At 38.4% G+C, this 63,873-nt stretch overlaps 2 protein-coding genes and 1 pseudogene across 2 annotated transcripts; 2 read left to right on the top strand and 1 right to left on the bottom strand.

Moving 5' to 3' along the window:
* Window positions 1–3,920: 3,920 nt before the first annotated feature.
* On the top strand, window positions 3,921–21,717 carry LOC120108256 (annotated as a pseudogene).
* Window positions 21,718–24,287: 2,570 nt separating this feature from the next.
* LOC120108253 (armadillo repeat-containing protein 6-like) lies at window positions 24,288–34,393 on the bottom strand. Its single transcript, XM_039121837.1, has 8 exons — window positions 34,167–34,393; window positions 32,752–33,084; window positions 31,492–31,772; window positions 27,984–28,112; window positions 26,004–26,126; window positions 25,795–25,902; window positions 25,497–25,675; window positions 24,288–24,686 (listed from the first exon to the last, which is right to left on the bottom strand). The coding sequence occupies exons 1-8, from the start codon at window positions 34,300–34,302 to the stop codon at window positions 24,563–24,565; spliced, it is 1,413 nt and encodes a 470-aa protein (XP_038977765.1). The 5' UTR covers window positions 34,303–34,393; the 3' UTR covers window positions 24,288–24,562.
* A 7,265-nt stretch (window positions 34,394–41,658) lies between these two features.
* Window positions 41,659–42,992, top strand: LOC103695646 (blue copper protein-like). The gene is made up of 2 exons (XM_008777020.4): window positions 41,659–41,897; window positions 42,514–42,992. Exons 1-2 carry the CDS (start codon window positions 41,717–41,719, stop codon window positions 42,771–42,773), a joined length of 441 nt encoding a protein of 146 aa, XP_008775242.1. The 5' UTR covers window positions 41,659–41,716; the 3' UTR covers window positions 42,774–42,992.
* Window positions 42,993–63,873: the final 20,881 nt, after the last annotated feature.

Raw genomic sequence — 63,873 nt, 5'->3', positions numbered from 1 at the left:
AGATTCACTCTCTACTCTGAAGCCTTGCAATATAGCCGCCAAAACCCCTTGAGGGCCCGCGCATCCCTCACTCTCGCCCTGGCCAATTGGAGGCAATCATCTGCAAACAGAGGTGAGAGATTGGTCGGGCATCGGGGGCTAGAACATAGGCTTCCAGCTCCCGATTCTGACAAACTGCCCGCAAGGCACGAGAAAGTGCATCAGAGTAAATAATAAATAAGTACGGGGATAAGGGACAACTCTGTTGAAGCCACATGGTGGACCGGAAGAAAGGTGACGGCGAACCGTTGATCAGGATAAAAAAGCTCGACCCCATACACAGCCTAAAACCGAGTCTATCTAGATCTCATGGAAGCCAAAGCTCTCCATTGCTTGCCTGAGGAAGCTCTACCGGATCCTATCATAAGCCCTTTTCATGTCCAGCTTGACTGCCATCAGACTCCGCCTCTTTGGGGCCTATCATAAGTCCCATATCTCCTCTTGAGCTAGCATGACATTATCAGAAATATACCTGCCCCCACAAATGCCTCCTGCTCCTGGAAGCTAATATCTGGCAACAACGACTTCATCCTGCCTACCATGATCTTTGCCATAATCTTGTACAGAGTGGTACACAGGCTGATAGGCCTAAAGTGGCTAGGCTCTACTGCATCCTGACGCTTTGATATTCAGATAATGTAGGTGGCCTTCTTATAGATAATTTATTGGATATGTAACGCTACTTTTTGCTGTGGGATGGAGGGGCAAACTCAAGTCAAGTAGACAAAATATGAAATGTAAGTTCTATTATTCCCAACAGGTAGGAAAAATAAAATTCCTGCAAGTTTTTGGTATTCTAGCATCCTATATAGGCTACAAATGGGTCGGGTTGGGTCGGGTCCCGAGAGTGACCCCGATCCGACTCGATGTTTTGTTCGGATCCTAATTTTGAACCCAAACCCAACCCGATTAAAAATCGGGTTGGGTCCATGCCTACAAATTTTGACCCGATGGTTCATTCGGGTCGAGTCGGGTCCGAGACCGGGTCTATGTATTTTTATATTCAAAGTTCCACTATATAATAGTAAATAACATCAAGCAATTATTGTCCTAATTCTTTTTGAAAAAAGAAATAGACATTTTACTAGATAAGCTATATTCAAATGTTCAAATTCAATATTTTCTAAATTCAACAAGTCGGTCCTAAGAACATCTAAAAAAAAATCCGACCTCAAAAAAAATAGGTTGGGTCAGGTTCGGGTCCAAGTCGAGATTGGGTGGATCCGACCCGATCCGAAAAATAGAACGGGTTCAAATTTAGGACCCGACCTGGCCCCACGGGTCCTAAATTCGGGTCGGATCGGATCTTACGTGGGTCGGGTCGGGTCGGGTCACAGGTCGACCCGACGCATTTGCAGCCCTAATCCTATATTTTATTTTATTTCTTTTTTTTTTTGGTGAAAAGGTGGGGAGGGGTTTGGTTGTTACACTAAAGAAACTTGGAAGGGGGCTTGGACTCCACCTGAGTTGTTCGGGTTCGAAACGCGTGGGCGTCGATTAAATCAGAGGACCGCATGTCTCACGCTCGGATGGTTCTGTATGGATATGCTTTTCTTCCATCAGTATTGAGGTGGCGCTGGGGTGACGTACTCATACGTAGATGGCCTAGTAGGGTTTTCCACGGGTTGGGGAGGGCACGCGGAAACTTGCGATCTGCATCGAACATTTCTTGGTGGAAGGAAGGCCCAGTGGGAGCTGCTACGCGGGTGGGTTCTGCCCCTCTCCCTCCCCCTCCCCCTCCCCCTCCCCCTCCCCCTTCTCTCCTATTTTTTTCACCAAAAACAAAAAAAAAATAAACCTGGAAGATTCTAGCATGAGCCTCCTAACTTTTGGGTCCGACCTCTCTGATCACTAGTGGCATTGTTTTATCCTTGAAAGGTGACCTGACCAGGCATTTTATTTGGAGGTGTGGCTTCTGTGGAGGGGTGATTTCAACAGTTCCTTTCTGAATAGGTCCTCTTCATACCCAGAAAGACGATCAATACCTTGATTGGCAGCATAAATTTTTAAAAAACTTATAGTTACATTCTCTTTTTCTAAACTATAATATAAAAATGGCGTTTTCATAAATTTGACTGTTTAGTAGATAACTTAAAAGCACAAAAGTAAATATTATTTGAATTGGTTTTTAGTGCTTGACGTTCTCTATGACTCTATCATAATACATCTATCATTTTCTTTTTTGTCGACATGCTAAGAATTTTTTGTCGTCGAAACTCTAACAAGTTAACAGACAATATTGCATATACTCCATCTATCCATCATGTATACTGAGGCTTGGTTACTCGCCATGGCCTCAAGAAAGGCAGCATAGTTTTGCTTGAATGGTATACCAAGACGTGAGTGGCAAACAGCTGGAGCCCAAGATGTGAGGCTGAGGGGTGGTGTGCCGTCTCATCCAAAGAAGATTATGCCGGTTACCCAATGACCCCACGGTTGAAATTTTTGATTGAAATGTTGGTTTTGCGATTAAAGCTATCCACTATGTCCAAGGTTGGTGGTGGTGCGTGGTTTCTTGCATGTCACCTCCAAGAGGCAATATAGTTCTTTATCCTATTTTCTTAAGACGTCTTCTTTTGTTTTGTTTTGTTTTTTTTCCCCCCAATTTGAGAGTAATGGTGGAAGTATCACTAATCATTTAAAACAATTGGTTAGAATGATCCAACAAATTCCTCTCAAGTTTTAAACATGAAACCTCTTCCAAATAGGATGGATTCAAACCATTGGGCTGGAAACCCAATTTGTGGATTCTTTAACCTTAGGTTCAACAATGTAAGGGTAGATGAATCCCCTTTTATCCAAATTCTGAGCATTTAACTTATAAACTACCATCATTAGCCCTACCTAAGTTGCCTTAGGTGCTGCCATTGGCACAAATGAAGTATGAATAATTCGAGAAGCGGCACAAAGAGTTTGACCCCATGTAGTCTCCCATAATAAATTCGGCACCTATTTTATTGCCATGAATGGATCCATCAAATTAACCTTAACAATATTGTAAGGAGGGGACGCCACCATTGAAACAGGATAAACCCAGTGGAAAGCCTGTTAAAGAGAAGTTTTAAAGGATGAATCGTTCAAGCACTTAAAACCGTACTTTCTTATTTCAGCTTAAAACATCATTCGACAAACCTAATCAAAAATTGATATTGCCATTATCATCTTTAACCTAGCAATCATTCCTCTCCTCCAGCTAAACAATGTACAGAGTTAGAAAATTAGACCTTGGTAATTCCATTTAGCATTTAGTAGGTCTTCCCTCCATCTCTTACCATGTAGCATAGAAGAATGACATCTTATGCCATGGTGAAATATTTCTTGTCAAACCAATCCAATTAAATTCCAGCAATAACACCAGTCAAATGTCACATTTTCTCTGCATGCCAACTTCCAAACAAAATGCAACCTACGCAACTTTAGGCATCAAAATGCCCCCACCCCCCCTCTCTCTCTCTCTCCCCACACACACACACACACACACACACACACACATTCTCTCTCTCACATCCAAAAAGAAGCCCAGACACCCGTTCACCGACATTGCACCCAATTAACAACCTCACAACACGGAGAACAGACGACAATAAATTTGTCACAACATCTAGCCAGAAAAAAAATTATCGGACCCATCTCAGAGAGGAGCAACCCGGCAAATAATTAATGTAATAAGTGCAAGGATGGTTCCAGAACCCAGAGAGTTGCACCAGGTTTCATGCACCCCATTTATAAGCCCCGAAGCCAGGCAAAAAAGTCCACAAGCTACCCCTGCTCTTGGGTGTAGTGTACCCATCCAAGGGACCCCCATCCATCCCCACTCAATCAAGCATTAAATAAAAGAAAAAAATAAAAGCTAATTTTTATTAATGTTAATATATTATTAGCCCACCCTGGGCATTAAAGAGGGGGCAGTTTTTGATTTGAATATAAAGCGCTCTCCGGAGGAGGCCGCCAGAGGGAGCTCCGAGACGAGGAATAGAAGGATTAGGGTTTCTGAGCAAGAGAAACAAAAGGGTTTTGAGTGCGCTCTTCCCTCAGAGAGAGAGATAGAGAGAGATGGAGGAGGGGAGGCGAAGAAAACGGCGAATCCGCGGTGCTACATGGATGTCAGCATTCGGAGGGGAGATGGAAGGGAGGATCGTGGTGGAGCTCTACGCCGGAGTGGCGCCGCGGACGGCGGAGAACTTCAGGGCGCTGTGCACCGGGGAGAAGGGCATTGGGCCCAACACCGGCGTGCCGCTCCACTACAAGGTACTTCCTTTCGCTGTCTTTCTGGCTGATTCTATTGGTTTTCTTTGTTTTGCCCTTGGAGTTGGAGAAATATCGGGGGGAAGGTGGCGTCTTGTTGTGGTTTTGGGGGTATGGGGGTCTTTTTGGTTTTTGGTCTTGTGTTCTTGTCCGCATCGTCTTGGTGGTGTTCCTTCCTGTGGTTGTCTGGGGAGGAGTGGAGGTATATTCAATGGTTATGAGTATTTTGTTGTTGTTGCTTGTTTTTTTTGGGTTCAATTATTGGAAAGCGAGTCAAGTGAGTTGACTCAGAATAGGAATCTTTAGATGCCTCGTGCTATATAGATTATAGATACTGGAACAGTCAATTTCCTACTGATCTGACTTGCATCTTGAGTCGGCCCGAGTTAGAAGTTTGATGGTTTGGATGCGGGAAGAAAGAAAAAAAAAAGACTTTCTTTTAAGATACGCTGGCTATCTTTGTTCTTTCGAAGTCAACATCCCAAACAAGCAGAATCGTAATTTGATGGTAAAGCAATTAAAAAGGCAATTTCTTCTTTAATTTTAAATGGAGACATTCTTGTTAGCATCTTACTGTTTTCTTCCTACTCCGTATGTTCTTGAGGAGGTTTAAATTAAAAAAAATGAGTCATTATTAAAGGCACTGGGCTTCTTTTTTAAGTAGCAGTATAGTTTTGCTTTCAAGAGGTATTCAACTACTGTGTGTTTTATACATATGTAACTTCTGATGTGGTTGTATCAAGAGGAATGCAGCTGTTCCTGACGATAGTTTTTGAAAGTAAACTAGTTTTGCACATATGGAACTTGTCTTTAGTAGTGATGTTATTTTGCTGGTAATAGTTATTTGATTAATAATAACTATTTGTTCTCACCATTTCAAAGCCTCGATGAAATGATGGTGAACATCACCCCTGTTTTACTTAATAATAATAATTATTTTGTTCTCAAGTGTATGGCTTTTGTGATAGTCAAGATGAATGCTGCTATTTATTTGAATACAATAGAAAAAGTTATGTTTGTGAAATTAAGGTTTGATTTCCAGTTAAGTAAATGAAGATAATATTTTGAGAAACTTTAGGTTTACCCTTCTTCTTATATTTTTTTAATTTCTAATGGTCTAAAAAGGAAAACATGAAGGACGTCATTTATATGGACAATGCAAGTTTGGATAATTGGTGTCTCATGTGGATAACAGGATCAATACTAAATGTTGATTTATAAGCATGCTTTTTCTATAATAAGAAAAGTGGAAATATGGAAAAGTGTTAATGCAAGTAACTTGGATTATTTTTGTGTATGCACCATGCTTCATATGAATTCCAATCTTTAAAGAATATCCAAAGTGATGACCATTCTATTTTCTCTTGTTCGACATTTTGTAATAACAACTTGAGTGTTTGACTTTATAGAGTGGGCTCGGCACTGAAGTTTACATTAAGCTTATGCTACATTCCCTTGATATTGACGTTTAAAAGGGAAGATTCTTTAAGATAGAACATGGCAAATGAACCACATGAATAATTAGAATATCAAAGCTATTCCCTCATTCATATTCAAGATGAGTTCTGATGTTGGGGAGCACATTGAGTCGGTGGCTATGATTTAGAAAGCTGTTTACTTGACTTGGCAAATGAATTTGATAAACTATAAAACTCTTTTTTGTTCCTAATGGTCCCACATTGGGCTCACTTTGTCTTTTAAAACATCGACCTTTTCCCTTGAAATTTAACCAAGACAATCAAGGAGGTAGGCATTTTAAAAGAAGATCATTTTTTTATATAATAAGCAACTTGTGTCGATTTATTTGAATTATTGAATGCCTTATACCATGAAAATCCACCTTAAGCGATTTAAATTTTTTTTTAACTTGTAATGAAATTTTATTGCATATAGCAGTTGTTTTTTTGGGTAAATGAGAGAGGTTAAGCCATGTAGAAACACAACTTAATCAACTTAAAATAGATGAACTTGGATATGTAGTTGATCCAGCAAACATGAAGTTGGTGATATCCCATATTGGTTAATAATAGCTTGCTCATGCAATTTCAATATTTCTTTTTACTGTAACAACACATTAGCTAACAACTTATAAGTTAATTTTGCTAGCATCATCTTGACAGTGAATGATGCCATGCTAAGTAGTGACAATTTCTTTTCAAACTAATCCATAATACATGACCAGATAATTTTTTGATGAAGAATGATGCTACATGGCCAAAGCACTCCCTTCATCGACTCATCACACCATTAAAGTATTAAAGAAACTTAGCAAGAAGGGCATCTAACATTAGTTCATCACATCTTATATATAGACACAAAATCATGTCAATAGACTAAAATAAAGTTCCAGAGAATTGCAATAGCTCCATGCAATAGCCTTAACTCAATAGCTTACTTTGTCATCAAAGAGGGGTGCTTTGGATCATATTCATTGGGAAATGAGTTTCCCACTTCCCTTGGAGTTTCCTGGGAAATCAAATCCACAAATAAATCTTATTTTGTAGGGAAATGTGCTCTAAAGCACATAGCAAGTGTCTAGAAAACTTTGTGAGAATAAATAAGGGAAAGAAAAATAGAACTAGCATTTTGAGTGGATAAGGAATTTAAATAATCTCTTTGATAGATTTGATAAAATCAATCTTATCATGGTATGTCATAAGGGGGAGAGATTTCTATATATCTAATTTATGATTGCTAGTAAATCAACCCGTATTTATAAAAACTAATGAGAATCCAATAAAAACTAGTTCTTTTTGTTGTTTTTATTAGATTTTTCGTATTTTGCATATATATACATATATATATTATCTTTAAATATTCTTGTTTAAGATCACGTTTCTTGTTTATTGAGTTAGGAATTTTTCTTAACCATTGTTTCCTGTTACGTGCTCATAACATTTCCCAAATCAGTCTCCCCTCATGGCATAATACTTTGGTTTGAGTAAAAAGCAGTACTGTTAAGGGGGTTCCTAGAGAGCTTGAAAAGAGGTAATATGATTCCTTAGGTTCTTTAATTTCTTTCTTTTAGTTTGTCTTCTTGTTGGGGAGAGGGGAATTGGATGGACCTAATGGGAAGTGTGTGGCAAGCCTTGGGTGCTATGTAGACATTAGCATGAAGGGGAGATGGAGAGGATTGTAGGAGATCTCTTCACTGGGGTGGTTCCCAAGAACTAAGAGAACTTTAGAGCATTATGCACTTGAGAGAAAGGCATGGGTCCCAATATTGGGATCCCAATTCACTATGGGGTACTTCCATAATTCTCTCACTCTTTCTTGCCATCGGATTTCAAAGAACTTGGGATTGAGGCTATTCTTGATCTTGTGATTTTTGTGTTGAGGTCATGGCATGTTGTCTTTCGCTATTAATTTTTTTAATCACATGGGCTTGGATTTTCTTCTATCCTAATAGGGTTGATGGGGGAACAGAGAAATCTAGAGCTCACGGATATTTTCTCTTTTCTTTTTTTTTAAATTATTAAAAGGCGACTAAGGTGGGTCAATTTGATATAGGAATGTTTGGCCATATCATGCTAGATTTAATTAGTTGTGCCGAGTTTGAAATTGGGTGGATTAAGAAAGAACATTTCCTTCAAGATAGATGGGTGCCATTTTATTTCAAAAGCAACATTCTAAAAGTAGCAAATTGTAATTTTATATAAATGAGTTAAGGAATATTTATTTTTAAATTAAGCATTGTATAATTTGTTGATGTATATGTTCAATGTACCAATTTTCTTCCCTTTTTAGATGGTCTTCACAAGTTCATGTTCAATAAATATATATCATTAATGCATTGGTCTTCTTAATCATATAGTCTTGCATGTTTCTCTTACAATAGTATGCAATTAATATGATTTATAAATGCATATGTAAATGGTTCGTTAGTGTATACTAAAGGAACTCATTTCTTCCTCTTAATTTTTTTATAATTTTAGTTGGGAACTAGAATATTGGAACCTTGGCTGAAAATCAGCATCGAGGGCAGGATTGAACCCAGGTCTCTTAGGTCAAGAGATCCACCATTAGAGACATCACCAAGTCAACAAGCTGGCTCCCTTGGAATGTTGCTGTTCTTAACAATGTTTTGTTCAAGAATGTATTTCCCCATAATGAGTTTATCTATAGTAGCAATGTTATTTGCGTCAATTACTGTTATTTGTTTGACATATATTCCTTTTTTACTTCCATTTTTAATGGATTAGCGTTTAAATGACAACTCATTGATTTGGAGTGAGGAAGTTGGGATAATAGTATGTGTCATGTCAATTAAAAGAGCTTTACTAAGTATACGCAGATATTGAAATTTCACTACAATAATATAATTTAACAAGGAAAAAGTTAAACACCTTAGATTTTGCTGTAAATAAAAGTGTGTATACCCATGGATATATGTATGCAGACATGCGTCTATATGTATCTATCAGTTATATCTATATGTTATATGTACATCATGCTTCATGATGCAATTTATGTTGCCATCTAAGAGTAGGTCTATGTATGTACTTACACCATTGAGCTTGAGCTTGTTATTGAAGCCATTAAGGAATATTTAAAATGATTGTACTCCTATGACATCTGTTGCAATTTATTACCAACCTAATTGTTTGACTTCTATCATGGACACAATTAAAGTTTTCACCAACATCTTCTTAGCTTTCACCGGTGTCATCTTATCTTTGACCACCAACATCTTAGCATTCCCTTGACATTGACATTTAAAAGGGCAGGAACTTAGTGATAGCATATCAAAGGAAATGGATTGCATGCCAAATAAATGATAAAATGATCCAATAATTGGACTGGGGAATATTGAATCATTTCTGACATGGAAGCTATTAAATTGACTTGCAAGATGAGTTTGATAGTTTAAGGCCCACTAAATCTTAGTAGTAGGAATCTTTTGCTTAGGGTGCCACACCTGCTTCAGGATCTCCTTGGAAACTTGTCCTCAAGCCCACTTTGTTATTAGAAAATGTTTTAAGAGACCCACTTCCCCGCACACACACATCTGAATCTGCTCTTGCACTCACACCTGGTGCGGACACCAATGCCAGATCACCCGTCACTCGGATCTACAATCGCCGCAGGAGGATGGTCCAGCCAGTTTGATTTTATTTTAGAGTGATTTTATGTTATTTGGGCTTATTAGGGTATTTTGTTATTTAACAGCCTTTAGGGCTTATTTTGGTATTTCATTATTTGACAGTCTTTAGGGCTTATTTTTGGTATTTCGTTATTTTGAGGGTCTTTTGTGAGACTAGTTTCTTTTAGGAATTTTTTGCATTTTCTGGGTCTTACAAATATGTTTGGACCATACATTGTTTAAGGTATGCTATGAATAAAAAAAATTGATTCTCTTTCTTTTAGCCTTGGTGTGAAGCCAAGAACAAAAGATATGTATGAAGCCCAGTTCCCTTCCTCTCCTTCCTCTCTTTTCCCTCTTCCCTTCCACTTATTTTTCTTCCTTCCCCTACTGTCCGGCATCAGCATTGGTATCAGAGCCCAGCAAACAAAACAAAAATGTTTCTGTCGTGGGTGATCTGCTTCACGTGAGAGTGGATTAGGCGTCTTCTCCCCAGCTGCAAAAATGCCAAGTTTGCTTCCTTCCCCAAGTCAAAACTCATCTCTCCGTGAGTTCTTTCTTGAAGGTCGCGAAGAAACCAAAAAAAAAGAAATAGAATGAGGAAGCCTGGGACGGCTGGTGAAGAACCGCGCCCGTGTGCTTTGCCACTGCCGTCGCGCGCCGCTCCCGAGCGCCCGTCACCGCTTTCTCCTTCAGCAAGCGTCGCCGCGCCTCACCACCGTAGCCACAGAAGTAGGAAACCACCTGCAATTCCTTCCCCTCAAAGCCTCCATGAAGGAGCTGGAATAGGAATGGGTTACCGGAGCGGTCGTGCCCGTTAACCCGAGTCTATTCCGTCGGAAAAAAAAAGGAAAAAAAGAAAAGAAAAAAAAAGAGGGCACGTGACCCTTAAGTTATGCATGTGGACCCGTGTGGGTTATTGGAGTGGGTCGCGTCCGGTAACTTGAATCCTATCGGATCCCTCCAAAAAAAATACCTGTTCATCGTCGCACACAGCGCCGCCCTGCCCTCGCTGCCACCGCCCTTGCTGTCCCGCAACCGTCTTCGCCGCCTCCACTTCGCCATCTCCACCACTGCCGCCTCCGCCTTCTTTTTCCCCTCACTCGCCGCCCGAACCCATTGCCACCCCTTTAAGGGTCCCAGCGACTCGATCACCACCCACAACGCCGCCCTGCTTCGTCACCTCTCTCGCCGCTTCAGCCCCGCCGTTTTCCGCCTCCACCCTCTCCGCCTCACCTTGCCCTCCCCTACTTCATCGCCGCCGTCCAGCTCTGCCGCTAAGTTCCCTCTTCCCTTCCAATTCTTTTTCCACCGCTCCTTTCTTCCCCGTTGCGATTCGAACTGAGAGCTCTTCACAACTCTCGACACCCGACCTTTTCCTCTGTGAAATCAAGGGTTTGGCTTTGAACCTACCGCAACCCACTACTTCACCTCCCAAACCACCCCCTCCCCCCTTTTGCTATTCCACGGCCCATCAGGCCCATACTGTATGCCTACATCTTCCCCTCCTGTCTCTTCTTCTAATCTGCGGCCCATCAGGCCCGCACCGCACAACCCACAGGCCCATCAGACCTGATCACCCCCTTTCTCCTCTTCTAGCCCGCAGGCCCATCAGGCCTGATCACCCCACCCCCACCTCTCTTCTAATCCAATGGGCCGCTGCCATTAGGCCCACCAAGCTGCTTTGATAAAGCCCCACGAGTTGCTGGGATCAAGCTCGTCGAGTTTCTATGATCAGATACGAGTTGGAGCCATTTGATGAGCCTACTTGCTGCGACTGCGTCTCTGATTGTCGCCCCAGCCCAGGTTTCTTTTCCTACTGAAAATCTTTTTGTTCGTCTAAATTCAGCATCAATAAACTCTTGTGCTCTATCAACTTAGTTTGCTGTGAATTCAACACATACACCCCAGACAATCCTAAAACCCTTGTAGTAGCTCATTTTTGTCATTAATTGTAGGGCTACCGAATCTTTGGGAGTTCTTTGAGGCTCCGTGCAACCCTGCAACACACAGAAAATTTGCACTATTTGACTGCAATTACTTGCCTGCATTTATTACAAAATTTTAAGCTTGATTTCATTTGCTACGGATTAGCTTTCCGTTTATATTGAGCATATACATTGCGCTTTAGGCATCATTTTTATGCATTAGGTCTGCCTAGGAATTACCACTGTCTTAGCATTGTAGGGCCACGCATACCTTTGCACACATTATATACACCTTTGTACTGGTCGTGTTGTCTTCCAGTTAGAATCCCAACTGGCTATGAATCCCAACATCGAAGCCTTGCTAAAGATTGTCCAAGACTTGACCACAGTGTCCACCCAGGCCTGCGCCCGGCTAGACTCAGCTAGGGCTTCCCTTCAGAGGATTATGGGATCCAAAGAAGGGAGTGCCTTCCATTTGGAAGGCCTAGAGATCGAGGATGAAATCCTAGACCATCTAGGATTTGTGCGGCAGGGCCACTTTGACCCTAATTCCGTTCCAGGCAGCCCTCTAACCTACCCTTGCTATAGAGGACCGAGTTCAGTCCCTAATGTCGATAGGGGTTATCGCCATAATGTAGAACCTAGAGAGCCTTATGACCATAATGAAGATGTGATAAAAAGCATTCGGATTGAAGCCCCTACCTTTAATGGTCGCCTTAACCCAAAGGTCTTCACAGACTGGTTGCACGAAATAGACTTCTTTGAGTGGAATAATTTGTCTGAAGAAAAGAAGGTCCGGTTTGCCAGAATGAAACTCATCGGTCGAGCTAAGCTTTTCTGGCAAAACACTGAGCATCTCCTGGCTAGGAGACGTCAACCTGCCATAACTGATTGGATAGAAATGAAGGAAAAACTTAAGAAAAAATACTTGCCCCTTAGCTACCAAGATGATCTCCTTGACTGATGGAATAACTTAAGACAAGGCACCTGATCAATTACTGACTACATCGCACAATTTGAGAATACATGATGCGATGTAATGTGATTGAGGATGAGAGAATGGTCCTGAGCCGGTTCCGTAGAGGTTTCAATGATAAACTTAGGAAGGAACTTGTCCTCCGAGAGGTGTCCACGTTAAACTAGGTCTATACATTCGTACTGAACTATGAGCAAGTCTCCAAGTCTATGTTTGTGAGGCGCCCTGACATTCGGGGCACTTCCACGGATCTTAATTCTTCAGGGCCCAAACCTTTTGTTGGGTGTCCTCTATCTCTAGACCCTCTCCTACTGCCCTTGTCCCAAGCTGAGACACTAAAGACAAAAAAATCCTTGGTAAGCTTCCCAAACCACATTTCAAAATTCAGTGCTACAAATGCCAAGGTTTTGGTCACGTTGCCTCCTAATGTGCTAACAAATCTCTCGTTATTGTTTAGCAAGAGCAGGTAGGTGACACAGATAACTTGGAGGAGCATGTCTATGAACCAAACCTCGGTGACATTCAGAACATTGAGGAAGAGTGTGATGAAGGACCTAATACCCTAAGATGCATCCGCACTACACCTATATCATTTGCACAGTCAGAGAGAGTTTGACCAGTTCACCATGAGTGTAGTCAGATGCGCCTCGGCACAACCCGACGGAACTGATGACTGGAAAAGAACCTCAATTTTCCATACTTATATTAAATGCGAAGAGAGATTGTAAGGCCATCATCGATAGCGGGAGTTGTATTAATGCAATATCCTCCAACATCGTCTTTCGCTTAGATTTGACTCCTGTTCTCCAACCACAATCTTATAAGGTCTCTTGGATTGACACAACTTCTATTTGTATTAAAGAGAGATGTCTTGTGCCCATTCACATCCTTTCTTACAAGAGCATCATATGGTGTAACGTAATCTCGATGGATGTAGGACATTTAATTTTAGAGAGACTCTGGTTGTTCGACCTTAATATCACCATCTCTGGTCAATCCAATTCTTATTCTTTGATGTTCGAGGGCAAAAAGATTAAGCTCAATCCTTTGCCGCCCAAGCCACCTGACAAGAACAAGAGAAGAGAAGTGTCAAAGGACAAGGATCTTCATATCCGGTGTCCAGCTGAATTTGAGCGGAAAGTGTTCAACAAATTTTTGGTGTTCACTCTCCTTGTCAAAAAGGTTCACCCCTATAATTCAGTCAACAGGTCTATAGGCATGAGTCCATTTGAGGTAGTGCATGGTTATAAAGCTAGAAAACCTCTAGATCTCTTATCCATTTCACCCCATGTTATGATTTCTGAGTTTGCACATGCATTTGCACAACATATTTATAAGTTGCATTAGAAAGTCCACAAGCACATTTATGCATGTTATGCTCAATATAAGATGCAAGCTGATTCTCATGCTAAGGAATTTCAAACTAGGAATTACGTAATGATCTGTATTCAGCTAGAGCGGTTTCTTTTTGGAACCATTAAAAAATTGTAGGCTCATAGTGTTGGGCTATTCAGGGTGTTGCACAGGGTTGACACCAATGCATATGTCGTTGACCTCCCCTCTGATTTTGGTATTAGCCCGACTTTTAATGTTGAAGATTTGGTTGCTTATAAAGGCCCACCAACAATCCCCGATGACCCTTTTGTCGAGCCCTCTCCTGAGCCTGTTGATTCCCCTATTACTGATTCCATACTAGCTTCGATTCCTTGGTCCCTTCAACGAGCACAAAAAGAACATATTGATGCTATTTTAGACGGTCAAACAGTTTTTACCAGTTATGGAAGCCTCCAGCGCTTCTTGATTTGTTCGCGAGGATGGCCAGAGTCCGACTCCACTTGGATCACGCGCGAGGAGTTTCAGCGGATTGACCCGGACCTATTGGAGTACTACCGAAGCTACATCGGGTCGTGTTCGTTGAGGTTGACTTCTTCCCACCTAGGGGGAGCTAGTGCGGACGCCAATGCCAGATCGCCCGTCACTCGGATCTATAGTCGCCGCAGGAGGATAGTCCAGTCAGTTTGATTTTATTTTGGAGTGATTTTATGTTATTTGGGCTTATTAAGATATTTTGTTATTTGACAGCCTTTAGGACTTATTTTGGTATTTCGTTATTTGACAGCCTTTAGGTTTTATTTTTGGTATTTCGTTATTTTGAGGGTCTTTTGTAAGACTAGTTTTTTTTGGGGTCTTTTGTATTTTCTGGGTCTTATAAATATGTTGGACCGTACATTGTTTAGGGTATGCTATGAATAAAAAAAATGATTCTCTTTCTTTCAGCTCTGTTGTGAAGCCAAGAGCAAGAGTTAGGTGTGAAGCCTAGTTTCTTTCCTCCTCCTCTCTTTTCTCTCTTCTCTTCCTTCCTCCTCTCTCCTTCTCTTATTCTTCTTCCTTCCTCTGCTGTCCGGCATCAACACCACAGCCATACATGCTTCTGGTACATAAGCACTGTATTATACTTACAGTGACCTAACTTCTTAATTGAATACTAATATTTCGAGACAGTAGAAAAGGTAAGACGGTTTTTTTTTTTTTTGTGTGTGTGTTTGTTTAAGGAAGCTTGTATTTTTATGTGTGATTTTCTTCAGTTCATTACATTATTTCATTCCACTATTAGTAATTTTCAAAAATTTATGATTGATAACAAACTGTTATTGCATTTTTTTGTATAAAAAAGGTCTAGAATACCGAAACAAAACAGCACCGTATAACAAATTCACCCAAAAAGTCAGCATGCACCTGTTTTAACTTCTTAGGTTGGTGATTGCTGTTCCGAACTTTCTTTTCAGTTGGAGGCAATTCCTACATGTGCCAGCTAATCTGCTGGTTAGTTGCCTTATTGGAAGATATGAGAGGCTTTAATCTACTGTTAGGCTTCAGATCTTTTCATAGGCTTTAATATCTGATAGGCTAGGTGAATGCATGCCCTGTAAAATCATCATTCTCCCAATATCCAATATATAGGTATGTCATCTCGTCACTCTCAAATCTTGCGTACAACCTATTGTTCTCATGTTCTTTATCATCTTAAACAATCTGTACGAATTTTTGCCATATTGATTTGACATGCTTCGCATGGTTGTGTTTCATTTAATACTGCATAGTAGTGGAGTGAGAGAGCAATTTGATAAGGATCAAAACTGTTAACTTCAAATTTTTTTCACTGATATTTTTTGGAGCGCTTGCATGAGTGAAGAGATTGTGCTGACATAAATTATTGATATGTAATGGAGAGGCTTGGATGGAGGTACTGAGAAATGTCTTGAAGCCACTTACTGTTTTATAGGTTTTGGCCTTCAATAGGAACTAATTTGATGTAGAGTCTACTTAATTGATGATATGAGGCTTGTTGTATCTATGCTTGTTTTACTATTATATTTCCATTATGTTTGACCATATTGAAACTCATTTTTCAGTCAGCACTTTGACTGTTGCACAACTTTTTTTCACTTACTCCCTACATGCTATTGGAAGGTGAAACTGTTTATATTCTTAATATCATTCAAAGAGTTTTTGTGATTCAGTAGTCAAATCATTTCTTTTAATAAATTTAACTGAGTTAACATGCATTTCTCCATTGTTTTTTTTTTCACCTTGATCTATTGTAAATTAATTTTAAAAAAAACAAAATGCATATAACTGAACTTTACTGTCTTTCTGCTGTTTTGATCTATACAAAAGTTGGTGTATATAGTAATTTTTAACTTTTTTTCTTCAGGGTACACGTTTTCATCGTGTTATCAAAGGTTTTATGATACAAGGTGGCGATACAACCGCAGGTGATGGAACTGGAGGAGAATCCATATATGGACTAAAATTTGAGGATGAGAACTTTGAATTGAAACATGAAAGAAAAGGAATGCTATCAATGGCAAATTCTGGCTCCAACACCAATGGCTCTCAATTCTTTATTACTACCACTAGAACATCTCATCTAGATGGAAGGCATGTTGTGTTTGGGAAGGTGGTTAAGGGTATGGGAGTCGTTCGGTCGATTGAGCATACGCCTGTTGGAGATGGTGATTATCCCACCATTGATGTAATAATTGCAGATTGTGGAGAGCTTTCTGAAGGGGCTGATGATGGAGTTTCAAATTTCTTCAAAGATGGTGATATGTATCCAGATTGGCCCAATGACCTTGATGAGAAGCCAAGTGAGCTTTCATGGTGGATAAATGCTGTGGACTCTGCTAAGGTTTTTGGAAATGATTACTTCAAGGTCAATTTTGTTATAAACCTTGATTTTTATTTATTTTAATATTTATATTTCAACTGGATTACGTAGAACGTTTAGCTTTAAATTTTGTTTTATCAGGTTTGCTTTAATTTGTTTTCCATTGCGAAAGTAATATAATGTGTTTTTATTGCATACCCCTTGATATTTATGCATCTTACTAGCCTTTCAATTGTCTATGTCATCATTGTAATGTTTCAAAAGAATGTTAGTATTGAAAGTTATCTGTATCTTCTTCCACTTTGTTTTGTTGGATATCAAATTACTCATTTTAAATTTAAAATCTTTTGATTCAAGCAGAAGCATGACTTTAAGATGGCTCTTAGAAAGTATCGTAAGGCTCTGCGCTACTTGGATATTTGCTGGGAGAAAGAAGAGATTGATGAAGGCAAGCATATATTTGGCACTAAAACTCTCTCTCTCTCTCTATGCCCCCCCTTCTCCCTCTCTCTCTCTCACACACACACACATGCACACACTTGCTCAGTTGCTTGGTTGCTCATTCTCCCTATCTTTTTGTGGCTTCCCAGAGAAGAGTTCATTGTTGCGGAAGACAAAATCAATTATACTCACAAATAGTTCTGTAAGCTTTTGTAGTTTTGACAGTTTCTTTTTTTTATTCTTATATGTATAATTTTTGAATTGATTATTCAAAATGAAACATCCACTGTTTGCTTAATCTCAATAAGTTCCTTAATGTCTATTGACTTTAACTTCAATAAGCAAGTAGTATTCAGTCTGTGTAGTGTTTGATATGATTTACTCTGCAAGTAGCATTAATAGTTCATGTCTTGTGAGCTAATGTTGAATTCATGACCACTTACCATGGGCAAGAGGGAATTGTCATGTACTCTAGGATAGCAATTGGAAGGTAGGCACTGTTTCAACCTGCATGGGTTTGAAAAAATTGTAGTGTTGATGTTAAGTTGTGGTTGCCAATACTCAGCTTAGATTAATGTGATATATTCTTGTTCAATCCATTACGTGAAAAGAGACATAAGATTTGAATGTTTTGGGAATCCTAAGTTTCTAGGTCATTATTCACCAAACAATTCTTGAGTTAAAGAACCATTTCATCAGATGAATAAGTTCACACTTTTTGTAGATTGAACTTCATTGATACTGGGAGCTAGTAACAAGCACATATTTTGTTCTTTTTTATGTGTGTTTTTTTTTTTCACTGGGACAGTGAATCTAGTGATGAAGCATTTATTCTGTTCTTTCTCTAAGTGTTCACAACAATGAATGATTTTACTAGTTCACAAAATTTTCCATTGTAGCATTGTCTTTAGGATGCTATCTCCTTGCATTTCTTTCTTCATATATTTTGTCCATCTTATCCTATACACAAAGAAGTTTCCTGATTTTTGTTCTTGCCATTAAACTAGAAATTCTTTGTTTTTGGTCAACTAAGCTTGTGTAATAAGCGAGCTGTCATAAGTTCTTTCTCACTTTGAATAAATAAGTGAAGTCACTTCCCTCCAAAAAAAAAGAGAAAAGAAAACTGAAGTAACATGTGCATCTTTACTTAATTGAGCTACTTTCACCAAGATTGTTTTTTCTCACTCTTCGTGCACTATAATATGTATCTCTGGTTTTTTGAACTCGATCTTGTTAAGTATTTTTTATTTCCTTTCTTGTTTTTAGCGAATTTAGCATGTAGAATTAAAGCCAAAAAGTCAACCTTATTTTAACTTTCTTCTGCATCATTGTTATCTCTTTAGCATCTTCCAAGATCCTTTTGTTTCCATCTCTACATTCTGTTTCCGTGCTTTAGATTTCTTGTTTCCTTGATTATCTTTTGGATGTCAGTTACCTTTAAATTCTGCAAGAATTCTCTACCAAACATATTGAAGTAAGTTGTCATCGGAATCTAACATCATGTGTGGTGCATCTTTTATTTCCATCCTTTAATACTTCATCTCTGGTTTACTCAACATATGTTGGGACTGATTTCAGTTTGGGTTCGGCTGGACTCACCTGAAACCAACTCTAACCTCTGAGCCAACTCATTAGTTCATTCATTACTTGCAAATGAATATTAGGCTAACCCTACTCCAGATAGATTAACAAAATAGAGGGAGAGGGAGAGAACCCAGGCATGCTGCCTCGGTTCATCATTTGCACTGATCCACTGTCTGTCAGGCATTATCCACAAATTGCTTCCTGGTGCTCAGTGCTCAATTCTAGAGGAGAGTGTGCATTGAGGAGGCTGTGTCTGAGAGGAGAATATGAGAGGGGTTTCTATATTGGGATTCAGGTTGTTTTAAGTATAAACTTGATGTGACTGGTACTGTAACTCTTCTAACATTCAACCTAGTCTACCAATGGCACATCCTTTATCCTTTTTGCATCTTTAAAGTCAATGTGCAACTTCATTATTAGATTCTAGGTATTTATTTATTTGTGTATTTTTAATTTCGGTATTTGTGTGTGTGTATGTGGAATAGAGTGTTCTATGGCTTTATGATCAATGCACAAAGATTATAGTTTTCATCATAAGTTAATACCAATAAACTAGGAGAAAGGTCCATTGACATTGCACCTGTTTCAACACAAGGGGACATTAAGATTGCAAGCATGATTGGCCTACCAGCATGCTACGATTTTCCTGTCCTTGTAGACATTTCTTACCTTCTTCTGATCTTGCAACTGCATCATGTTGTGATGAAGTTTTGTGTGCCAAGGTGGAGGCTGTCATTATTTGATTAACTCCACAGTATGCTAACTAATTTGGTCCTGTAGAAACTGAAGCACATAAACTACAAAACAGCTCCTCAATAACATCTGTCCCTATCCTGTTTCTACGTAGCTAGCCTGGCAAGTTCTGGCTCTTGCCAATGCCAACAACACCAGCTGATCTGCAATCCCCTCCCGGATTTTATAGGAAATATTTATCTTTTAGAGCGAAAGAGCTACCGCAGATGATGTTTAGGAAGTTATTTTGGAAGGTCCTTTTGAATACAATTGGCAAGGAGGCCCAATTATGATAGGTAAGGAACACCTTAGTAAGGCCCATTAACTTGAAGTTGATATTAATGTTTTCTTTGGTTTGATTCATAGCAGGACGTGGGAATGCTACTGCGCTGCACCTTTGCTTGCATAGCATCTGGTCTTAGATTGTTCACCATGTTCTACCAGGAGATTGATGACCAATATAACTAAGCTGCTTAGTTGAACAGCTTGAAGTGCGCATTTTATTATTCTAACTAAATATTTATCTTTTTGACTAATTGCAGCAAATTGCATTCTATTGAGGAAGTGTGGATTTTGTTTATGGGGCTTCTTGGTAACTATATAAGTTTCACAAGTTTAGTTTTAACTAATTGCTTTTATTTTCTTGAACTCTGTGTTTTAGGCTTGCAAATTGAAAGTAGGAGATCCCAAAAGCGCCCTATTAGATGCTGACTTTGCATTGCGTGAAAGAGAGGGCAATGCCAAAGCATATTACCGCCAAGGCCAGGTTATTATCTTCCATCTGATGACCACTATTTATATTAAAGATATGATATCGTTCTCCAGTCTCAGATTGTTTTGGTAGTCCGAGCCTTATTCTGCAGAATATTCAGAACCAGTTATTGTTATACTATATCATCTTTCTAGTGAATAAAAAAAATATTTTCTACTTTCATGGGAAAGATAGCTATGCAGGAGTTTTGGACATCTTTAGATGCCACCTTGTTAACTATAATGCAAGTTGCACCTAAGATATGGATTGCTTATTTCTACTTATTATATTTTTCACAAAAGAATTTCTGGAATGGCTTTATGGTTTGGCTGAAGTATTGCATGAAACTTCTATTGTAATCTAAGAATAAATGTTTTTCAAGTAGCTGAACTCTGCAGGTAAGTTAACATCTTATTTTGCCATGATAAAATGACCTGATATTTGCAAGAGAGAATCTTGGGTTGGCTCACACTAAAATTTGGCCTGGACCTGAACCGGATAAGTCCCAATGCAACCCGATGCGTAGTGGTTTTTCCTTGGTTTGGATCCTGATTCATACCAGATCTCTACTGTTGCTGGGATATTTGTCGTATATGATGCAGCCATTCATGCATTTAACAATGATAGAATGTATACTGACATGATATCTAGATTTACATGTACATGTAGTTAGATACAAGAGACTTCATTTTTTGTTTGTTTGCAAGTCATGGATGGCCTAAGTTATTACCTTGTAAACTGATCAGGCACACGTGTCACTTAATGATGTGGATGCTGCAGTCGAAAGTTTCAAGAAAGCACTAGAGTTAGAGCCAAATGATGGTTAGTGGCTTTTCCTTAGTTTGTTTACTTTCTTTCAGTTTTATACATGCAATTGGTAAGTTGTTGATTGGTTTGCGGTATTTATTAGGAGGCATAAAAAAAGAGCTTGCTGCTGCAAAGAAGAAGGTGAGAACGATCAAGTGCACTTCATTCAAGTATACTTTAGTTCTAGGCATGATTTGATGAGTTAAAACTGTTGACAGATTGCTGATAGGCGGGATCAAGAGCGAAAGGCTTATTCCAGAATGTTCCAAGTCTCAGTAAAATCAGATGCAAATAATGAGGTTGTGATGTCTTGGTTCTTTAACTTTAAGAGAAGTGTCTATATTCTCAAACAATGATTATTAACACTTGCAATAGTGAAAACCTTTGAAGAAAGCATAAATATAATGGTAATATATTTGCAGTAGCTGACTTTATGTCTTTGGGTGTTTTCTTCTTTGCAGGACAAACATTGCTGAAGGAAATTCAGCTCTAAAAAATTTACATGAAATCTTTTGGCAAGTGGGCAAAATATAGCAGGTCTTCATTCAGCATAGGAAGGTTCAGGTATTTGTTGTTTATTCATTATAGTTGCTTTGCATAAAATGATCTGACTAGACTTTTTTTTTTTGTTCATTATAACTTTTTTTTTTTTTTTTTTGTGCGCGCGCTCTTATCTGCAGGTATATAATTGGGACTGAAGAAAAAAATCCAGATCCCTTGAGATGGATATATACAGAAAAAGGAAAAAGCTTGAACCATTTTTTCTTAAAATTAGTTGGAGCTGCATCAAGACTTTGTAGTAATAGGCTGTTTAGATGAGGGATGCTTAGACTTTGCCATTTCAAATATTCCATTAGGTTCTGCACAAAAAACAAAACTTTCGTACTTTTGTTGAACTTGATTGTTTATTCTGGACATTTACTCATTCCTTCAACTTATCTATCTCACCCTTTTTGTTAATCCTTTATGTTGCTGGCGGTTTTATAAATCTCATTTGGCTGGGTTTGGTGCATCCTCAGAGCTTAGCTTTTATAATTTTGTATGGCATATTTATGGTCCTGAATTATTTGGTTTTTCTTGGTCCTGGCATATTTCTACCGCCTTTGCAGTCAGGTCCATTTAGGTTGCTTTGTGGTTTTTTCTCTGCTCTTTTTGGGCTGTTCTAAAGATGGTGCTTTTGGGGGTAGTCCATCGCCCTTTTCACAGCACATTGTGTCTATCAGATAATTTTGCAAGTTCTGATTTATATTTGCTTTGTTGATGTTGAGATTTGGTGTCCATTGATTTCTGTTACTGCTTTCATATCCTGCGCTTTGTGAACTCAAAAGGATTCTTGCAACTGAAGTTTGGGGGCGACTTTTTGAGCTTCAATCCTGTCACTTGCATGTCAACCCTGTCGTTATGGTTCAAGTAAAGATGTTACATGTTCGTGATTGTAATGGGGACTTGAAACTTGCGAGATGGCAGTAGCTTGCATTTTAGTCTGGTCTATCATATAATTTATTATATGCTTCATGTTTGTTCTTGCTCATCCTCTTTTTGTAGCTTTCTTATATCCTAAGAGATCATCATCATTATTTATTTCTTATCATTATATGAAGCAAATTTGTTTTATCCTAAGTTCTGATTTATAGAAATAAATTACATACTGAAATGTCTAGAAATAAAAAATTACACTCTTATGAACTCTACTATCCTATATATCATGTGGATATATATATATATATATATATATATATAGAAAAATAACCACTATTATAATATATTATTTAGTATTATAACAGATTGTTGGAATGCCAATGGTAGCTTTTATTTCACTCGTCTCTTTATCTAAATTAAGTACTATTCTTTTTCAAATTTCATGTTTTTCTACATCAAATTTCCATCCAAAATAGATTATATTATATTAAAAATAATATTTTATTCAATAATTAGTGAATGGAATAACACTACTTTCCTATCATGGCCTGTTATTTTTTCGTTACAATGTTGTTATTTAATAGCAGCCATAAAAAGTTTTTAGTTTGATAGTGAAGGTCTGAAATACTACTTCGGGAGGCAAATTTTGGCCACCGAAATTATTATAATGGTTAACTATGGCTTCAGTGGCAGCAATGTCGGTGAAAGCTTGGGATAGGTTGCAAGTCAGCTTTCTAGGTATGTGTTCTTAGCTCTAAGTTAATTGTTTATGGGTAGCCTTCGAAGTAAGTAATTGACTGTCAGAGTTTGACCTTTTGCTGTAAACTTTGTTTCATTATGGTAAAGGTTGATGCAAATGTGCTTGACGACTGGCAAACTGGGCCGTGCAGGGTTCTTAGTGAGTGTTGAGTGATGCATCTTCAAATATTTAGGCTTGGATAATTATAATATAGATAGATAAGTGTCCCTTGAAAAAAATAAAAAGCAAAATAATTATATCTTATTGTGGACCCCTCCTCACAAAAGGCCTATTAGTTACATGTTATTTGCTTGGGTATATATATTGAGAAAACACCTTCTCCTTTTTTTTTTTATTTTAATAAACCGATATGGATATGAATAATCAAAATGCAAAACACGACAGAGGCCTGAAGGATGGGGCTAGAAAAAACATGGACACCACTTGTTATCATGACCATTTCTCTCCTCTTTAAACATCTATAATAAATAATATTATTTTATTAAAAATTATTATATATTACTATTTAATATATAATATAATGTATTAATTGTATTATATCATATGATTGTATATAATGCCAATATAAAAGTATTATATTGCATATGATATAGTTTATTGACATAATATAATATTAGTATAATTTTAATTGTATAATTATTGGATGACATTACAATAGCTTATAGTCTAAAGTATCATAGCTATATATCATCAACATCATAATATAATATTATATACATATAACGTGCAGAACTATAAGAGAATAAGTAAATGCAATGGGAATGTCAATTTTTCCCCAAAGATGAATAACAAGAAAATAGTGACTTGTATTACTGCTGTTAATGATGTCCCAACTGTTGTCAGTAATGCAAGGAACCTGCAAGATACAGTTTCGTAGCTCTCTAATTGTTTTTCTCAAAGAAAAATCAGTGTGCAAAAAAATCATAAATATAGATAAAAGACAATGTATAAACTTATCACCAAGCAACACTGTCATTCAACATAACTAACAATGTCTATCTTCTGCCCTTAATTATGTTTGTTTTGTTTGAAGGAAACTGTTCTTATGTAATCAGAAGTGCAGATCGCTTGTAGAGAATCAGTCTGGTCCATGTGAAACCAGAAAACATTATCAACCTTTCAATGGAACCTAAACCACCAAGTTTTAATAAAAGATATAATGTAACTGCCAAATGCCATCAATAATTTTTAGGATAGTTTGCATACATTTTTTGATTTTTTTTTTTGAGCAATATAATGCTGGATCTCCTCCAAGGGCAAGCCCTCAGGGAAGAGGTGCCAACCGAGCTAATAGTTATTGGCTTTTGTGATATATAAATTGGATGGAAAATCTCTTCAAAACTAAATCAAGTAGTGAAACAATGATGTTTCAATTTCCCCCAAATCTGACTGTCCTTCAAATGGTGTTCTTACAGTTTACAAAAACCACTCTTTCTTAAGAAAGTACCAAGGAAATATTGTGCTTTCTTAATATGAAAAGGAATGATACCAGAATGCAGCCAATTGATCTAAAGAACTCAAGATGCATTGTTCATAACAATGAAGCCACCAGTTCCAGTATGGCATATTTGAGTAAAGGGCAAAAGAAGAAAAAACATTGTAATCTGACATGCTAACGGATGCAGGTTATGCATTGTAGTCATTCAGACCCAGATCCCTCAGTGCAGCAGTTGCAGCATCCTTGCAAATCTCGTGGCTTCCCTTGGCCTTCCTTATGAGCTTCTCAATGCCATTACCAAGGAGAAGGGTCCTATAGATGCCCAAAACAGTAAAATTATCTTAAAAGTGCAGAGAAGAGGCTTTTGCATGACCTAAGGCAAAAGCAACTACCATAAAATGGTGGAATTAAAATTATCAAATGAAACAAAACTAATCAACCTAATTTTCTCTTTAGTCATGAAGTGCTTATTATAGGTCCAACAAACATTACGCCCATCACTCCCATTCGGTGTGAAGGTTTCATAACCCACTAGGACTCTGTCACCTAATAAACGATCTTCTGTAGAGTCGAAGCCCGTTCTTTGATGTGTAAATTTCAGATTGTTGATGCCTCATTCCAAGGAAAGCTACAGAAAGCAATTCACCCGATAATAAAGAAATTGCTCACCTAATTTTCAAGGGCCACTTTTTTAAGGAATTTTTTGAAAAAATATAGGTCATTTCCTTTTCAAATCTGAGTAGCATTCATACAAGGATTGGTACGACGCTTACAAAGTTGCAATCATTCCTCTAATTAGCCAAAAGAAGCTTGGCATCCTTGGAGAATGTGATAGCTAAAGGATAATATTAAGTCTTTTCAATGAACCTCTCCAGCATTTGGTATCCCTTGTTTGGAGTGTCCACATTTTTTTACCCACACTACTGGATTTAGTATTGACCCCAACAAGAACTTCTAAACAGGTACTAGGAACATCTAATTGCTCAAGTTAGAATACTCCAATCCAAAAAATAACTAATTAGTTCAGATGAATAAGGTGTTCTGCTCATGATGGGATACAAATTTATTCAAAATTTGTTGGTCACATGTGGCATTAACGTTTCTCAAAAAATGAAAGCATACCTGTTTTCTGGATTCCTAACCACAAGATTGCGAATCATAAGACAAGATTGTCTTTGCATTTGATATGAAGCAGGAAACTTCTTCATTGCTTGGATAGCTAAATCTCCAGCTCCAGCTTCTATTGCACGAGCTGCATTCTCTGGGGATCTTAGTGAAAGCACAGTTACAATAGACATAACCTGCATATTAAGAATTCCATCGTTAGTATCAAGGACAGGGAGCATGATCAATAGAAATTACATGGTTAAGAACTACTTAAATTGATCAATTTTCAATAGACGTAATACTAAAAGAGTACCTCCTGTAGAACTGATGGATCTTCAGAAAATCTGGAAGATAGTTTCATTAATCTATCCAGACCACCCTTCTGAACAATAGCATTCTTGTTTGCATCACTTCCGGCCAGCTTCAATCAGAAAAAAATCATTATAAGTTAGTATCGTTGCATATTAGAAGATGCAATCCACATTAATAAGCGGAGTTAATTATGAAGCAAGGGCATCTGACCTTAGACATCAAAGAACAACATGCTCTAGCTATAATCTTGTCGTTATGTTCACTGCTGTCATCTATACACTTGAGAGTTGCATCAATGCCACCATTTTCAGATATAGATTTGCAAATTTCGTCCTGCAAGGGGGAAAAAGATCGCCATAGATTGATGATGGGTAACAAGTACTGATAAAGCTAACGTCAAACAGCTAGGACAAGGCTTCATTGTTAGGCTTATAGTTACATTTATAAGGGAAAAAAGAGATCATAACAAAGTAACCAAAAAGTTCCACAAGGCAGGAAGTCATGCACAATATATGGGGAATGTTACAAAAGACAGGCTAGTTGTGACGAGAATAAACAAATTTATATTAGTAGATTTTCATTATCATGGTAAGCACCAATCATTTGGAAGTTCCATTTGTAAGGCATAGATAGAAAAACAAAGGTTTAGATGGCCAACTAATGGAGGCTATTTTGTATCTATTTTATCACTACTAATTTCCAGGTTCTTTCTAGTTTTTTCGTAAATGATATTTTAAAGCTACAAAAGCTAGAAACACTCAGATGATTAATGCATCAGAAAAGCAAGAATAACTCCCACACAACAAAAAAAGAATAATGTTAGCTTTAATTAAAAGAATGAGGTCAGATTTAATTTTATAATGGGTATTTTGACTATAACTGCTCCTTTTAATAGGTTAATACAATACTATTGGCTCAATCCTTGCTCTTTTAAGGTCCAAAAACATGGTAAGTGCACCAAGCAAAATGGGAGTGCATATTATCAAGTTACAACAACGATAAGATCAAAGCCATCCATGTTTCATCTCACATGCATCAAGTGTCAAACACTAGTAAAAACGAATGAAAGAATGCGAACAGGCAGGAATTCTATATTTTAATGTATACAATTTCATATAGGCTAGCATACTGACTCTCTAGTCTCGAACGCTAAAAGTTAGCGGGTGAGTAGATAACCTAGCACTCAAATATGACCTGTATGGACTGTCCAAGACATGACATATCACTAAGCATAGTTTGTTTTTTTTATGTTGATCTGCTAATCCATTCTATTATTTCATGCATGTAAAACTGTGAAAATACAGTTTAATCTGCATAACAAGATAGCTGCCTTTGCTTCCTAGTTGACAGATTTAACTGCCTAGACAGCCTAATTAGGCGCACACCTCAACATTTTGCATCAAGTATGTCTATGGAGGATGATGTGAATTTACACACTATTATCATTGTTGCCAAGCTGGTACTTCCCATTCGCTTACTACATCTTGTATGATATGTTTCATCTACTTGGTTTTGATTTTTTTAAAACATTTCTCCTGATATTTATTTTTTATAATTAATTATTTTTGGGCTGCCTTGATACGTGGACACCTACTTGGCCCCTAGGTGCTGCCTGCCCTCCCTTCCGCCACTTAAATCTTTTAAAACATTGTCATATAATATATCATGCTATGTATATGTTATATGAATGCTATCAGTAGTTGGTCCATAAAAGATACTTCTAGGATATGTTATGGATGTCTTTTTAAATATATTTGTTCTTTAACATTTTTAAAAGGCTCGAGATATGTACTGGATATTCTTGAATGCTTAACTAATACCTTTAGGGATGAGGGCGAGGGCTTTTTTTAACATTCCAATGAAGAGTGATTGATTTTTGGAGTTTATGATGTCCATAGTATTGTACGGAGAAGGCATTATAATCTATTGATTTGATTTACGACTAAATGGAGTTTGTGGATGGAAATGCTACTATGGAAAGCATAGACTATGCTATTTTCATAACCCATTATGCTTTATAAGTACTTTTCTATCTATTTGTTTATCACTGTGTCCTAGTTGCATCATCTACCTTACAAGATTTGCCACATTGGCACATCCACAAAGATGTTCAAGTAACTATTAAAGTGACTGAGATATATGAATGCATGGATGTTTGAATTTATCTTTTCATGAGACTAGCAAACTTACATTAACAGCAAGAGCCTTTAAAGCAGAGCATGCTGAAGCCAAACTGGATGAACTGATTCCCTCACGAAGTGCATCAACAAGAGCATCTGCAATACCAATTTGAGCAAATCTTCGAGCATATCCATAGACCTGGCTTTCAAATTCCTTAGTTAATTCTAATTCTATGAAGATATTATGCTTCTCAATTTCTAAGGAAATAAATTAAAATGCAGAATCTTCACAACCTCGTTTCAATATTGTTTAGCAAATCATTAACAATTTTATAACTAAAGAGAAAGGCGGAAAAGATAAATAATTTAAAGAATTAGATTAGATATAATAATCAATGAAGCAAGAAAAGTACCAATCTTTTTTTTAAGGCCTCGAAATAATAATGTAAATTTAACATACAGAAAATATGCTGTACTTGTACCTTTTGACAACTTAGAACAAATGGTTGTTTAAGGGTACTTTTTATAGACCTTAATGCAAGAAATTGACATCCGCAAAGACTAAACATTCACAAGATTTCCCTCTTATTAATTCCACAAGTGCATGGAATTGAAAATTTCACTATTTGTCTGCTTAAAAAAGAAGATAACACCAGACACAACTGATGATTGAAATGCTTTCATCATTATGGTCATGCTTATCTTTGTACATCATATTTTGATCATGCTTGAATTTAACAATGAAGAATTTAATGTATACAGACACTCATCATATAACATTTATTTCCATTCCAATAAATATAAAAGAAAAATAATTGACACCACTCACAAAACCTTTTTAAAATGAATATGCTTGTTGTGTTTGTTTGTGTAGAAGAGTTAATCAACAATTATTTTTTGACAAACACCATGACATACATGGAACAATTTTAAATGAATCTTCTACTAAATAATATTTAATAATTACTTTTCCATATAAACAAATACATTTTTGTTAATATCAGTGTTTCGAAAGAATTTTTGGATCCCTCATCTTCAATAATTTATATCGTGAGTTCGTGACTATAGTCTTAACTTGGTGATCTTTATGGTAGGGTGCATGACTGGATTAATATGGTATTGTGCCATGCTAGCCCATGACCGGGGGTGGGCACATCACACGGTAATTTGACCCTTTGTACAAAGTAATACTTAAACACTTGGTAACTATGAAGCAAACACAGATAGTAAAGATAGAATGCTTTTATGAACAATTTGATCCCAAATGCTTCCCATGTAAATTAATGATAGCCCTTTTAAAATGAAAATCATACTATTGATCATAATCTGCAACATCTAAACTGCATAGGATCCAAAAATCACATATCTTGGAGGCCTGTTACCTATACAACAAGTGGATAGATATGTGTGCTTGTGCATGTGATACAAATTATAAACATTTAATTTATTTGGATTAATCCTTTAGTATTCCTCTTTAACCAGGACCAGTAAAGTAAATATCAAATATTTAGGTTTTGCAGCTAAGGAAGCATTTGACCTCTATTATGAGGAAGTCAAGCAAATTCACGTATCCAACAAGTGATTATATAGGTGAGCACCTAAAGAAAATTCTTATTAAATTGAGCTCTCTCTGACATTTGCTATCATGTGAGGACCACATGTGTCTCTGGATGTTCACTGATGTACTTAGATGGAGAATTGAACACATTCATATTGAATTATCTGTTGAATGTTTTAGAACACTTGTTTTTCTGACTGCTCATAAGTTTCCCAAAGAATGATAAGAATGAAACTGATCATAAGTTTCCCAAAGATTGATCAGGATGAAACATTCTCAAGTTCCAAATCTAGTTGTCCGTAATACTCAGTTAATTGCATAAACATCATCTACGCTGTATTTTTTCATAAGGAACATGGTGGCACTAACAATTAGCAGATAAGGATTTGTTTCACAGTTTGGCATTTTCTTTATTTGCTGATATTCACCTCCACTTTTTTCCTATTGAGGCTATGAGATTTGGAAAGGGAGTGGTAGTCAACTTTAAAGACATAATTTTTTTGGTTCTCTTTTTAATAGGACAACATAATATTCATATCTCTCTTAGCAGTCATTTTCTCAAAGCTTGAAGTTCTTTACTGTTACTGATTAAAGTATCAGAACATATGCAGAAAAAATGCATTACAATGCATTGAGTTAATCTGGCAAATATTACTTTCTTTTCTTTAAAACTTAATTGTTCCAGTATTCTATCCCTAGGTAATTTCTATATACGTTTATTATTATCTTTCCCTACCGGATCAAGCTTTGATTTAAACCTGTTTTCTATAAAGTGGTTTCAAAATAGTTCAGAAAAATGATTATCTCTGCTCCAAAAAATAGAGAAAAATGAGTACCTGAATACCACAAAAAATGTAACAAGGATAAAGTCTGAAGTCAAAAAATTGTGTCAGCTGGACACTTACATCTAGCTTCAAAAATCCATGTTGGATATGCATCTAACTTGGGTACATATCAGACACTTGGATACCTATGATGTTCCATTATAGCCACTCTTAGAGATCGGAAAAGCATGAACTCTTTCAACAATGAATTTTATCCTCTATTTTGATGTTAGGAGTGAGTTCATCTTCTTTTTAAGATGATTTAAAGATGTAATTATTGAAACAAGTTTACAAAATATTATTCTTCTTATATCCTTAAGTTAATTAGGATGTTTGAATGAGAAACATGTATGTTGAAAGATCTTAACAAACATGATAATTTTAATATTTCAATGTTTAAACAATGTTCAAAAGTATAAATATATAATTTAGTTGAAATTATGTTTTATCCTGTGTATCCCCATACCTGCCTTTCTCCTTCTTGTTGAGTCAGACACTTGGAAATAAGCCTGAATCCAATACTCATGTCAATATCCATGTAGCACTGGTCTAAAATAGGGGTGCAAATGAGCCGAGTAGCTTGTGAGCTGCTCGAGTTCGACTCGGGTTTAAACTCGACTTAACTCGACTATTACCGAGCTCGAGTCAAACTCGAGTAGCTCGGATAGTTTTTCGAATCGAGCTCGAGTACAAAATACTTGGCTTAAAGACTCACAAGCCTAGTCAAGAATACATATTTTTTAAAATATTATATTTTATTTATAATATATTGCTAATTTAATATTTAAAATATTATATTATATTATATTTTGTTTTAATCATATTTTTTTAAGTATGATCAAGGCTCGAACTCGAGCTCGAGTATTGCTCAGTTGATATTCGGGTCAAGTCAAATCAATCGAGTATCGCTTTTTTTTATTGAGCCAAGTCCGAGCTTGGATATTAATGCTCGATCGATCTTGAGTTAAGTTTCGACCCTAAGTATTTTGAATCAAGTTGAGCTCGAGCCTCTAACTACTAGCTTTGGCTCGGCTCGGTTGCACCCCTAATCCGAAACAATCTTATACATCTTGCAGTATAAAATATCATCTTCACACATTATGAGGCTTAACAAGTTATCAGAAAGAAAAGGAATGACAAAGACAAGAGGTGAACATTAATGTATGCTATAGTATCGATGTTAATCAAACACTTACTTGAGAAGCCAAAACACGGTTGTCATCTGGTGTTAAAAGGGAACATATGGCATGATATAAGCTTTGCATACTGCCTTTAGCCTGCTCCCTCATTGTTTGTATAAATAGCTCATCAACTTTTAAGTCGATGAATGCTTCCTTGAGAATTTCGTTACCTGTTGATGCCGCTGCAATGACAGCAAAACCACTATCCAAAACGTTTGAACTTTTACTTCCATTTAGGATATCCATCAGAATTGCAGGCCCACCACTATGCCAAAATGTCTCCGTGCTTTGAAAGTCTGTGAATAACAGCCAAATGTAAAAATGCATTGCTCACCAAATTTTGACCAGCATCTAATGCCCATGCATGCTCAGAGAGTTACAAGTTAAACATCTGAATATTAGTCCCAACCAGAAATTCTCGAGTCAGTAAGATCAGATTGGTAAGTCATATCAAGTGAAATATGGTCAAGTCTATATTTAAGGAAATAAATGTGTATCCCTTGTTAAGCTCTCCCAGATTAATAGAACTTTTGAATCCTCGGACAACAATAAATGTAAACCAATAAACTTTAAATGTCAGAGACAAAATGAATCAAATCGTGCATTCCCATACTTCTATATTTGGCAAGAAAGCAGCAGACCAAGTTAACATAAAAAGAATCAGTCATGAATCATAACTCTTACCCCAAAATTAAATTAAACTAAATACACTGCTGGCCTTACTCCAATCAATTTGGAAATGAAATCACACTAATTCCTAACTATCATAGTAATATACAATTGACGCTTCAGGATGAACCGTGCATTCCTTCCTGACAAGTAATGACCATGATTATATCTAAATCCAAATTGTAACTGTGGAATTAATTGCTCAGTGGCAAACTTTTATATGGTAATAAGATAGCCACAACTACATTATTTTGTTCCTTTATACTAAGAAATATACAGTAACATGATTTTCATCACCAATTTTTTCTGGGAAACATTTAATAACACTATATTCAACGATAGATCTGTTCTTATGAGCTAGATCAAAGAGTGAGAGTTATTTGGGGCGTCATTGATAATTACAGATCATCTACACTGTCATTTTCAACACCGAGCAAAAAAATATATAAATAAATAAAAGACTCTGATCGATATAGCAAAAGAGTAGCTGCTGAAGAAGAAGCATTCGTAATAACATCAGAATGTCAAAGGGGAAAAAAACAAAAGATGAAACAGTGAATCTTTTCATCTAAGCGTCAGACTGAAAGTTAGATACCACACTCATACCGTGGAGAAGGGAACTCATTGCTTTCAAAGCTGAAAGAAGAGGCATCTCAAATTTGACACGAAGCAAAGAACATATAGAAGTTAGGAGCTCCACTCCTCCATTCCTGGTTGCAATGGAAGCATTATCTGATCCCTCAACAGAGCACAAGTCGTATAGTTTGTCAAGAAGCACAACCAGCTTGTCAAAATCCAGAGTCTTATCAGCAGTAACAACCCTCTGATCATCTGACTTGGACACCACCAAATGGTCAGCAATGTTCTTCAGCTCATCTAGTGACTGTATGACAGGATTGTCCTTTACATTTTTTACTCCAGGAAGGCACTTAATGATCCCTGAAAAACAACACAAATTAACTAAAGACAAATTCGACTTTTGTCATTGCAATTAAAGGTAGACAATAATCTCATCTCTGTTTGAAAGTTATCAAAAAAAAGAAAGAGATAAATACTTTTATATAGAATTATTTTAAAATCTGATCCGGCTAAATCTGTGTCAGGTTGTGAGACTTATATCCTAGCAGTTGGATACTCTACAATGTGTGAAGTGTGGCAATGCACAAAGTCAGAACAGTCCACCACAAGGGACCTTCTTGTTCGAATTTGTATCAACCTCAATATATCAAATGCATGCAAGACTCAACTTTAATATCAAAATTAGCATTTCAAATGCCGAATTCGATGAAAACAGTTCACTTGGCCTTTTCGTTCGATTTCATATCAAGCTCGACATCACAAATTATTTCCTATTTTTGTCTAATAATTTAGATCTCGGATCTATAAGGAAAGGAATATAGAAAATGCATGCATATTTCTTTTCTTTTTTTAAAATCAAATTAGCCAATCAAAGGCCGAATCCCACAAAAACAGTTCAATGGTTTCTTGGCGCTATTTGTCATCAAATTTGGCTTCTGATGTACAAAGGCATCAGAATCCGTGCCAAATGACCCTCAAACACGATGGAGTAAGAAAGCGGGCCAAATGATAGGCTTCAACACGTGTCTCCACACATGACCTCCAATGCAGAACTTTTCTTATACAAAATCAAAAGGAATCCTTTCTACAACAACTGAAAAAAAAGCCGAAAAAAGAAACCCAAAAAACTACATCACAACCAAAAATGCACATAAAAGGATGATCTATATCGCCATGAGCAATACTTGATGAACTCGCAAATTGGTGATATAAGAATTCCACGAGTGGTATGGGATTCAAATCAATCCACATTTCGATCAATCGGATCAAAGAAATAATTAGAATTTTACAGCGGTGATCTACTTGAAGAGGCCCAAAAGAACAAAAAACAACTATTCTCATCCAGAAAAGTACCATCTATCGTGAGTAGAGAAGAGAGACAGAGAGAGAGAGAGAGAGAGAGAGAGAGAGAGAGAGAGAGAGAGAGAGACTGGGGGACGGACCGGAGAGGTCGACGCCCTGGAGGGTTAGGGTTTGGATGGCGTCCTGGAGGGCCTCATCGGGGTCCATGCCGAGGTCGTCCATATTCTCGGTCACGAGGGCATCGAAGGCCTGCTGGGAGATGGTCCGCCCGCCCATCGTCTCCGCTCACGCTCGGCACTGCCTGCTGCTGCCGCCGGACTGACAAGACCGTGTACCCCTTATTTACAAGACTGTCTGCCTTCAATTTTTGAATTCTGGCTAGGTGTTGGCAAGGGAGACGTGCTGGGTGACACCAAATGCAGCCAGGTAGGTGAGTAGGTCCCATCTTTAAAATATCTTTAAATTCCGAGATTTTTTTTTTTTTTTTTTGGAACCAGCATCTTACTACATGCCGTGAGTACATCCAGAATAATCAAAGGACAAAACATGCACTAGTGCCACTAGCACATGCTCCAAAACCTCCATAGATGGCTCCAGAGTGATGTGCTGCAAAGGAGACGACTCAGTCCGCCATACTGTTTGCCTCCCAAAAGACATGCGAGACTCGGAAGGAGTCAAACTGCCCTACAAAATAACAGATATCATGAACTAGAGATGCAAGTCTGTTCTGGCACGCCCGCTCCGAATCCAGTCGACTACTGTAGTCGAGTTACCCTCAAGAAGTTTCCGAGATGCTTTAACCATCATCCTGAAAAGTGACAGATTTAAAGCACCCTAAAAAGAGAAGAAGTTTTGAAGATCTGATCACATATGTTCTTGCACGTTTGGCTCCCTTCCATTCCTTTTCTATGGTTCATAGTACTCATGTTTCCTTCCTTTGATTAAAGGTTCTTGGGCAAGGTGGGGGGTTGGATTTGTTAAGCCTATTAATCTCCAAGGAGGAAAAAAGTTCCATATGATTCAGGCCGGAGAGTGTTGGGTTGATATAAATGGTACTCAAATGGGCTTACAAGCCTATGAATGCAGTAGGAAATTCAGCCCAGACCTTATTAGATTATTCAAATGGGCTCTTAGGAGAACTGTTTTCATACCTTAATTTTTTAACTTAGCCAAATAGCAACAAAATAATAAAAAATTAATAATTGTTCAATGTGCATCAACGGTCATTCAAAATTACTTATTTACCAAGTGAACCGATAACCTAGAGTGGCATTACTTATAGTTTTAAGAAAAGATAGGATTAAATTAGGAGAGGAGAAAAGAGTTGTCGTCTTCTCACACTGTACTCCCACCTTCCGCACAATCCCTTTCCTACAATGCTTTTTTTTAATCCACCATTGCCGAACCTCCCCACTTTGACCATTCCCAATTTGTCATCCGAAGAAGCCCCCCAACGACTCTAGTACTTACACATCCTCTGATTTGCTCCAATCTTCGGCTCTTCGCCATATCCCGAGTTAGCTCTTATAACGGATAGAATTTTGTAGTATTAACAAAATAACCGAAAGGTGTGGATGGAAATAAGTGAGAGAAGGCAGGCAAAAAATTTTAGGTGTTGAACCAAAATTCTTAGGTTGAAGATTTATCTCTTTCCTATCTCTTTATTTCTTCTTTTCTTCTCCATGATTATTGTCCCATTTAACTACCACAAAAATGCTTTAATAATCACTAACTTTAAGAATCCCGAACAATAACTATAATAACTCACTCAACAGGTTTACTAAGATGCCATTGCTTGTTTTGAATTGAGATATGATAAAGTAAAAAAAAATTCTGGAATATGATTTTCGAATTATAGTAGCACTACTCATTTGCTTGGTTTTTTTTTTTTTTTTTCTTTCGAGTTGTGCTGGAAGGCTTCCCTTGTAATAACATCTTCTCAATGTTGAGAGGCCATATGACTTCAAGGGATTGTTACAATATGCTGGATCTAGAGGTGATAATCCTTGAATTGATACATTGTTCTGATATAAATTTAAACTTAGTTAGCCAATTGATACTTTATTTATTTATTTATTGATTTTGTAGTTTCTAATGTCAATAATTTCTAAACATATTAGATGGGAGAGAAAATTGAAAAGCATAATTATACCATTGAGGAGAAAGGTTGCATTATTGGCTACAAAAGCCAAATTATAGTATTGAGGAAAAAGATTGCATCATTAGCGACATGCTTGATTTGTTGGTTGCCTTGGTAGTATTTAATGGCTGATTAGGATGATATTCCTTAAAGGATGTGTCATATTTTTTATCTTAAAAAAAAAAAACTTTCTATGTTGGGCATAATAAGCTAAAGTTTTAATAAACATATTTTGGACATAAAGTCAAAGTCTCAAAGTAGAAGAAATTATAGGATATGTGACCCCACAATTCTAGACCACAAGTTTTTAATAAAAGTACAAAACAAATGTGATTTCCCACCAAAAGGTCTTGGTCTTAGATATTGCAGCATTTTGGAACTGTTCTACTCCAAAATATTTTACCATACATGAAGTATTCATGAGGTATGCAATTAAGCATTCTAACTATGGCCCTATATTTGATGAGTGGGAAAAGGCTAATGTGATATATAAAATCGTGGAAGCTTTTCTTGTTCTAAAGAAAGTATTTTCAGTTGGCAAGTGTTCCACTGTTAATTCATATTTTAAAAAAAATAAAAATCTGAAATTTTTTACTAAATGAAAGTATTTCTACGGACAAATCTTTAATGAAGTTATTCCTTAAGATGCATATAGAAAAGCTACATAAGTATGGAGAGCTTTTGTAAATTATTTCCTAAAAAATATTATATTTATATATGAATCTCTATTTTTTTTATATAGTTTTCCACTTGTACAAAACATCCTTTTGCTAATTTTTGTTGACCAAAACTATGTTAAGATTAACCAATGTTACAAAAGGATAAAAATTTCCCTAGCTTGACATCTGATGAGGCTCCGGACCACCCTCTTCTCATTCAAGATTTGACTACGAGGGGACTCATGGTGGAGTGACATAGTTAAACATGCAAGTATGAAGGCTAGAGACAAAAAGATCTGGAAGGTATGCAATTAGTACCCTTAGACGAATATAAGTGAAATATTCAGTTATCATCCATATAACCTAAAGGAGGAATATGCAATGAGTTACAAGAGTTTAAGGTTTAAAATACAAATATAGAAAGGATAGTGATTAAAAGGCAAAAATATAAAAGTTTTAAGGGATTATCATAAAACATTAACAACTATATCTATTTTAGATATAAGGTCAAGATTGATATTTATAGAAATCAATTGTATTCGATCGTTTAGTGAAGAGGAATTGTAGATGTTCCCAAGCATCCTTATACCTCTCCCTGTTATAACTATTTTCTTTTTAGATAAAGGGCTTACTTGGATTTAGCACAAGTATAAACCTAATATGCAACCAACCTGAGCCCAACTTATAACCAACCAAAATCCAACTCATAGTAACAAAACATAAAACTTGGCAGCCAACTCTTGATACCTATGCCCAACCTAAAGTTCAACTAGATCTATTAGAATCCATTTAGGCCTCAGAAAATTCAACTATACCAAACTTTGGTTATCCTTAAATCAACTTCATTTTTCTCCTTTATATATCCAAATTATTTCCTATAAACTCGAGCACATGTAAGCTCTCTAGGTCCCATAGATCAGAGTTTATTTAGCAGTCATATAGCCCATTAGCCCATGACAATCCCAATTTCTATACACAAATTCTGATGTACTAGCTTCACATCTCTACACAACCTCTTTTTTTTCTATTTAGCTATAACCAACATCACCTAATTAATGCTACCTACGCATCATGACATTTTATATCACTCTTTCCACTGAAAATATATGCTTTGAGTGAGATACTGTTACAAAAGGTTAAGTCATTAGAAGAGTCTATTAAAGGTAGTTAACAAATTATTGTACTTCAAGATATTAAAAATTAAAATTCTTCTCCAGGATTACAGAATTTCCTAATATGCTCCTCTTTTTATACAATAATGTAGTTCCCTTGTAAATATCATTTCCAATCTCTTCGTACAGATTTAAACAACACAGTTCTCTAGGATATATTTGTGATTTCTTTTACTATTAGTGAAATTCTTTCAAGCTTTGTATTATTCTAAAAAACAAAGCAAATATTTATACTCATTGAAATTCTTTTTGCCATCCAGGAGAACATATTTGGTGCTGCACTCAAAAATCTTTTAATTTGCTTTCTACTCTTTTATATTCATTAAGAAGAATATTGAGAATAAGCAATGACATTTAGGAGTGGAATTTTTTAATTCATCAAGGAAGGGGGTAATTCAGTAGAAGCAAGTAGATGTATAGCGCATTGGAGAAAGGGGTAAAAAATTATTAAATTCATTCTTAATGATCTTCATCTAAATGATTTCTATTTTTCTTTATGTTTCTATAAGATAGATTCATGCAAGAGAGAAGAAAAAATAATAAAAAGAATTTATTATGGGGAAGTTTTTTTTGAATATATAAGATGGCAGGAGTTAAATCACTAAGAATTTAGATGACTCATCAATCAAGTTTTCATAGATTTCTTCCAGTTTGATCCAACTATATGTAATCATCATGTGATAGTTTCCCTATTGATCTAGGACCTATAGGTTTTTAGTTTAATTTAAAATATCTTTTGGATTCAACTTCTGTTTAGTCATTTTTACCTTTTATTTGATCTTAATTTTTTTAAAATAAAGTTTAGCAGGATTCTTAATTAACAATTTTTCAAAATAATATCATATTTTTTTAATTTCTTCATCTTTCATTAATACTCTTCATTTTTTAAGACATCTAACTTGATTAATATTTTTATTTCTTTCTTTTTTAAGGTTTAGTTTAGCCTTACTTACTAATCTTTTTTATCTTTCTTAGCTAACTAATATTGTATAAAATCCTTGATAGTTTTTTCCTGTTGTTTAAAGGAAATTTACTTTATTTTAATTGTCTTTTATACCTTATTATTCCACCACCATGTTTCCTTATGTGCATATTTTTTTCTTTTCTCTCTCCTAGAATATCATTATCCTCTTAATATACTTGGCCATTTGGTCCCATATTTTATTTATTTCAATCTTTAAATTCTAATTTTCCTCCTTTAATTATCTATTCCTAAACAATATAGCAGTTTTTTTCTAAATTCTATCATCTTGTCTTCGGATATTTATTAATTTATTTTTCTTTTTCCTTGCATGTAATATACACACTAAAAACTAGTAACCTATATTTGTGTGGTTGAACTCAATTTTGATATCACCTTACAAACTTTACTTGCTAATCTTTCTCTTTTTTATGAAAAGAATCTATTTGGGATAGATTTGATCCACTTTTTAAGTGTTCATCTCTTTATAAAAAGACATATCTGCAACTGCTAAATTATAAACTTCTGTAAATTCAAGGCTTGTACCTTTTATTAAATTTCTATCTTCAAAACCAAACCTACCATGCACTATCTTATATCCTATGTTATTCTTTCTTGCATATCCATTTAGATCATCATCCATAATCTTCCTTTTTCGTTTAGAAATATCTTGCATTAGTCAGTCTATTTCTTCACAAAATTATTTCTTAGTCCTACTTTCTAAGCTTAGAATAAGCACTAATTATGTTAATAATCTCCTTGTCTAAAAATAATTTAATAGGTGTCCATTACTTATTTATATGTATAATTTTTCCATCATTTCTTTATCGACTATCATTCCTACACTATTATAATAGTTAATACCCATCCCTAATCTCTTTAGATTTACTACCTCTTCATTTAGTTTCTTATAAGCAAGCAATATTGTATTTCCTAGTTACATTCGTATCCAATAGTTTTGTATTTTTCTATTTCGAGTACCAATGTTTCAAGTAGCAAATCTATTTTTGTTCTTTTGTACAATTACCATCTTTGTATGATGTAATTTCTCTTATCTTTTTACCATCCCAACTGACAGTCACTATAATAAACTGGAACAAGAGCTCCCTAATCCCAACTATTGTCAGTATAATCAGATTATGTTCTAGTATGTTACTTACAGATAGTGGTCTAACCAACCTTTGCTCATTTGTCACTACAAATGAGCTATTAATACATGCTATTATATTATTAATCGCTTGGATAATGTTCATATGGAGTCGGATAATTACAATGTATGGACATATATAAACATCATACTATGTTTGTTTCCATGTTTTCTTAATCTTCTGTTATTATCCACAATTTTGTGGATTTGTTGACTTATGCCCTTGCTGCCAAGTATTTTTCTCTAATTTTAGCAGTAATTTGTAGTTGTTATGCTTTATATCATACATCTTGTCTTGATTCTCCTATTCCGTGATGTTTATATGAACCGGCAAACAAGCCACGATCTCTGTTGCAAGTGCTGCAAAGCTATTGCCAAGTATATTTTGCTCAAATCATGGAATGGGTCTTTCAATAGAGACCAAAGTTGATGAAATGGATGTCCATAGATACTATTTCCAGTTCGATTCCATGAATAGTTCTTTTCATTTATACTTTCAAAGGCCTGCCCGGTTTCTGTTGATAGTGATCAAATCCTTAACTCGATCAGTTTATATTTTCTTCTGTCACCATATCAAATATTGCTAAAATATATCAATTGAGGAAGCTCCAATGCATATCATCAAACACCTTATGGTGACATCTGACCTGTTATTTTTATTTTGGATTAACATTTTTTGTATTGATGAACATGCCTGTGATTTGTATACAACATTCCTCATCTTCTTCATTAGCAAGATCAAAGCCTTGTAAGTAGTAAAATACAGGATCATTCTTATAAACCATATTATTGGCGGCTGCAGGCGCCCATATGATGGGTTTAAGTTGGTTGCAAACCAACCTTGGACTGGACCATATGTAAATGAATTGGGCCATGGGATGGCCCATATGTAATCAGTCCATGGCCAGGCTTGTGGGCTGTCATTAACTCAGATAGGCCGGGTTGGCGGGCCAACACAAGCCCAGTCTGTTAGCAGACCCAGATAACCTCTCGGCTTATGCAGCTGATGTGGCAGTCGGAGATTGGTGCGGTACATGGAAATCTTGGTGATATCAGCAAGCAGGCCTTGCGTACTGCTCAGACGATCACCGATTTCTTTATCAGACTAGCGAACCGGGCGATGATCTAACGGATGATCTTTTAACATTTTCCATTAATGAATTATGAAATCATGCTTACATCCTTATATCCCATGCAAGTCTCTGGAGAGGGATGCTGGTTGTGGTTGTGCATTAGGGGAGTCAAAGGAGGAGGTTTAATTCAAAGTAAAGATTAGGCAAATCTATGTCAACCTTTAGAAAAAGAACACATGTCAAAAGATTGGGGAAGTCCACCACCCAACAACCCACACTAGCCGCTGATCCTGGTCCTTTGTGAAGCAACCAGCTACTCTCGTGTGTCCAAATTAAAGTTGTGGAACTTTAACTGAAAACAAGCCACCCACCATGTTGCCAACAAAATTTTAGAGTTCAGGCAACAACTATAGGTCATTTTGCACTCAAGTAGCTCCACTAACCTGCTCTCTATATAAGGACATCTTTTCTCCTCTCCCTTGCTCAATCTCATTCATTGTTTGTCTTGACTTGAGATCTGTAGCTGTCTCCAAGTGAGATGTCTCTGAGATTTGGATGGAGTTTCACCATAGGAGCATTCCTCCTTGTGCTGGCATCCATCTCAAAGAGCTCCCATGCAGCAAGGATAGTTGTTGGAGACTCCCAGCACTGGCGATTTGGCTTCAACTACAGTGATTGGGCTCTAAAAAATGCGCCCTTCTACCAACATGATACTCTGGGTGAGATATTGCCTCTCTCTCTCTCTCTCTCTCTCTCTCTCTCTCTCCTCTCTCTACACTTGGATTGGGCTTAGAAGCCCTGATTTGGAGTGAAGTCTGGTCATAATTGTCTTACAAGCTTAAGCAGCGTGGTCTAATAATATTGAATCTAGAGGGTGCTAACTAACCAAGTTGGTAAAAATCTCTCATTGATACAGCTTTATATTCGATACCGCCCTCACTCTAATTTTCAGCCTGGATTTAGCCCTAAATTTTATGTGTGCCTCACACAAACCTAACCTATGGGCGTCCTACTTAAGCCTAATCTATTGTTCCATGCTAATGCTTTCCAACCTAACCTACCTGGATTACAACATTTAATGTAAAGTTTAGGTCAAAATCCTATTAGGACGCATTGCGACCTAACCAGACGAAAACCAATATGTGTTTGAATTGAAGATAATATATAGATTCGATTTTGTCGGTCAATTTTGGTCTCACCTGGTCCTCAAACTAACCTGACCTGTTGGAGTCGCATTTGCAAATGTCATTAGATGGACTCAAAGGAAAACATTATTTATGCAAAGAAAGTTAGACCTAACTGGTCACTAACGGATATTGATGTGGCTTATGGCAGTGTTCATGTATGATCCTCCCAGCAACACCACATTCCCGCACAGTGTGTACTTGCTGAAGAATCTTCGAAGCTATCTGGCGTGCGATTTCAAGAAGGCCAAGCTGGTTGGGAATGTCATGCAAGGAGGGGGGAATGGCTTACAGTTTGCGCTGAAGAAGAGGAAGCCTCACTACTTTGCTTGTGGGGAGAGAAACGGTGTTCACTGTAAGTTTGGACTCATGAAGTTCCCCGTGCTTCCTAAACGACGTTGCCATGCTTGAAGATTTCCAGGAAAGACGCAGTGCTCTTTAGAGTTGCTATCAATCCTCTCTTTTCTTTACGATAGATGGGGAGGATTTACTAAGGTTTTTAGCATTACCAACCTAGATCTTTTCGAAAAGTGTTTCTTGTTATAAGAAAACAATATATAATTTTATGACTGGAGATGAGTTTGTTTTGTTTTTTGTGGGAAAAATGGAGATGACTTTTGTTAAAGGGAATTGAAGCAATATGCGTGGTGATAAATAAAAAGATATGATTGAAAGGGAGCAAATTTACAAAAGATAAAAATGAGGAGTGGGAAGGTTTTATTGCAGCAGCTGCACAATTGGAGGGATAGACAGTGCTATACAATCTCCATTAACTTCTAAATTCTATTTCACAATCAAAAAAGGTAAAAGCCAAAAAATATACTTGAATTTGTGAACTCTCACATGCCATACCATCTATATTACTTTAGCCCAATTTTCTTAGTTAGGGCCAGACTGGACATTGAATTGTGGTCTGGTTGTTCAAACCAACTTGGTTCATCATACAGTCACATTTTTGTTACATTTATTCTCATAGTTTCTCATGAAAAAAATATTGGATAACTCAACCTCGGACTAGACCGACCTCAACAATCTTGGTACAAACCAAGGTAGGCAACTTCCGCCCTAGCTGAGGAGCCAACCGACCGAAGTGAGCAACTTCACTGCTGACCGAGAGCCTATTGACACATGCCAACAAAAAATGACACTCCTGACAATTGGCCATCGTGATAGCAATTGGCCATTGCAACAACTCTACATTCGGCACGCATTCAGTACTGTATGCCGCCTATACCGAGGCCGTACTACTAGCCAACACCTGACTACTAGTACACGCCGACTCAGGTAACGATAAATCCGACTTCTCTATATAAAGGGGCAGTCTGGGGGATCTCAGGTGCGCACTATGCGATATCAGAACCACACTCTGCTTTCATGTTGTTGCCTTTCTCTTTTGACTTAGGCATCGGAGAGTCCCCCGTTGGAAACTCTCTAGCAAGCAAATTTTTTTCAAGCCATCCCTGGAGGAGATCAGCCCGTGACACCTCAACCAGCCTGCTTAGCTCATCTTCAGTCGACAACAACAAATTGGCACTAGGGGAAGGGTCCTACCCTAGCTACATTGGTATCAAACAAAGGGAGGAACCGTCAGCATGAGGTCACGAGGGGCATACGCTACGTCTCATGCCTTGCAATGCCGTGCTCCGGCCTCGTGAAGAATGCTGCAAAGCTTGGAACCCACTCTGTCGGAACAATCTGCCATGCTTGTGGATAATAAGCAGTTCAACCCACTCATTTAACAGGTGCAGGTATTGACCGCGATAGTTTAGGGCCTACAACAGGCAGCGGTGAAACTAGAGCTAGCCATCTGGAATCTGATCGGCCTAGCCACCACTCTAGATCACCGGCGCGCCACATGCACCTAGTCAGTTACAGCTCTCAACACTAAGATTCAGAGCAGTCTCTCTAGAGTCGACGTACTCAGCGAAGCAATCCCGACCGGCATTGGCAACGATGTACTCTAAGCTCCTATTATGGTAAGGACTCCGTTCAAAGTCTCTCACCTCCTCGCCATGTCGAGCCCTCGCCCTAGCGGGATGCCGACCTCGATAGAAGAATCGAGAAGATAGGTCGGCAGATCCATGTCCTCAGGGGACAGGCTCCAAGGGCCAATAATGACCTTAGCTTCTCCTCGGAGCCTCCTTCTCCCGGTAGATCTTGAAAGAACCGATTCCACCTTGGTTCAACATGCCCCAAGTAGAGCCGTAAGATGGCACCTTGGATCCACAGGATCACCTGAATAGATTTAAGGCTCTCATGATGTTACACGGAGCTACTGACACTGTGCTTTGCAAGGCGTTCCCTACGACTCTTCATATGGTGGCTTGGTTCTAATTCTTTAGGCTTCGGCTCGACTATCCATTCTTTCGAGCAGCTCGCTCACCTCTTCGTAGCACACTTTATCTCCAGTTGAAGACGCCATCGTGGTTTAGACGCATTGCATGACATTAAGCAGAGAGAGAAATAGTCCCTCAGAGGCTATGTTAACCGCTTCAACGCGACAATGCTGGATTTTTGCAACTTGGATTAGTTGGTCGAAATGTTGGCAATGAAGAGCGGCGTGCAGCTATCACGCTTTCTCTTCTTCTTGGAAAAGCGCTTTCCCACTGATTTTGCCGAAATACTGGGCCGAGCAAATAAGTATGCCAGCATGGAAGAGGCCATGGCCTCCCATTGCGAGTCTGCTGGCAGGAGACCTCCCCAAAGAGCCAAGAAGGGGGCATGAGGAGCGAAGAGAGCCGAGGAGTGTTTCACCTTGGCGCGAAAAAAGCTTGCGAAGAACCAAAAGTCCTTCTCGACGACAAGTTATATCAGAGGTCGTTTTTATTACCACTCCTCAGGTGCCTTTGTTCAACCGAAACAGATTACGAGCTTCGAGAGGTGAACGAAGGCATTTGTGGCAATCATTTGGAGGGCAGATCTCTGATCTACAAGATTCTACGGCAGGAGTACTACGGGCCGACCTTGCAACAGAATTCGACTGACCTCATCAAAAAGTGCGACTGATGTCATCGACGTGAACATCTAACGATGACCAGCTGTACCGACAACATCGTTTAACACCCCTTGGCTATCTATATAATGGAGAATCGACATCCTCAGATCCTTCTCACTAGGAATAGGGTAGTGCAAGTTCCTCTTTGTCATGGTGGACTACTTCACTAAGTGGGTAGAAGCTGAGCCGGTGGCCCAGATTATCGAGGCAAAAGCTCGGAACTTTGTCTGAAAGGCCATAATTTGTAGGTTCGGGCTTCTTCCAATCATCATCATAGACAACGATGTGGAGTGATTGATTATAACCCTATTTGATTTTGATGAGCTCAAAGCATTTGAGTATATCTTTTGTTTACTAATGAATTCAATCGAGTGTTTCAGTGAAAATCTTGTCTAAGTGTTTCTAGATTTGGTTCAAGATATTTTGGATAAGTTAAGAAGTCAGTTTGAACCAAAGTCTGAGACTCGAGTCGACTCCGGAATATTACGAGTCGACTCCAAGCGTATCAGAAGCACTGGCACGGGCTCGAGTCGACTCCGGAACATTACGAGTCGACTCCGACTGAGAACAGAAAGACACAATTTAAAACCTGTCAGCGAGTCGACTCCTGAAGTGCGCGAGTCGACTCCAATGCTTACCGAGTCGATTCCGAAGTAGTTTGAGTCGACTCCAGGGAGTTACAGACAAAAAGTCAGAGAGCAAGTTTCGACCCTGAGAGCCGAGTCGACTCCTGAGGAACGCGAGTCGACTCCGATGGTTGGCAGGTCGACTCCAAAGAAAGCGAGAGTCGACTCTCAGTTGTATTCAAGGCAAAAGTCAGAGAGCAGTTTTCGGACACTGAGATCCGAGTCGACTCCCGCAATGCGCGAGTCGACTCCGAGACAACGCGACCCCAAAAAGACAGAAGACCAAATTGTTGTCTCTGAGAGCCGAGTCGACTCCAAGACAGCTCGAGTCGACTCCAAGGCAGCGCTACACCAAAAAAGCAGAAGACTGAGTTTCGGAAACTAAGAGCCGAGTCGACTCCGGAACAGTTCGAGTCGACTCCAAGACTGGACGAGCCAAAAGACAGAAGATAGGGAGTTCGGGCTCTGAGCGCCGAGTCGACTCCCAGGGCTGTCGAGTCGACTCGAGTGGGCCAAGTTGAAAAATAGCTCCATGAATTCCATGGGATGAGCCGACTCCAAGAATGCCAAGTCAGCTCCAGTTTTTGGCGAGTCGACTCCGGGTTAAGTCGAGTCGACTCCCAGTCGAGGAGGTTACTTTAATTCAAATTCGGAACAGTTGCCGAGCCGACTCCAGAAAAGCATGAGTCGACTCCTATTACAGCCGAGTCGACTCCAGATCGCGCGAGTCGACTCCGACCCCAACGGACACATTGTCAGGATGTGCAGAGTGTGCAGAACGGGCAGAAAAATGTGTCTAACGGCTAGTTTCCGTGGGGGATGGCTTAAATAGCCACAGAGGACTGTAGCAAGGCAGAGAAGTACCATTCCACTCAAAGAAATCAAGCATCCTTTCTCTGCAAACTGATTTCAACGGAAAAGAAGGAAGAGGGCCATTAACTCCATTCAACCGACTCTTCCCAGCATTAAAAGAAGTCTCCTCCTGCCTTCAAGTCTTCCAGATTTTCAAGAGGAGACCCAAAGTTCAAGAAGCCCTTCTCTTCTCCAACTCAAACGTGTTTGAGGGCTCTTAACTTTACTCTTATTAATATCGCTGTATATCTGCTTTTTAGAAGCTCTGTTTTTCTATTTGTCTTTGTTCTTTCCATCTTGTCCTTACTTGATTCAATCAGGGGATTGAATCAAGGGTATATAGGTTTGTTGGTGAGCCTAGGTTGAAACCAACGGTGTAAGGGTTCGATTGTGATCTCGGAAAAACAATCGGGGTGGTTCTAGTCGGTGAGCCTGGGAAAACCGACCGAGTTCGTTGTGACCTCGTAAAACAACAAGTTTAGTTGTGAGCTTGGAAAACAACCGGCTGTAATCCGAGGGGTTATAGTGAATTCCCAAGTGAGACTTGGGGAGTGGACGTAGGAGCAAGGGTTAGCTCCGAACCACTATAAAAATATTGTGTTTGTGATTGCTTGTGTCTCTCTCTCTTACTCTCATTTCACTCACAGTACATAGCAACTAATTAATCATCTTGCAACAGTATTAATTAGTCATCCACAAACGTTTTAATTGCAAAATTATTTTAAAACCCAATTCACCCCCCCTCTTGGGTTGTCTATCTGGGCAACAAGTGGTATCAGAGCCTAAACTCTTCTACCCTAAGAGTAAAAGATCAAAATGACAACCCCATTTGGATCTTCCCACATTGAGGGTCAGTCCACCCAAAGACCCCCATTCTTTAATGGATCCGACTACTCATATTGGAAGGCTAGGATGAGAATATTTATCCAAGCTCAAGACTATGAGATGTGGACCATTATATTAAATGGACCATACATCCCATCCATCTATGTAGAGGGTGTCACTGTACCCAAACTTGAAAAGAATTGGGATGACCATGACATGAGAAAGGCACAACTCAATGCCAAAGCAATGAATGTGCTTTACTGTGCATTAGATAGGAATGAATTCAATAGGGTCTCTACTTGCAATTCTGCAAAAGAGATTTGGGATAGACTTGAAGTGACCCATGAGGGCACGAATCAAGTCAAAGAATCCAAAATAAATATATTGGTTCATAAGTATGAACTATTTAAGATGGATTCTAATGAAACAATCACTTGCATGTTCACTAGATTTACTGACATTGTCAATGGCCTAAAAAGCCTTGGCAAAAACTATACTAACAGTGATCTTGTCAGGAAGATTCTTCGCTGTCTACCAAGGTCATGGAAAGCCAAAGTGACGGCAATCCAAGAAGCCAAGGACTTGAACAAGCTACCACTTGAGGAGCTTCTTGGATCCCTAATGACGCACGAGCTAACAATGAAGCAACACGGCGAAGAAGAGTCCTCCCATAAGAAAAAGGTAATAGCTCTCAAATCTACATCATCTAACAAAGACTTGTCTTGCAGTAGCAGCAGTGAAGAAGAAGATCATGAGGGAGATGATGATGAGGCTCTTCTCGTGCATAAGTTCAGAAGATTTATCAACCGGAAGAAATCCTCACATCAAAGGAGAGGCCCCTTAAATTCCTATCTGTGGAGTGATTGATCATAACCCTATTTGATTTTGATGAGCTCAAAGCATCTGAGTATATCTCTTGTTTACTAATGAATTCAATTGAGTGTTTCAGTGAAAATCTTGTCTAAAGTGTTTCTAGACTTGGTTCATAATATTTTGGATAAGTCAAGAAGTCAGTTTGAACCAAAGTCTGAGACTCGAGTCGACTCCAGAGTATTACGAGTCGACTCCAAGCGTATCAGAATCACTGGCACGGGCTCGAGTCGACTCCGGATCATTACGAGTCGACTCCGACTGAGAACAGACAGACGAGCAGAAAGCATCAACTCAAAACCTGTCAGCGAGTCGACTCCTGAAGTGCGCGAGTCGACTCCGATGTTTACCGAGTCGACTCCAAGGAGTTACAGACAGAAAAGTCAGAGAGCGAATTTCGATCCTGAGATTCGAGTCGACTCTTGTGGAACGCGAGTCGACTCCGATGGTTGGTAGGTCGACTCCAAAGAAAGCGAGAGTCGACTCTCAGTGGTTCACAAGGCAAAAGTCAGAGAGCAGTTTTCGGACTCTGAGATTCGAGTCGACTCCCGCAATGCGCGAGTCGACTCCGAGACAGCGCGACCCCAAAAAGACAGAAGACCGAATTATTGTCTCTGAGAGCCGAGTCGACTCCCAGACAGCTCGAGTCGACCCCAAGGCAGCGCTACACCAAAAAAGGCAGAAGGCCATGTTTCGGAAACTGAGAGCCGAGTCGACTCCAGAACAGTCCGAGTCGACTCCAAGACTGGACGAGCCAAAAGACAAAAGATCGGAAGTTCGGACTCTGAGCGCCGAGTCGACTCCCAGGATTGTCGAGTCGACTCGAGTGGGCCAGGTTGAAAATTGGCTCCGTGGACTTCATGGGATGAGCCGACTCCGAAAATGCCAAGTCAGCTCCAGAAGTTGGCGAGTCGACTCCGGGTCAAGTCGAGTCGACTCCCAGTCGAAGAGGCCACTTTAATTCAAATCCGGAACAGTTGCCGAGTCGACTCCAGAAAAGCATGAGTCGACTCCCACTACAGCCGAGTCGACTCCTGATCGCGCGAGTCGACTCCGACCCCCAACGGACATATTGTCAGGTTGTGCAGAGTGTGCAGAACGGGCAGAAAAAGGTGTCTAATGGCTAGTTTCCGTGGGGGATGGCTTAAATAGCCACAGAGGACTGTAGCAAGGCAAAGAGGCACCATTCCATTCAAAGAAATCAAGCATTCATTCTCTGCATACTTGTCTTCAACGAAAAGAAGGAAGAGCGCCATTAACTCCATCCAACTTCCTCTTTCCAGCATTTTAAAGAAGCCTCCTCCTGCATTCAAGTCGACCAGACATTCCAGAGGAGACTCAAAGTTCAAGAAGCCCTACTCTACTCCAACTCAAAAGTGTTTGAGGGCTCTTAACTTCTCTCTAGTTTATATTGTAGCAAATCTGCTTTTTAAGAAGCTCAGTTTTTCTATTTGTTTCTTATTCTTTCCATATTATCTTTGCTTGGTTTAATCGGGGGATTGAATCAAGGGTGTAGAGGTTGGTTGGTGAGCCGAGTGTAAAACCAACGTGTAAGGGTTTGATTGTGATCCCGAAAAAACAATCGGGGTGGTTCTAGTCGGTGAGCCAGGGAAAACCGACCGAGTTCGTTGTGAGCTCGTAAAACAACAAGTTTGGTTGTGAGCTTGTAAAACAACCGGCTGTAATCCAAGGGGTTATAGTGAATTCCCAAGTGAGACTTGAGGAGTGGACGTAGGAGCAAGGGTTAGCTCCGAACCACTATAAAAGCCTTGTGTTTGTGATTGTTTGTCTCTTTCTTTTACTCTCATTTCATTCACAGCACATAGCAATTAATTAACCATCTTGGTAAAGCATTAATTAGTCATCCACAACGTTTTAATTGCAAAATTATTTTAAAACCCAATTCACCCCCCCTCTTGGGTTGTCTATCTGGGCAACAAGTGGTATCAGAGCCTAAACTCTTCTACCCTAAGAGTCAAAGATCAAAATGACAACCCCATTTGGATCTTCCCACATCGAGGGTCAGTCCACCCAAAGACCCCCATTCTTTAATGGATCCGATTACTCATATTGGAAGGCTAGGATGAGGATATTTATCCAAGCCCAAGATTATGAGATGTGGACCATCATAGTGAATGGACCATACATCCCATCCATCTATGTAGAGGGTGTCAATGTACCCAAACTAGAAAAGGATTGGGATGACCATGACTTTAGGAAAGCACAACTCAATGCCAAAGCAATGAATGTGCTTTACTGTGCATTAGATAGGAATGAATTCAATAGGGTCTCTACTTGCAATTCTGCAAAAGAGATTTGGGATAGACTTGAAGTGACCCATGAGGGCACGAATCAAGTCAAAGAATCCAAAATAAATATATTGGTTCATAAGTATGAACTATTTAAAATGGATCCTAATGAAACAATCACTTGCATGTTCACTAGATTCACTGACATTGTCAATGGCCTAAAAAGCCTTGGCAAAAACTATACTAACAGTGATCTTGTCAGGAAAATTCTTCGCTGCTTACCAAGGTCATGGGAAGCCAAGGTGACGGTAATCCAAAAAGCTAAGGACTTGAACAAACTTCCACTTGAAGAGCTTCTTGGATCCCTAATGACGCACGAGCTGACAATGAAGCAGCACAGCGAAGAAGAGTCCTCCCATAAGAAAAAGGTAATAGTTCTTAAATCTACATCATCTAACAAGAACTTGTCTTGCAGTAGCAGCAGTGAAGAAGAGAATCATGAGGGAGACGATGATGAGGCTCTTCTCGTGCGCAAATTCAGAAGATTCATCAATCAAAAGAAGACCTTTCATCAGAGGAGAGGCCCCTTAAATTCCTATCGGAAGGATAAAGGTAAGGAAAGGGAAAATGAGGGGATTGGATGCTATGAGTGCAAGAAGCCGGGACACATCAGAGCTGAGTGTCCTCTACTAAAGAAGGAGAGCAAGTACAAGAAGAAGAAAGCCCTTGTCACCACCCTATCGGACTCCGATACATCATCATCCTCATCGGATGAGGAACAAGTAGAAAAGGCCAACTTCTGCTTCATGGCCAATGAAAATGAGGTAACATCCGCACCACATTTAGATTTTACTTTCGATGAACTGTATGATGCTTTCAATGAATTAATGGATGAATACAAAATGATAAACGTTAAAAACAAAGAACTAAAAGTAACTAACCAAACTCATCTCCGTAAGTATGATTCATTAGTTAAGAATAAAGATGTTCTTATCAAAGAAAATGCAGAACTTAAAACAAGCAACCAAATCTTGATACAAAAGAATAATACCTTAACTAAAGAAAATGAAAGGCTGAACAAAGAAACATTAGAACCCAAAAACTATAAACATATAAATGAGAGTATCACAAAAGAACTAAATGATCTAAAAGCAGAAAAACAGACACTAACTAAAGAACTTGAGAAATACAAACCCTTGGTTGAAAAATTTACATATAGTTCTGAAAAATTGAATATGATACTTAATAGTCAACGAGCTGTATTCAATAGAGCAGGTTTAGGATACAAACCTAAAAACAAGCAAAAACTTCTTAGTAACTTCTTTGTTAAAGCAGGAGAAAGTAAAATTAAGAAAACAACCTGTTTTTGTTGTGGAACTGTAGGACATAAAGCAAATGTATGTGACTATAGGAAAGAAAAAACTAAAAGAAAAATCAAAAGGGTATGGGTTCCAAAAGGAACCAACATGACTAACCATGAAGGACCCAAGAAAACTTGGGTACCTAAAATTATATGATCTGCTTGTGTAGGAGTGTCTTGCAGCCAAGGTCAACAAAAATTGCTGGTACTTGGATAGTGGCTGTTCAAGACACATGACGGGTGACAAGGATCAATTCTTCACCCTTGAAGCTAAGAAGGAAGGTGCTGTGACTTTTGGAGACAACAACCAAGGTCACATCATTGGTATAGGTAAAGTACAAATTACCCCTTCTACTTTTATTGATAATGTTAGATATGTTGACGGTCTTAAGCATAATTTATTAAGCATTAGTCAATTATGTGATAAAGGTTATGATGTTATGTTTAAACCATCACTATGCATCGTAACAAACCCAAATGACAATAGTTTAGTTTTTAAAGGAATAAGACGTGAAAATGTGTATGTTGTAGACCTTGAGGATCTTGCCAAATACAACCCATGCTTAGTTGTTAATGAAACTAAGGACAATGATGCTAGTTGGTTATGGCACTGTAAGTTAGGTCATGCAAGCATGGACACAATATCTAAACTAGTTAAAAGAGATTCGGTGATAGGTTTGCCAAAATTAAAGTTTGAAAAGAATAAAATATGTGAAGCATGTCAATTTGGCAAACAATCAAAGAACTCCTTTAAATCTATAAATTGTGTCTCAACCTCTAGACCTCTAGAACTACTACACATGGACCTATTCGGACCAACTAGAACCACAAGTCTAGGTGGAAATAAATATGGTCTAGTTATTGTAGATGATTATTCTAGATACACTTGGGTCATGTTCTTAGCTCATAAGGATCAAGCTTTTTCAGTTTTCAAGAAATTTCATAAAGAAGTAACCAATGCTAGAGATACTTCAGTAATAGCTATTAGAAGTGACCATGGTACCGAATTCGAAAATCATTTATTTGATGAGTTTTGTAGTAAAAAGTGGATAACACACAATTTTTCTGCACCTAGGACACCACAACAAAATGGAGTTGTGGAGAGGAAAAACAGAACTCTAGAGAAAATGGCTAGAACTATGTTATGTGAAAGTAACCTCCCTAAGTACTTTTGGGGAGAAGCCATTAATACTTCTTGTCATATATTAAATAGAGTTTTATTGAGACCTATTATAAAGAAAACACCTTATGAACTTTGGAAAAACAGAAAACCAAAGGTAAACTATTTTCATATCTTTGGATGTAGGTGTTTTGTTCATAATAATGGGAAAGATAATCTAGGAAAATTTGATTCTAAATCTGATGAGGGCATATTCTTAGGGTACTCTACAACTAGTAAAACATATAGAGTCTTTAATAAAAGAACCCTAGTTATAGAAGAATCCATACATGTTGTCTTCGATGATTCTAGTGATATCTTTTCTAGTAAGAGAGTTAATTTTGATGATGATACGGAAATTCTTGAAGAAAAAATTGACGAGATGACATTATAAGATAATAGTCAAAAATTAATTGAAGATGCATCATCAAGCCAAGAGACTATAGTAGATCATGGGCTAACTAAAGCTTGGAGGTATGCTCACGGGCATCCTAAGGAATTAATTCTAGATGATCCGTCTCAACCTATTAGGACTAGAGCATCCCTTAGGAACTTAAACAATCATCTAGCTTTCGTTTCACATTTTGAGCCTAAACGCATAGAAGAAGCTGAAAAAGATGTAAATTGGATAAATGCAATGCAAGAAGAATTAAAGCAATTTACTAGAAACAAAGTATGGAATCTAGTTGAAAGACCTTCTGAATATCCAATTATAGGTACCAAATGGATTTATAAAAATAAACTTGATGAAAATGGAATTGTCATAAGGAATAAGGCTAGACTAGTAGCAAAGGGCTATAATCAAGAAGAAGGTATAGATTTTGATGAAACCTTTGCTCCTGTAGCTAGACTTGAGGCTATTAGATTATTATTAGCATATGCATGCTCTAAGGACTTCAAACTATTTCAAATGGATGTAAAAAGTGCATTTTTAAATGGGTATATTAATGAGGAGGTATATGTAGAACAACCTCCTGGTTTTGAAAATCATCAATACCCTAATCATGTATATAAATTGAACAAAGCACTTTATGGTTTGAAACAAGCACCTAGAGCATGGTATGAGAGGCTTAGCAAATTCCTATTAGAACATGAGTTCTCTAGGGGTAATGTAGATACAACACTATTTCTGAAAAAGCAAAACAAAGATATGTTATTAGTGCAGATTTACGTTGATGATATTATTTTCGGTGCTACTAACAATCGCCTCTGCGAAGAATTTGCTGATTTGATGCAGAGTGAATTTGAGATGAGCATGATGGGAGAGCTGAACTACTTCCTCGGGCTTCAAATCCAACAGTCTGAAGGAGGCATCTTCATCAATCAAGCCAAATATATCAAGGAGATGCTTAAAAAGTTTGATATGGAGGGGAACAAGTCAATCAGCACCCCCATGAGCTCATCATGCAAATTAGACCAAGATGAATTAGGTAAATCTGTAGATCAGAAACTATATAGAGGTATGATAGGATCTTTATTGTATCTTACTGCAAGTAGACCTGATATCATGTTTAGTGTTTGCATGTGTGCTAGATATCAGTCTAATCCTAAGGAATCACATCTAATTGCAGTTAAGAGAATCTTTAAATACCTAATAGGAACTAAGAATATAGGTTTATGGTATTCTAAAGAATCTAGCCTAAAATTAATAGGATACACAGATTCAGACTTTGCTGGATGTAAACTTGATAGAAAAAGTACCAGCGGGTCTTGTCAATTTCTAGGAGAAAACTTAATCTCATAGTTTAGCAAGAAACAAAACTCGGTTGCATTATCTACTGCTGAAGCTGAATATGTTGCAGCCGGGAGTTGTTGTGCTCAAATCTTATGGATCAAACAACAATTAGAAGATTATGGCATTAAACAAGATAAAATACCCATTAATTGTGATAATACAAGTGCCATTAATCTAACTAAGAATCCAATTCAGCATTCAAGAACTAAACATATTGAGATAAGACATCACTTCATAAGAGATCATGTACTGAATGGTGATGTGACACTACAATTTGTTTGTACTGATGATCAATTAGCTGACATTTTTACAAAACCCCTAAGTGAAGAGAGATTTAGTGTGCTTAGGAGGGGATTAGGAGTGATTGATCCATGCTAGTGGTGTTTTCCACTAGTTCATTGATTTTGATGATTAGATTGTGGTTAATTTAGAGTTTCTTTACAATGATCATCAAATCAGATCATAACTTAGTGATTTTCCCTCATTCGGCACGAACATAGCATGATTTTTAGGTGCGTGCCAGAGTTCGAGACGACTCGAGTAAGTTTCAGAGTCGGCTCGTAAGGGGGAGTCGACTCGCACATTTACGGGAGTCGACTCGAAAACAATGGCAGCAGAGGGGGAGTCGACTCGCATACAGTAAGGAGTCGACTCGAGGTCAACAGGCGCCTAAGGAGAGTCGACTCGCGCATATTTTGGAGTCGACTCGAGGTCGAGTCGACTCGCGACTCAGTGGAGTCGACTCGCAGTCAGGATCCGACTTTTTAACCCTAACTCCATCGTTTAGAAAATACTTATTTTCACCGCCGCCACTGTTCAAAACCCTAGAGCCGACTCCTAGAACGTCTCCGGCCGCCCCTAGGTTCTTTTTCCGTTGATCCTTCATCGTCCATTAGGATTTCATACCATTCTAGGTCAACCATGCCTCGCAAAGCCACTGTCCCAAGCCGGAAGAGGCCCCAGTCCGCGACCGGTGCCGAGTGGCGTTCCAAGGCTCGGAACGACCCCGTGAGGCCACAACCTCCGGCTCGTTCCCCGCCGAGGGCCGTTCCCTCGAGGCCGTGTGCCGGGAAGGCGGTCTCCACCGGGAGATACGTCGATTTCGACTATCTCTCCCGGGAGGGCTTCACTATAGGAGATAGACTTAGGGCCCAAGGTTTAGAGTACTTTTGTTCCCTAGACCTCCCCACATACCCTGGCCTAATTAGAGAGTTCTATGGTACTGTCCATAGGGGGAATGGGGGAATAGAGGGAACCGTAGCCGGTGTCCCATTGTTTATTTTCGAGGATTTCATAGCCCAAATCCTCCACCTTCCACAGTTAGGGGTGGCTCGCACACACCCCGAAGATAGGACTGAGGCCCTTACGGCCATTCTAGGGCATCCACCCCAGTCCCCTTTAGATGAGGTGTCCGCCAGCTCACTTTCAGTTGAGATGCGGCTCCTCTTGAGCATCATTTCTCGGTCTTTGTTCCCAAAGACCGGACGGTTCGATTTTGTGTCTGAGAGGGACCTAGCCCTCATGTACTACATTCTTCAGGATACCCCCATAAACTTTTCCAAGATGATATATAGATACCTATGTGAGCCACTAGATAGACCTAGGCTCACCCTCCCCTATGGCATGATGTTCACCCTTATCTTTAGGGAGGCCGAGATCCCTATTCCTGAGGGGGAACCCTCTCGCGCATTGCGATGGACAGATCGCATGCGTCTGGGGACCCTACACAGGATGGGGTTTCGGAAGGTAGAGGAGACCTGAGTTAGGAAGTCTTCCACCTCCACACATACCACCAGACATTTCCCCTAGTCCTGAGCCAGACTCAGATTATCCTGACTTTCCCTCCACTTCTGCTCCTACCACCTCAGCCGAACCCTCCTCCTCAGCTCCTCAGCCCATGGAGGTCCGGATCGCTCCTGAGCAGCTCCGGGAGTTGCGCCAGGAGATAGTTAGAGACCTGCGGGATGATCTACTTTGGGAGCTCTGGGGTTCAGTGCCTGCTCCCTCTCCTGCACCATCTTCAGCGTTGGTCCCTTCCTTGACAGCCGTGACTGAGATGACGGCCCATGTGCGGGAAGAGATCGACAATGTACGGTTCCTGGTCCAAGCCCAGTTCCATAGCATGAGCGAAGTCTCGAGCACCACTCGTAAGATGCGCGATAACGTCCGACAGGATATGGGCACCACTACCCAGGGGGCCGAGCGCTTGGCGAATGTGCTCATCGACAAGCTAGACACACTTCAGAAGTCGGTGACCGAGCTCGATACGACACATAGCAGGGCCACCTCGGCCATTATCCGACAGCTCGAGCACGTCACCAATGCAGTCACACTACTTGCAGAGCGCATGCCCCGGGGACCCGCATCCTCCTCGAGGAAGCCTTAGATCATTTTGTGTTATTTTGACATGTACTTTTTTGCTTTACTTATTGTATTCTAAAATGTATTTACATACACATCAATACAATGAGTAGACATATTCTCTTCAATTGTGTGCAATTTGATCTCTAAGTGATTGTTTGTTCTGCTTACCTCCTTTTTAATATGATGACAAAAAGGGAGAGAAATATTTAGTAGATATGTAAATGAAATCAACATAAAAGAACTCAAAATGAGAATCAAAAATTAAAACATAATTTGTTCTTAGTGGATTTGGTACCTCGAGGCTCATTATCTCTCTGTTGGGGCTCCTAATGGAGTAATCTCCAGAATCTATTCAAGGGATATTCGGAGATTAGCTGAATCCTACTCAAGAACAAATTGACAGATTTTCCCTCTAAAAACCAAAAATTTCAGTTCAAAAACTGCAATGCATTAAAAGAAAATTCAGAGAATCTGAATTTTTAAGAAAGCTAAATCATTAAATATATATAAGCCAAACAATTGATTGCATGATATGAAGGCTTATATAATTCCAAATGAAAGGGAGAGCTTTAATTCCAAAATTTATTGTTTCACACCTTTCAAGCTTGGATAAATTAAATAACCAGACACTTGAATTCATTTATGGATTTTATTTCCTTGTTTATTGAGCAATTCACTTTATATATACTCAATGTTTTGTCATCATCAAAAAGGGGGAGATTGTGGAGTGATTGATCATAACCCTATTTGATTTTGATGAGCTCAAAGCATCTGAGTATATCTCTTGTTTACTAATGAATTCAATTGAGTGTTTCAGTGAAAATCTTGTCTAAAGTGTTTCTAGACTTGGTTCATAATATTTTGGATAAGTCAAGAAGTCAGTTTGAACCAAAGTCTGAGACTCGAGTCGACTCCAGAGTATTACGAGTCGACTCCAAGCGTATCAGAATCAATGGCACGGGCTCGAGTCGACTCCGGATCATTACGAGTCGACTCCGACTGAGAACAGAAAGACGAGCAGAAAGCATCAACTCAAAACCTGTCAGCGAGTCGACTCTTGAAGTGCGCGAGTCGACTCCGATGTTTACCGAGTCGACTCCGGAGTAGTATGAGTCGACTCCAAGGAGTTACAGACAGAAAAGTCAGAGAGCGAATTTCGACCCTGAGATTCGAGTCGACTCTTGTGGAACGCGAGTCGACTCCAAAGAAAGCGAGAGTCGACTCTCAGTGGTTCACAAGGCAAAAGTCAGAGAGCAGTTTTCGGACTCTGAGATTCGAGTCGACTCCCGCAATGCGCGAGTCGACTCCGAGACAGCGCGACCCCAAAAAGACAGAAGACCGAATTATTGTCTCTGAGAGCCGAGTCGACTCCCAGACAGCTCGAGTCGACCTCAAGGCAGCGCTACACCAAAAAAGGCAGAAGGCCATGTTGCGGAAACTGAGAGCCGAGTCGACTCCAGAACAGTCCGAGTCGACTCCAAGACTGGACGAGCCAAAAGACAGAAGATCGGAAGTTCGGGCTCTGAGCGCCGAGTCGACTCCCAGGATTGTCGAGTCGACTCGAGTGGGCCAGGTTGAAAATTGGCTCCGTGGACTTCATGGGATGAGCCGACTCCGAAAATGCCAAGTCAGCTCCAGAAGTTGGCGAGTCGACTCCGGGTCAAGTCGAGTCGACTCCCAGTCGAAGAGGCCACTTTAATTCAAATCCGGAACAGTTGCCGAGTCGACTCCAGAAAAGCATGAGTCAACTCCCGCTACAGCCGAGTCGACTCCTGATCGCGCGAGTCGACTCCGACCCCCAACGGACATATTGTCAGGTTGTGCAGAGTGTGCAGAACGGGCAGAAAAAGGTGTCTAACGGCTAGTTTCCGTGGGGGATGGCTTAAATAGCCACAGAGGACTGTAGCAAGGCAGAGAGGCACCATTCCATTCAAAGAAATCAAGCATTCATTCTCTGCATACTTGTCTTCAACGAAAAGAAGGAAGAGCGCCATTAACTCCATCCAACTTCCTCTTCCCAGCATTTTAAAGAAGCCTCCTCCTGCATTCAAGTCGACCAGACATTCCAGAGGAGACTCAAAGTTCAAGAAGCCCTACTCTACTCCAACTCAAAAGTGTTTGAGGGCTCTTAATTTCTCTCTAGTTTATATTGTAGCAAATCTGCTTTTTAAGAAGCTCAGTTTTTCTGTTTGTTTCTTATTCTTTCCATATTATCTTTGCTTGGTTCAATCGGAGGATTGAATTAAGGGTGTAGAGGTTGGTTGGTGAGCCGAGTATAAAACCAACGTGTAAGGGTTCGATTGTGATCCCGGGAAAACAATCGGGGTGGTTCTAGTCGGTGAGCCAGGGAAAACCGACCGAGTTCGTTGTGAGCTCGTAAAACAACAAGTTTGGTTGTGAGCTTGTAAAACAACCGGCTGTAATCCAAGGGGTTATAGTGAATTCCCAAGTGAGACTTGAGGAGTGGACGTAGGAGCAAGGGTTAGCTCCGAACCACTATAAAAGTCTTGTGTTTGTGATTGTTTGTCTCTTTCTTTTACTCTCATTTCATTCACAGCACATAGCAATTAATTAACCATCTTGGTAAAGCATTAATTAGTCATCCAAAACGTTTTAATTGCAAAATTATTTTAAAACCCAATTCACCCCCCCTCTTGGGTTGTCTATCTGGGCAACACTATCACAAGGATAAAGGTAAGGAAAGGAAAAATGAGGGGATCGGTTGTTATGAGTGCAAGAAGCCGGGGCACTTCAGAGCTGAGTGTCCCTTGCTGAAAAAAGGGAGCAAGTACAAGAAGAAGAAAGTCCTCGTCTCCACCCTATCGGACTTCGACACTTCATCATCATCATCGGATGAAGAACAAGAAGAAAAGGCCAATCTGTGTTTTATGGCCAACGACAATGAGGTAACATCCGCACCATATTTAGATTTTACTTTCGATGAATTATATGATGCTTTCAATGAATTAATGGATGAATACAAAACAATAAACGTTAAAAACAAAGAACTAAAAGTAACTAACCAAACTCATCTCCGTAAGTATGATTCATTAGTTAAGGATAAAGATGTTCTTATCAAAGAAAATGCAGAACTTAAAACAAGCAACCAAATCTTGATACAAAAGAATAATACCTTAACTAAAGAAAATGAAAGGCTGAACAAAGAAACATTAGAACCCAAAAACAATAAACATATAAATGAGAGTCTCACAAAAGAACTAAATGATCTAAAAACAGAAAAACAAAAATTGACACTAGAACTTGAAAAATACAAGCCCATTGTAGAAAAATTTACATATAGTTCAGAAAAATTAGAGATAATACTTAATAGTCAACGAGCTGTATTCAATAGAGCGGGTTTAGGGTATAAACCTAAAAATAAGCAAAAACTCCTTAGTAACTTCTTTGTTAAAGCAGGGAAAAGTAAAACTAAGAAAATAACCTGTTTTTGTTGTGGAACTTTAGGACATAAAGCAAATGTATGTGATTATAGGAAAGGAAAAACTAAAAGAAAAATTAAAAGAATTTGGGTTCCAAAAGGAACCAACACTACTAACCATGAAGGACCCAAGAAAACTTGGGTACCTAAAACTATATGATTTGCTTGTGTAGGAGTGTCTTGCAGCCAAAGTCGACAAAAATTGTTGGTACTTGGACAGTGGCTGCTCAAGACACATGACGGGTGACAAGGATCAATTCTTCACCCTTGAAGCTAAGAAGGGAGGTGCTGTGACTTTTGGAGACAATAACCAAGGTCACATCATTGGTATAGGTAAAGTACAAATTACTCCTTCAACTTTTATTGATAATGTTCGATATGTTGATGGTCTTAAGCATAATCTACTAAGCATTAGTCAAATGTGTGATAGAGGTTATGATGTTATGTTTAAACCATCACTATGCATCATAACAAACCCAAATGACAATAGTTTAGTTTTTAAAGGAATAAGACGTGGAAATGTGTATGTTGTAGACCTTGAGGATCTTGCCAAACATAACCCATGTTTAGTTGTTAATGAAACTAAGGAAAATGATGCTAGTTGGTTATGGCACCGTAAGTTAGGTTATGCAAGCATGGACACCATATCAAAACTAGTTAAAAGAGATTCCGTGATAGGTTTGCCAAAACTAAAGTTTGAAAAGAATAAAATATGTGAAGCATGTCAATTTGGCAAACAATCAAGGAACTCCTTTAAATCTATAAATTGTGTCTCTACCTCTAGACCTCTAGAACTACTACACATGGACCTATTTGGACCAACTAGAATCACAAGTCTAGGTGGAAATAAATATGGTCTAGTTATCGTAGATGATTATTCTAGATACACTTGGGTCATATTCTTAGGTCATAAGGATCAAGCATTTTCAATTTTCAAGAAATTTCATAAAGAAGTAACAAATGCTAGAGACACTTCAGTCATAGCTATTAGAAGTGACCATGGAACCGAATTTGAAAATCATTTATTTGATGAGTTTTGTAGTAAAAAGGAGATAACTCATAATTTTTCTGCACCTAGGACACCACAACAAAATGGAGTTGTGGAAAGGAAAAATAGAACTCTAGAGGAAATGGCTAGAACCATGTTATGTGAAAGTAATCTCCCTAAGTACTTTTGGGGAGAAGCCATAAATACCTCATGTCATATATTAAATAGAGTTTTATTAAGACCCATTATAAAGAAAACACCTTATGAACTTTGGAAAAACAGAAAACCAAAAGTGAACTATTTTCATATCTTTGGATGTAGGTGTTTTGTTCATAATAATGGAAAAGATAATCTAGAAAAATTTGACTCTAAATCGGATGAGGGTATATTCTTGGGGTACTCTACAACTAGTAAAGCCTATAGAGTCTTTAATAAAAGAACCCTAGTTATAGAAGAATCCATACATGTCGTTTTTGATGATTCTAGTGATATCTCTTCTAGTAAGAGAGTTAATCTTGATGATGATGCTGAAATTCTTGAAGAAAAGATAGATGAGATGACATTACAAGATAATAATCAAAAATTAATTGGAAATGCATCATCAAGCCAAGAGGCTATTATGGATCATGGGCTGACTAAGGCTTGGAGGTTTGCTCACGGGCATCCTAAGAAATTAATTCTAGATGATCCATCTCAATCTGTTAGGACTAGAGCATCTCTTAGGAACTTAAACAATCATCTAGCTTTCGTTTCACATTTTGAGCCCAAACACATAGAAGAAGCTGAAAAAGATGTAAATTGGATAAATGCAATGCAAGAAGAATTAAACCAATTTACTAGAAACAAGGTATGGAATCTAGTTGAAAGACCTCCTGAATATTCAATCATAGGTACCAAATGGATATATAAAAGCAAACTTGATGAAAATGGAATTGTAATAAGGAATAAGGCTAGACTAGTAGCAAAGGGGTATAATCAAGAAGAAGGTATAGATTTTGATGAAACCTTTGCTCCTATAGCTAGACTCGAGGCAATTAGATTATTATTAGCATTTGCATGTTCTAAGGATTTCAAGTTATTTCAAATGGATGTAAAAAGTGCATTTCTAAATGGGTATATTAATGAGGAGGTGTATGCAGAACAACCTCCTGGTTTTGAGAATCATCAATACCCTAATCACGTGTATAAACTTAACAAAGCACTTTATGGTTTGAAACAAGCACCTAGAGCATGGTATGAGAGGCTTAGCAAATTCCTATTAGAACATGAGTTTTCTAGGAGAAATGTAGATACAACATTGTTTCTAAAGAAGAAAAACAAAGATATGTTGTTAGTGCAGATTTATGTTGATGATATTATTTTCGGTGCTACTAACAATCGCCTCTGCGAAGAATTTGCTGACTTGATGCAGAGTGAATTTGAGATGAGCATGATGGCAGAGCTGAACTATTTCCTCGGGCTTCAAATCAAATAATCTGAAGAAGGCATCTTCATCAATCAAGCCAAATACATCAAGGAGATGCTTAAGAAGTTTGATATGGAGGGAAACAAGTCAATCAGCACCCCCATGAGCTCATCATGCAAATTAGACCAAGATGAATCAGGTAAATCTGTAGATCAGAAGTTATATAGAGGTATGATAGGATCTTTATTGTATCTTACTGCAAGTAGACCTGATATCATGTTTAGTGTTTGCATGTGTGCTAGATATCAGTCTAATCCTAAGAATCTCATCTAATTGCAGTCAAGAGAATCTTTAAATACCTAATAGGAACAAAGAATATAGGGTTATGGTATTTTAAAGAATCTAGCCTGAACTTAATAGGATACACAGATTCAGACTTTGCTGGATGTAAACTTGATAGAAAAAGCACCAGCGGGTCATGTCAATATCTAGGAGAAAACTTAATCTCATGGTTTAGCAAGAAACAAAATTCGGTTGCATTATCTACTGCTGAAGCTGAATATGTTGCAGCCGGGAGTTGTTGTGCTCAAATCATGTGGATCAAACAACAATTGGAAGATTACGGCATTAAACAGGATAAAATT

Source organism: Phoenix dactylifera, unplaced genomic scaffold (assembly GCF_009389715.1).
Source record: "Phoenix dactylifera cultivar Barhee BC4 unplaced genomic scaffold, palm_55x_up_171113_PBpolish2nd_filt_p 001239F, whole genome shotgun sequence".
Taxonomy (NCBI): Eukaryota; Viridiplantae; Streptophyta; class Magnoliopsida; order Arecales; family Arecaceae; genus Phoenix; species Phoenix dactylifera.
This window is presented reverse-complemented; position numbering and strand designations above follow the sequence as displayed.

Bases quoted from the DNA above. Each gene is read 5' to 3' on its own strand.
- LOC120108253 (XM_039121837.1), bottom strand. From the start codon at position 34,302: ATGGGCGGGCGGACCATCTCCCAGCAGGCCTTCGATGCCCTCGTGACC. The intron at 33,085-34,166 runs GTCCGTCCCCCA...GTTGTTTTTCAG, and splicing joins CCAGGGCGTCGACCTCTCCG to GGATCATTAAGTGCCTTCCT. The intron at 26,127-27,983 runs GTAAGTTTGCTA...TCCCCCTTGCAG, and splicing joins TAAAGGCTCTTGCTGTTAAT to GACGAAATTTGCAAATCTAT.
- LOC103695646 (XM_008777020.4), top strand. From the start codon at position 41,717: ATGTCTCTGAGATTTGGATGGAGTTTCACCATAGGAGCATTCCTCCTT. The intron at 41,898-42,513 runs GTGAGATATTGC...GGCTTATGGCAG, and splicing joins CTACCAACATGATACTCTGG to TGTTCATGTATGATCCTCCC.